Raw genomic sequence first — 53430 nt, 5'->3', positions numbered from 1 at the left:
ATCTAGATGTGAAAGGGCTGCTCTGGAAAACAATTAGAGACATCATCAATGAAGAGACTCAATCCTCTCAGACATGGGCTGGATAGTAGTACTGTACTGTACTGTAATAATACTGATGCAGATGGCCTACTTATTGAAGAATCTATTGATATTAAGTATTTGGTATGTATTAATAATAGAGAAGGAACACGATATAATAGTATAAACAACACAGAAACGGCACTTGATCCGACATTTGTATCTAGTTCAATTGCAGGGGTTAGCACATGGAGTGTGATCAAACATACTACAGTAGGGAGTGACCATTACCCGGTAATGACTAAAATTGGCACAAAGATATGCTATGAAAAGGAAAAGAGAATTCCTAGATGGAAACTGGAGAAAGTAAATTGGGAAGTTTTTCAAGCAATTTGTCATAAGAGATGTTTGACACTTCAAGTAGAGAATCAGATGGATGTAAATATATTTAATACTAAACTAGTTATTGAAATAATTCAGTCGGCTGAGGAAATAATACCTAAAAGTACAGGAGTAAGATGTACCAAGAATGTACCCTGGTGGAATAATGACTGTAAAGAAGCTATAAAAGCAAGAAATAAGGCATTCAGACAACTCAAAAAACATCATTCTCAGGATACTTTGATCTTGTATAAAAGGGCCCAGGCAAAAGTAAGGAAAACAATAAAAACACAAACATGTACATTTTGGAGGCAATATTGCAATAGCATTGGAAGAGAAGTACAACTATCAGATGCATGGGGCATGATCAGAAGAAGGGGAAGGGGGGTGGGGGGTGGGGTGGGGTGGGGGGTGGGGGGGGGGGGGGGGGGGTCAGGGTCAGAAGGAATTGTGAATTGCCACTGTTGAATAGTGGGGATAAAATAGCTGTCAACAATCTAGAAAAGGCTGAACTCCTGGTTCAAATATTCAGGGAGGTTCATAGCTCAGATAATCTTTCTGAAGTGGCCAGGCAGTGTAGGAATAAAACCTTAACGGAATTCCCTAATATAAAAAAAAAAAAGATGTCGGAAAATCCTTCAGACTTAACTTTGAATATGTTTGAGAGCACTCATTAGTGCTAGACAGACTACTCCGGGCAAAGATGGAGTGTGTTATAAAATGTTGGTAAATGACAGAGAAAACAAATAGTATTAAAACTGTTTAACCAAATTTGGTATACTGGACAACTCCCTTTGGTATGGAAACAAGCAATAATAGTACCAGTTCTTAAACCAGGGAAAGACCCATCTGATCCTTCTAGTTACAGACCCATTGCCTTGATCTCCCATTTTTGTAAAATCATGGAATGAATGATCACAGAGAGAATAACGTATTTCTTAGTATAAACATTTAACGTTAGTGCAGCAGCAGCGAGCATTAGGAGAATATGTTGAGTTCATTCAGACCTGAGTGATTTTGTGTTCGTTTGTGTGATTGTCTCGATGTTTGGAGTGAGAACTGTCACTGAATGTCGAGTAATAGTTTGAGATCTGTGAGGGGAATGGGACTCGATATCAAGTGTTGCTGCTGCCGTTTTATTTCTACTCTTAAGGTGACGGTACACAGGGCAACTTTTTGAGCAATGTTGCTGGGCAATCTCGCCGATCGATTGTTGCTTGGGCATTTTCCCATTGAAAATTGGCAGTAAATTTCTGTCTGGATAATTTAGATCAGTCATGGACCCCGTGTCTCATCTGGTTGTCGGTTGACGGCAACATTGCCCAGCAAGATTGCTCAAAAAGTTGCCCTGTGTATCATCACCTTTAACATCTTTGGATTAAATTAGGTGTTTCTTTACTTTGCAGTGTTAAAATAGACTGGAAAAGATAGCGCTTTATAAATACTTTATATTGAGCCTATAGGTAGCCACGTGAGACAATTTAAACCTATACATGTAAAAATTAAATTATTTTTATTAGGGCTGTCAAACGATTAATCGCATCCAAAATAAAAGTTTGTGTTTAATTTATGTCTGTGTATGGAGTATAATTATTTTCTATAAATACACACACATGCATATAGGCCTACATATTTAAGAAAATGTGTTATTTATATATATAAAATATTTATATATAATATAAATATATATATATATATACACAGTATATACATGCAAATATTTCTTAAATATATACATGCATGTGTGTGTATTTATATATAGAAAATAATTATACACCGTACACACACATGTATTATGTAAAAACAAACTTTTATTTTGGATGCGATTAATTGCGATTAATCGTTTGACAGCCCTAATTTATATATATATATATATAAACAGTTTGACATAGTAAACGTTATTGCTTTGTGGTGCTCTTTATTTTAATAAAGGTTTTATGATAATTGATCATTGTCAGTTTCTGCACATAGAAAACTGTGACATGTTAATTATCTAATTACATTATTGCAATTAATGTAGTTATTAGAATGTTTAACTATATTTAGATTCATGTGGACATTTTATGGTTTAGTAGGGTAGTTATTTACCTGAGTGTCAATGGTGTTTTTTCAATAGAGCAGTTTTACAGGCTTTTATCATGTATCCTAACTCAAATAATGTGTTTCTAACAGCAAACACTCAGCTGTATATTCCCATCAGCTACAAGTGAAGACGAGCATCAGAGCATCAGGAAGAGCTGAAATCTGCAAAGACTGAGTTTATTAAAGAGGACAGTGAGAACATGAGTGATCCAGAACCCTGCAGAATGAAACACACTGAAGATCCTGAAGAACAAAGAGGTTGGTGTTTATTCTTCATTCATTCATGATGCTGAAGAACATTCATGTTAGAAACATTCAAGCACATTTAGATAAACAGTAAGCCTAAACTATGAAATGGGTACAGGGAACATTTCAACAAATGTTCAGTAGAGGGAGGTTTGAGAAACTTTAATATTGATTGTCAACATCAAACCAAGTATAATTTTAGCTCTGGTTTATATTTGGTTCGCAAGTTTTTGCAACCATGTTACATAAGTTATAACCTCAGACTAATAATCAGACTTATGAGTTTGTGACCGTGAGATCAGCATTATTGACTGGGGTGAAACTCTTAAGTGGAGTTCACTGGAATCCAAATGAACCAGTAAAATATAATGTAAAGAGTTTAAAAGAATAATCAAATGTCTATTTAGATTATGATATAAATGACTAATAATGAATTGGCGTTCCAACTTGAATTGGAATGCAGCGAAGCATGCATTTCCCACGTTCTGGTTTCCCACGTTTAAATTAAATATCAATCTAAACTTTGATATCAACATTATGAAACTATTGTATAATTTTTAATGCTAACATTGCATTAGATAATTGTTTCATTGAACAAATATATTTAATAGTTCTTTGCTACAGGAACTAGGGCTGGGTATCGATTCAGATGTTACAATTCGATTCGATTTCGATTCGCAAGTTCTCAAATCGATTCGATTCTCGATTCGGATTTCGATTTTTCGATTCTGAATTAGATTTCGATTCGACTCAATGAATATTTAATACAAATCCTATATTTATTAAAAAAAGAATAAGAAAAGAAAAGAAAAGTGAACATAAGTTTTCAATTGTTTAATTAATAAAAAGAAATTAAGAGCCACAAACCTGTATATTAAACTCTTTTTATTTTAGGTACACTTGGGTACATTAAAACAGAACCCAACTCTATATTTCAAATGCATACAATGAATAGACAGGATTTTGATGCAAGATGAAAAATTTATGCTGAAAATTGGACATGTCAGAACAGTCTAATGTCTTGATCAAACAGGTTAACAATCCTCACATAAACCCATATAAAAACATTGCATATAATTTTTATCTGTGCCCTTCTTGTCTAACAGCTAGGCCATATACATAAATTGAATAAAGTTATCAAACAGTTTGTGCTGCATTAATTAAAATTATACCATGGGCTGTTTAAATACTCGATTCTGATTGGCTGGAAGGTGTGCAGTAAAACCGTTTAATGCACAGGTAGTTCCAGTCAGTTTGATTACAGTTCGAAATTAATCCGCTACATTGGTAACCATAGTAACACAGATACACTTGCAAGCAGAGTGAGAGACGCATATGAAAACGTTTAGGTAGGCTAAATGGATGATTTTTGAATATCGTTTAATTTGTATCAGTGTTGCCTGTCATTCATAAATAATTGTAATAAATCCATTAAAGAATCATTAAGTTAGCTATATGCTTAAGCAACGAGGGGGCTGTAGCTGCTAGACTTTAAAGAAGAGATCGACGCACACAGGTAACTCGCGCACGCATCTCTCTCTCTCTCTCTGTTCCTTCTCCTTCAGTTCTCTGTCTCTCTCTTTTAATAATGAATTTAAATAAATGTGAATTCATTCAAATAAAAGCAATCCGATGGCTCTACTTTATTTAAAGCGGACGGAGTGCAAGAACTGACGAGCCTAAACTTAAGAAATAACCGTCATTTCTACACGTCTGTTAAAAAATTACACTGTAAACATCAGTTACAGCTTTAACTTATTTTTAACTTGGCAAATAACCAAGGTATAAGCGGGATAATCCACGGCTAGCCATGCATTAAAGGATTTTAATGCACGACGTAGAGGCGAAGAACCACCCGACGCGAAGCGGAGGGTGGTTGCCTCTACGAAGTGCATTAAAATTCTCCCTTACATGATATATAGACTAATCCAAGTTAAGTTCTTTAGTCAAGAGCAGTGAGTGTTTTTCTCTGTTCCCTTTGTTCTTTGATTAACTTTAACGACGGAGATCATTAGTGGCTACTGTGTACTGTCCCTTTAAGACCAGCCGCTGCTGACAGGAGACGCGGATCTCACATGTGCCTCATTCTCTCACGAGTCACAACTCTTCACGTTTATCATAAGACTGCTCTTATGTTATGAAAATATTCAACAAAAAGACATTTTGGCATTATTGTGTGTTTTATTGTTTGTTCAAGCGCGAAAGATAACTCTATTCTGGGCTGTCTTGTGCGCACGCACGATATCATCGCAAGTTTTTCTGTGTCACAGTCAGGACATTCACAGGCAGCGAGATCTATTTTGTCTTGTCGCGTATGAATGGTTTAAAAGCATTTGCATGAATAAGAGCGGGATCATGTACACTAGCCAAAGGATGACAAAAAATTAACAGATGCTGCATTGCGTTAAAAGCCCAAATTTGTTTATCTGATACAAAATCGCAGCATTTTGCGTCATAAAGCCTAATTGCATATAGGCTTGACATCGCGATTGCGATATGATTAAACGTGCAGCACTAATTGAGGTTATTTTATGATTTAGATAAAACTAACATAAAATCTCACAGCATTAGCTATAAAATTTACTTTGCAAGCCTATATGAACAGTGGAGGAAAACGAATTCTTGGGTAATAGATAAATAAAGATGGAAAAAAATCGATTCTTGGCGTTTGAGAATCGATCTTGAATCGACCACATTTTAAAAAAACGATTAATCGAAAAATCGATTTTTTTGCCCAGCCCTAACAGGAACATGGGATTTGTGTCTATAATGTTTAATAAAAATAATTATTAGAAGATCAATGTACCTGTTACGGTGGGACAGATGCAAGAGGCGTGCGGATCCATGTGCAAAGCTTTTAATCAGCGAGATGCGTTCAAAACAGGCAGAGAGTAGTACAAAACCAGGAAGATGATCAGGACAGGCAGCAAACACTCAGAGTCGAAGGACAAAGCAGAGGTATCAGAGGCAGGCAGCAGACAGGGAGATATCCAAAACAGGTGTGGAAATAATCAATGAAGCAATGAAGTATGGGAAATGTAGTCCAAAGTAACCTGTAACTGTGTGTGCAGTGAAAAAGTCTTAATCGTGAACAGGTGACCTCTAGTGGTGATAGGATGGAAACAGCAGGCATAGAATGTGTCACAGTACCTCATTTATGGAAAGTACTTTAGTTATTACATTTAGATCAATTTAGCTCAAAATGGAATTATTAATTCATTCATAGAGAATGTTGAAAGAATCGCTTATTACGGCTGAGCAAATGACTCGTCCAGCGTTCAGTATCAGCTCTGCAGCGAATATAAATATCCAAACTAGTGAAAACACGCAAGTAACACTTCTCTTTAAAATACAAACAAAACTTTGATTATTCTAACGCAGAAAACTAATATCTAACACAATTATCAGCTCTTTTTATGTCCTTTCACTTCATACTGTTTTTTGTGTTTGTTGAACTGAAAATGAAATAACTTATTCTCTTATGTCAGACCTAAAGGAAGTGAAGGAGGAGAGTGAAGAACTGAGTGAAGTGAAGGAGGAGAGTGAAGAACTGAGTGAAGTGAAGGAGGAGAGTGAAGAACTGAGTGAAGTGGAGGAGGAGAGTGAAGAACTGAGTGAAGTGAAGGAGGAGAGTGAAGAACTGAGTGAAGTGAAGGAGGCACATCATGTAAAACCTGGAGAAAAACCTTTAAGTTGCTCAAAGACATCTTTCACCTGCACACAGTGTGGAAAGAGTTTCACAACCAAACAAAGTCTTGAGATTCACAACAGAGTTCATACTGGAGAGAAACCATTCATTTGTGATCAGTGTGAAAAGAGTTTCTCAAGCAAACAATATCTTAAGCGTCACATGATGACCCACACTGGAGAGAGACTGTTCACATGTGATCAGTGCGGGAAGAGTTTCACACAATTATCATACCTTAAGATTCACATGAGGATCCACACTGGAGAGAAGCCGTTCACATGTGATCAGTGTGGAAAAACATTTATTTGTGCATCAGTCCTGAAGAGACACCTGACAGTTCATACGAAGGAGAAGTCGCATTCATGTTCTGTGTGTGGAAAGAGATTTTCATCGCTGCCATATTTAAAAGTACATCAGAAAATCCACACTGGTGTGAGAGAGTACATGTGCTTTGCGTGTGAGAAGACTTTTATTACAGCAGACGGTTTAAAACTGCACAAGATTATTCACACTGGAGAAAAACCTTACATGTGTTCACACTGTGACAAGAGATTCAGTCACTTATCATCTCTGAAAACACATGAGAATATCCACACTGGAGAAAAACCTTACAAGTGTTCACACTGTGACAAGAGATTCTGTCGATCAGCAGATTTGAAAAGACATGAGAGGATCCACAGCAGAGAGAAGCCGCACACGTGTGATCAGTGTGGAGAGATTTTCTCTTTTAAAAGCAAACTGAAGCGACACATGAAGATCCACACAGTGGAGAAACCGGATCACCATGATCCATGTGGAGAGAGTATTCCGTCCTAGATGCGTGTTCAATCTACTGCGCAACACTGACAGATAGCTAATAGGAGTCAGAAAAGGGCAGATGCAGTAGTAAAGTTGAAAGTTTTACTGTTTTGTTCTTTCCTCTTCTTTCTCTTTTTTTGTAAAACTGAAATATACAAAGATTACAAATGTCTTGTTACAAAATATTCTCAAAATAAACGCAAATGAATTTTCCGCTGTTTACAAATACTCTCTGAACACATATCAAAAGGCTACAATCAGTTCTTCTTATTGTAATTATCAACAAATTGCCATCACTGAAAAAAGATAACAAACTTACAAGCAAAGCCTTTCCGAGGCACAAAAACGTAAAGAAAACAGAGAGATGACTTGTTGGCCCACCACATGGAAAGAAACGAACACAGCAGCTATTTCCTGGTTAACCCAAGAGTCACATGACCTAAACCAACCACTAAGAAAACGGTTTACAATAATCAATTTCTTTGTTATAACACCAAACTGCCAGAAGATGGTGCTAACAAATAAAAAAACAAATGTGTGCCATGACAGAGAGGTTCCTTCAGTTATCTTCAAAAATTGTATGACGTAGCCTAGAATATTTGCTCCAAAACTATGTGAAAATAATCTTTACTGCTCGTTCAGATAAGACAATATATTGATTTAAAATTTGCAAGACATGTTTTTTGTGAGAAAGCTTTATGCGAAGAGGCGGGAACATCATGAATATTTAATTTCTTTCACACCTGAGAAAGACAAAGACCCTCCCTAATGGCCCTATTAGGAGCTATCAGGCCCTATCATTCTAAGCAACCTTGCACAAAGAATGAGGATATTTAAAAAAGAATGGCTTTTTGATTGTTTGGATTTATTTACAACACAAAATAATCCAAAGATACACAACAAATGACAAAAAAGCACATTATTTAACACACTGAACTAAAGACAGAGACTTAACCAGTCATACACCTTTGTGCCATTCCTGAAACATAGTACATACCTTTCATTTCCAAGGTGTTTGATTTTTCACTTTGCCATGTTCATGTACAGAGACTCATGTGGATGTTAAAGTCAGCAGGACTCCTTAGTGGAGCATCTGATCCCTAAAAAAAAAAAAAAACGCTGTGAACATACTGATATCAGGAGAAACTATAGGGCTGCATGATTTGGGGAATACATTTTAGATTTTTCAGGTTAAAATTGCTTTTAAAAATGTACAGAACACACACACACACACACACACACACACACACACACACATATATATATATATATATATATATATATATATATATATATATATAGGCCTATATATTTATATAAAATGAACACCAGGTTTGTTTTGCCTTGTAGGCATAAGCTATGTACTGTGCTGCATAAAATAATAATAACAATAGCCTATAAATCATTAAAAAGGGACACTTCATCACTTCACTGCACTAGAGAAACATATATTGATAATCATATGTTACTTCAATCTCATTTCATAATGTCATAACGAAAATAAACATTTGGAGTAAAAAAAAATGATGCCGATTGTTTGGTGCATTTTGCTTTCCAAACGCGTGCAGATAACATTTACTGAAGCGATCAAGCCCAAAACTATTAAACTAATTATTGTTAAACATCTATGTTTCAGCAGATATCCATAAACACAGTATTTAACAGTAAACACGGTTCTAAACATTATAATATTCACCATAGTATACACTCATACTAGCCTACTTTTATCATGTTGTGTTTTATTATAGAATATAAAAACATCCTTGTGTCGGACATGTATTGCCTACCAGTCTAGTTCACATTTCAACATGTTGTCTATTTATAGATACATATATATGTACGATATTAGGCTTAGTTCATGTTTTTACTTCAGTCTCAGTTCTACATTATTCCTCCTAGTGTTACATGTGTTGTGTTTTCTTGTATACTGTAGTATTTGTAGCGTACTCTTCTTTTTGTTAACAGTATAAAAAAATACCCCCAAAAAAGAAGGGTTCAGCCTTTGAATTGGGACAGCCTTCATCGCGCCGCTGTGACGCAATCGCACTTCAAATGCGCCCACACACACGGGAGGGATGGCAAGATGATTGGATCCTAAGGCGGTTGGCAACAACTGGAATGTGAATGGACAGGAAAATGCTGAAGGAAGTGACAGTTCAGGAAATGAATTAGATGAGATGGAAGTAGGTGGCGGGAATTATGGAAAATGGGATATGGTTAGAAGTAATACACAGAAAAAGAAACAAACGAATAAGTCAGATGAAAGTGATTCTGACAGAGGTATTAACTGTAGAGTAAACGGGGAGAGAGCATTTTAAGGTATTGGTAAAACTTGAGCATGAAGGGGATTCGTTAGGTGATATGAATCCAGGTGATATTAACTGTAGAGGAAACGGGGAGAGAGCATTTTAAGGTATTGGTAAAACTTGAGCATGAAGGGGATTCGTTAGGTGATATGAATCCAATACAGCTAACAAGAACTCTAAACAAGGAAATTGGCGTAATAAAGAGTGCTAAAATACTAAGAAATGGATCATTGCTGATTATATGCAAGGATGAGAAACAGCAAATGAAGGTAATCAAAATGAACAAAATAAATGGAAAGAAAGTGCAATGCTCTGAGACTAATGGTAAAAAAAATTGTCAAAGGAGTTGTCACAGGGATCCCGGTAAACGTCTCAGTAGAAGATGTGAAAAGAAATATAAAAAATGCAAATGTGAGTGAAGTAAGATGTCTAAAAATAAACAGGAATGGAAGTACAACTGATAGTCTTTCGATAATGATCACTTTTGATGAGGAAAACTCCCGAATAAGGTCTACATTGGATATATGTGTTACGACATGAGGCTATATATACCTCCACCACTTAGGTGTTTTAACCAAATTTGGTATACTGGACAACTCCCTTTGGTATGGAAACAAGCAATAATAGCACCAGTTCTTAAACCAGGAAAAGACCCATCAGATCCTTCTAGTTACAGACCCATTGCCTTGACCTCCCATTTATGTAAAATCATGGAACGAATGATCACAGAGAGAATAACGTATTTCCTAGTAAGTAAAGCTCATTTATCTCCATATCAGAGTGGGTTTCGTAGGGGTCGTAACACAATGGACTCTGTATTATGTCTAGAGTCAGACATTAGGAAAGCACAGACCAAAAAAAAGAAGTAGTTATAGCTATCTTATTTGATGTGGAAAAAGCATATGATATGCTCTGGAAAGAAGGATTATTGATAAAGCTAAAATCATTAGGAATTGGAAGTAGAACATATGATTGGACTATGGACTTTTTATTTGACAGGAAAATACAAGTAAGGTAAAGAATATTCCAAAGTATATTCAGCAGAGAATGGAACTCCACAAGGTAGTGTAGTCTGAAATTATTCAACATTATGATTAATGACATTTTCACTCAGGTTGAACATAATGTAGGAAAATCTTTGCATGTAGGGCTTTGTGGATTAGAGGCCGTAATATATTAAATGTGAATAAAAAAATACAAGCTGCAATAGTAGAGGTGGAAAAATGGACAATTAAATGGGGATTTAAATTATCAGTAACAAAAACACAAGTCATTTGCCTCTCAAGGCGGCATAACATCTTACCCCTTTCTTTAAAACTTTATGGGCAACCTCTGGAGCAGGTAAAAGCTGTTAGGTTTCTTGGGGTTTGGTTTGATGGAAAACTGACATGGAAAGTTCATCTGGATAAAATTAACGACAAAAGTAAAAAGGTCATGAACACTCTTTTTTGTTTACCAGGACAGGAATGGGGAGCAAGTAGATCATCTCTGCAAAATATATATACTGGGCACTCATGAGATCTGTTTTTGATTATGGAAGTATAGCTTACATGTCAGCAGCAGAATCAAACCTCAAGAGATTAGATGTTTTGCAAGCTCAGGCTCTGAGAATCTGCAGTGGATCATTTAAAACATCTCCGGTATCATCGATGCAGGTGGAAATGGGAAAAATGCCTTTAAGAATCAGAAGATTGAAATGAATGATGGACATAATGATTTGCATCCTGTCATAACAGAATGTTGGGAACATAATGAAACAAATTATACTAGTTTTAGATGGATAGGTAATGCAAAGGCAAGAAATATAGGATTACACCAATTACAGTACAGTAATACAGTTTCAATTTCTTCCATTCCTCCTTGGTTAAATGTTGACCTTAATATACAGCAGGAATTGAAAGATAATTTGGTACAACTTCAAACATGGTTTATAGTCCAGAATTATTTTAAGGAACATTATCCAGAATCAGTGTTTTTATTTACAGATGGATCCAAAGATCCTGAAACAGGATTTGCAGGTGCAGCAGTATATATTCCAATGAGAGATTGTTTTATTAAGAAAAGAGTAACCAATCATTTGTCAGTATATGAACTGTTGGCAATATTACAGGCCCTGTAGTGGATAGAGGAGAAGAAAATAAAAAACACTGTCATTGCATCAGATAGCTACTCATCACTTGAAAGTATACGATCTGGCAGGTCATTAGTTAGGATGGATATTATCAATGAGATATTCTGTAAGATGTATAATATGAAAGTTATGGGTATTTCTACACTGGGTTCCTGCTCATGTTGGTGTGGAAGGAAATGAGAAGGTGGATATTCTGGCTAAACAAACTCTAAGAATAAAGCAAGTAGATTTTCATGTCCCATTAAGTAAAGCAGAAGCTAAAGTACTCATAAGAAAATATGTACAATCAGTATGGCAGGTATATTGGGATGATAATGAAACAGGTAGATATTTATACAATATATAAAAACAAGTTGGTGCTGGGAGGAGGGAGAGCAGGAATCGAAGAGAAGGAAGTATCATAACTCGGATGAGAATAGGTCATATTGGACTTAACAGTACACTATAATAAATGGGAAAACACCCAACTGGGGAATGCATACACTGTAGCCAACAAGAAACAGTTGAGCATGTATTAATCCATTGTAGAAAATATAATAACGAGAGATGTCACCTTATTCAATCATTGAAGAAAGTAAAACATCATGACCTTTTCTTTATCAGGTCTATTAAGGGAAACAGTAAGTATATGATGAAATTATTAAATTTGTTAAAGAAAGTAAATTATATAAAAAGAATAAAGCGGTTTTTGTTTTGTTTTTTGTTTATTATGTTTTATTTTCCAGTTTGTTTATTTGTTTTCCTTGGTTTTTATGTTTATTTATGGGTGTTTCTGCGACTACGGGCACTTTTGACTATCCCAATTTTTTAAAAATCAACCTCTATGAATTTCTATTTTAACCATCACAGTCTGTAATACATATAAAAATGTGCACAAAATAGAATGTAGTCGTTAAGATTTTAATCTGGAACATTATTTTTTATGTTTTTTGGGTCTTCTTCTTTAAAAGTGTCCTTACCGCAACATTACAATAACGTTAATTTTATACATTTTTCTTTAGTAATTTCTATAAAAAATGTATATATTTAAATAGCTTTTTCAAATTTGATGCAGTTTAATAAATACTGATATATAAAAAATAATACACAAAATAGGGAATTTCATGTTTTTTTCTATGCCATGTAAAGAATTTACAGTAATCTTAGATGTCAATTGTTTCCATACACACAAAAGATAACATAATTAACTTTTTATGACAGATGTTGCAATTTCAATGTGTTAAGCATCTCAACTTAAGTGTAAAAATATTTTTTTGCAAATGAAAATTTGAAAAAAAATGAAAATAAAGCAGTGCTGTGGTAATGACATCAAGTTCCAAGTTCAAGGAGTCTTTATTATCCCCGAGGGGTAATTCGTAGTGCAGCTGCATACAAACAACAACCATACAATCAGGTAAAAAAACAAAAGAAATACATACTACACAGAAGTCCACAACTCACATTGACTTATTTAAACGACCTATAGCAGTAGGGACAAAAGAGTTTTTATGTCTATTTGTCCTGCATTTAGGCATACTGAATCTACGGCCCGACGACAACAAAATGAAGCAGCTGTTCAAGGGGTGACTTGGGTCAACCAGGACTGAATTTGCTTTCCTGAGGGTCCTTGTCTCATATACAGAATTTAAGTCTGTCAGAGAGTGGTTGGAAATTTTGCCGCACACATTAACTATAAATTGCAGCCTATTCTTGATTTTAAATGTAAGGGACCCAAACCAACTCACAAGAGCAAAAGAAACAATGGATTCAACATCCTCATAAAAGAACATCCTCATAAAAGTTTTATCGACATTAAAATTGCGAAGTTTACAATAAAAAAACATGCGTTGATGTGATTTGTGAGTTGAGATGCTTTGACAGGCATTTGTATATAAAACAAACAAGATCGCGGAGAGGACACAGCCCTGCGGGGAACCAGTGGAGGAAAAGAGGACATCGGATAAAATACTATTCACTCTCACGCTTTGAGACCTGTTAGTTAAAAAGTTCATCAACCAACAGATTAGACAAGGATCGATATTAAAAGTAGTCTTTAAAGTCTCTGCTAGAATATGTGGTTGAATACAATTAAAAGCTGAAGAAAAGTCAATAAAAAGCAGCCACACAAAGTTCTTTGCACCCTCAAGATGTGTATAGATCAAGTTGAAAAGAGTACATACTGCGTCTTCCACTCCCCGATTTGGTCTGTAGGCAAATTGAAACGACAGAGTTCAAAAGTTCGTCCTTCACAATCTTCTCTAACGTCTTCATAGTGAGGGACGTGAGCGCCACCGGCCTAAAGTCATTAAGAGACGCTGGAGCTTTATTTTTAGGCACCGGGACAATAATTGAGTCTTTCCAAATGCGAGGAACGGTATGGAGATTTAAAGACATTTTAAAAATAAAACAAAAAATGTCTACCAGCTGGTCAGCACAGTTCTTTAATATACGGCCTCCAATACCATCGGGGCCAGGACTTTTCCTTTCCTTTATACCTCTGAAGAGTGTCAGAACCTTGTTTCTGTCAACCTGGACTTTACCTTGCCCAGGTGCAACGTTATTAAAAACTGACAGCTCCTCACTAAAATCGTAACTATTAAAACGATTATAAAAAGTGTTCAGATTATTTGAGAGGGCAAGGTCTGCCATTTAGGGAAATTGGACACTTCTTAGACTGCATCCCCATCATGGCTTTCACACCCTCCCATGCAGGACGTGATTTACCTGTGCTCAGCATGTTCTCAACTTTGTCCTTATAATTAAGTTTTGCAAGCTTAAGTTACTTTTTAGCTTGTTTTTGAAGTACTCTGTATTGAGTCATGTTACCTTGATTGAAACTAATATTTCGATGGTTAATTATGCTTTTGACATGTTTGGATATATAAAAATGGGTTTACGGGGGATGACTAAGTCCTCACAAAAGGTGATGTATGCGGAGACAGTCTCTGTAAGCTCATCGATGTCCTTACATTCATTTTTAAATAAATCCCAGTCAGTGCAGCCGTAACATTCCTGTAGACACTGGATTGCGTCCTCTGACCAAACCGGAACCCGCTTCCATTCCAACTTGTTTCTCTTCAGTACCGGTTTGTAAGACGGAACCAAATAAACAGAGTTATGGTCAGACATGCCGAGTGGAGCTCTGCTGTAGGATTTATAAGCACCTTTGACGGATCCATAACAGAGGTCCAAACTTTTGGTCCGTCGTGTTGCGCAGGAGACATATTGATAAAAGTTACACAAGGACTTTCCTGGTTTACAGTTATTAAAATCACCCATGATGAAATTTGGTGCTTCAGGTGAAATCCCCTGAAGCCGCTGAACGCACTTCACCATAGCCCGAGTTGCTAAATCTGCGTCAGCCTTAGGGTGAATGTAAACAAGTGTGATGAATATCTGTGGGAATTCCCTGGGCAGATAAAAGGGGCGTAAGGACACGGACAAAAGTTCTATATCGGAGGTACACAATGTTTCTCTGATGATCACCGTATTGCACCATTTCTTATTTATATAAGACATAAGCCTCCACCGAGTGATTTTCCCGTCACTCTGGAGTCTCTGTCAAAACATCTTGTGTCGGTAAGGACAAAATTACATTTTTTAGTGTAAAAAACGGCATGTTTATATATGTAAGGGATAATGTATAGTGAGCCGGTTGTTATAGTGAATAACAACCCCGACAGGCTGAACGGGATCCCGACGCGAAGCGGAGGGATCTTGAATCAGCCTGAAGGGGTTGTTATTCACTATAACAACCGGCTCACTATACATTATCCCGCTTATTACATGGCTACCTACAAAATAAATAAATAATTTGACACAAATTCTTTATTTAAAAAGGAGTTTATTGATTTAAAAACGATTGTATTGCTTCCGCTAAAGAAAATAGTCCATTCCGCGTCCATAGCAACGCGCTGTTTTTCATGGCAACGGTCTGTTATACTTCGCAGCGGTCTGTTATCAAGAAATAACAGACCGCATTCTACATTGGAATTCAGCCAAGCCATGTAATAAATATATATATATACTAATATATACTTCAGTACTAATAATATACTGAATATTTGTAATTTAATATACAGTAAACCTTGAATTTGTCTCTACCGCAACACAAGGTCTTTACCGCAACACCTAAATTTGCTGCGGTAAAGATATGTTGCGGAAATTACATTTTTGCTAATATTTTAGCTAATTGGCAACTAGCAAGGCCTACCACATTAGTTTTGACTCTTAGCATCTTAATATACATGAATTCAACAGTAATATACATTTATTTTTAAAATGTAGTTCAAAAATACACAATTATTAAGCTGAATAAATACTACTACATAATAATAATAATAATAAAATAATAATAATAATAAATAATACTACAATAAATACTAGAGCAGAAAAGATGATGTTTACCTTATTGTTTTGGTATCTTGTGAGTGAGGTAGTGTGGTGGCCCAGTCTGTCAGCAATGTGCTCAAGTGAAAATTTCTGTTTCCATAGAAACTAGACTTGTTTGTGTTCGATAAAATTTCATAATAAAAGCTTTTTTTCATTGTTGCGGTAAGGACTCAAAAGTGTGGGACAGGTACATTTAGTTAAAAAAAATCATAAAAATGATCAGTAAATAATACAAAGAATTTTAAGATGCTGTAAATGAATCTGTATATTAAACAATTCCATTTGAAATAATGTCATATTGTAAAAGAATGAGCTAATTTTAAGTATCTCAACATTGAAACCACGGGTGTGGGACATGAGCAAAAATGGTGTTTGGACCTATAAATGCTTCATAATTTTACATTAAATCATATTATTTATTCATTATTTTTTTATGTCAAGGTGTGTATCGACACTACGTTTATATTTATGAAATATCAAATGACATATTTTAACATAAATCTAAAATTTCACTCCAGGGACTTAAAAGTCCCCGTAGTTGCAGAAACACCCGTATATTTTGTATACAAGCAAATAACTTGATCCGTATTCCATTCCAGTTGGTGGCGGTAATGCACCAATAAGCTAGGCTGCCAACCGCCAATAAACAGTAAAGAAGAAGAAGAAGACACACACACACACACACACACACACACACACACACAGAGCGTCGAGTCTTCTGAGGTGAGGAGAGCTTCACGGTATTTCTCATATTTACACAACCATCACACACACTTTACACAGTTTGATTAAGCGACAGACTCATTTCTGTATTGTTTTCATCGATCACAGCGATACTTGTGCGTCTTTTCTGGCGTCTTCTGAAAAAAACATTTAACGTTAGTGCAGCAGCAGCGAGCATGAGGAGAATATGTTGAGTTCATTCAGACCTGAGTGATTTTGTGTTCGTTTGTGTGATTGTCTCGATGTTTGGAGTGAGAACTGTCACTGAATGTCGAGTAATAGTTTGAGATCTGTGAGGGGAATGGGACTCGATATCAAGTGTTGCTGCTGCCGTTTTATTTCTACTCTTAAGGTGACGGTACACAGGGCAACTTTTTGAGCAATGTTGCTGGGCAATCTCGCCGATCGATTGTTGCTTGGGCATTTTCCCATTGAAAATTGGCAGTAAATTTCTGTCTGGATAATTTAGATCAGTCATGGACCCCGTGTCTCATCTGGTTGTCGGTTGACGGCAACATTGCCCAGCAAGATTGCTCAAAAAGTTGCCCTGTGTATCATCACCTTTAACATCTTTGGATTAAATTAGGTGTTTCTTTACTTTGCAGTGTTAAAATAGACTGGAAAAGATAGCGCTAAATACTTTATATTGAGCCTATAGGTAGCCACGTGAGACAATTTAAACCTATACATGTAAAAATTAAATTATTTTTATTAGGGCTGTCAAACGATTAATCGCGATTAATCGCATCCAAAATAAAAGTTTGTGTTTAATTTATGTCTGTGTATGGAGTATAATTATTTTCTATAAATACACACACATGCATATAGGCCTACATATTTAAGAAAATGTGTTATTTATATATATAAAATATTTATATATAATATAAATATATATATACACAGTATATACATGCAAATATTTCTTAAATATGTACATGCATGTGTGTGTATTTATATATAGAAAATAATTATACACCGTACACACACATGTATTATGTAAAAACAAACTTTTATTTTGGATGCGATTAATTGCGATTAATCGTTTGACAGCCCTAATTTATATATATATATATATATATATATATATATATATAAACAGTTTGACATGGTAAACGTTATTGTTTTGTGGTGCTCTTTATTTTAATAAAGGTTTTATGATAATTGATCATTGTCAGTTTCTGCACATAGAAAACTGTGACATGTTAATTATCTAATTACATTATTGCAATTAATGTAGTTATTAGAATGTTTAACTATATTTAGATTCATGTGGACATTTTATGGTTTAGTAGGGTAGTTATTTACCTGAGTGTCAATGGTGTTTTTTCAATAGAGCAGTTTTACAGGCTTTTATCATGTATCCTAACTCAAATAATGTGTTTCTAACAGCAAACACTCAGCTGTATATTCCCATCAGCTACAAGTGAAGACGAGCATCAGAGCATCAGGAAGAGCTGAAATCTGCAAAGACTGAGTTTATTAAAGAGGACAGTGAGAACATGAGTGATCCAGAACCCTGCAGAATGAAACACACTGAAGATCCTGAAGAACAAAGAGGTTGGTGTTTATTCTTCATTCATTCATGATGCTGAAGAACATTCATGTTAGAAACATTCAAGCACATTTAGATAAACAGTAAGCCTAAACTATGAAATGGGTACAGGAAACATTTCAATAAATGTTCAGTAGAGGTAGGTTTGAGAAACTTTAATATTGATTGTCAACATCAAATTTTAGCTCTGGTTTATATTTGGTTCGCAAGTTTTTGCAACCATGTTACATAAATGTTGGACATTTCTCAATATAGTTTAGCCTTTTTTTTATTATATTTTAAGCAATAAAAAGTAAACTGTATCAAGAAAATTACATTTCTAGAATGGCTGACAGGGTTGTAAGTGTGACTTAAGCAATATCTGATTATTTGTATAAGTTGTATTAATTAATCATTAATTAATCATAAATGATATTAGTCATAACCTCCGACTAATAATCAGACTTATGAGTTTGTGACCGTGAGATCAGCATTATTGGCCGGGGTGAAACTCTAAGTGACACTGGAATCCAAATGAACCAGTAAAATATAATGTAAAGAGTTAAATAGAGTAATCAAATGTCTATTTAGATTATGATATAAATGACCAATAATGAATTGGCGTTCCAACCTGAACTGGAACGCAGCGAAACTTGTGTTTCTGGTTCCCCATGTTCACATGCGAATGAATGGGAGTCATTGGAATTAAAAGTCTAGTGTGACTGGACTGTAATAATTAAAAAGTTGTATGTAAAATAAATTGAATATCAACCCAAACATTGATATCAACATTATGAAACTATTGTAGAATTTTTAATGCTAACATTACATTAGATAATTGTTTCATTGATCAAATATATTCAATAGTTCTTTGCTACAGAAACATGGGATTTGTGTCTATTGTTACGCCTGCCTGTTTACCCCTACTGGCTCTGCTACACAGTGCAGATGTTAGTTGGGCAACAGGTGTATTCCATCCCTAATTAACTCACCATAGGTATAAAGACCTGTGACTTGGAGTAAGAGGCTCTCTCACCTCTCACTTCTCTCACATTATTTCTTTTGTATCTTTGTTTTTCCATATTTATTTTAAGTGCTAGATATTGTTTATTTAGTAACCACACGCGCGTGTTTTTTCCCCTAGACGTCGGTTTCCTTTGATTGTTTAATATTGGTTTTGCTTGATTTGTTAATAAATTGTTTTTTGTTAAAGCATTTGGTTGTTTGCCTCTTTTATGTTGCGGTATATGAGCCAGCCGTAACATAAAAATGGGGCCTCGTCCGAATTTTTGAGCGTTTGTTTTGAGGGAGTATTTTATTGTCTCTTCAGGATTTCTTGTAAGGATCGGCTTTCACTCCGGTTAGTTAGAGTGTTTCAGCTGGGCTGCTCGTGAGTGGTCCTTCCATCGGAACGCTGTTTGTTGTTTTGTTGATTTTGTTTTGTATTTTATTTGGAGTTTTGGAAGGAAATCCTGGGTGGGGGTACGCTTCTCGCGCAGCTGAACTCATTTGGAGAACGGTTGTTACGAGGTTCAGCGTTTCAAGTCGCCTCGAGCCCGGCAGTCCTTTGAAGACTAGTTAGGATAGTTAGTTTCAACAGGCAGGCATATCGGAGATGAAAAGCCAATGGAAATCCTGGTGAGTACTTTATATTTCTCCCTGGTGTTTAGTTTGATTATAAAGAGAGCATGTTTTCGCGTGTGGTTATGTGCTAGGTTTTGCCAATTTACGTAGGAAGTTGATGTTTGTGTAGAACGGTTAAAATATCAAATTTGATTCGTTTACACGAAGATCTTGCGTTGGGGACAATAGAGTTGATAGATGATGAGTAAATAAGTTTGTCACAGCTGTTGTAGCCCGAGTATGACCGATTGTTATTTACTGTGAGTAAATTAACACTGCATTGGTTATGCAGGGTTTTCCTATTGTAATTGAGCATTGATTTAACACTGAAATTGTTGATGTGACTTTAAGGTCTGTTTGATTAATTTGAATAATAAAAGCAGGATTTTTTTGTCTTGGATATATTAATTCATTTGATCTTTTTGAATTTCTAGTGTTATAATGGATTGAGCTAGGCTGTGCGAAATGGTATGCCAATGAGTATTATGGTATAATCATTTGGGCTTAGGTTTTTTTCTGGCACTTTTGTTTTTTGAGGTTTTATTAAATTTATTTTGGATTTGTTGTGGTCAATTAACTAATCTCCATTGTGTGAATTGTATGTTAAGTTCAAAATGACTTCCATTCAGGGATTGAGTGTAGAACTTTCTGAGAAGTTTCTAGATAGGTGCACCAAAGAACAACTTTTAGAAATCGCAGAGAGTTATGCAATCATTTTGACTGGAACTGATAAGAAGCGCAAGGAGGATTTGTTAAGAGCTGTTAAAAGCCAGTTGATAGCCAAGGGAATTCTGGTTGTAGGAGATGAAGCTGGTCCTGGTAAGGCAGCATATCCACTGGTTGAGAGAGATTTAATGTCCATAGAGAAACAAACCCAGTTTGAAAGTGAGAGACTATCGTTTGAAGGTACTCAAGCATTAGAAGATAGGGAATGGGAAAAACGTTTTCAGTTAAAAAAATTAGAGTTTGAACAGGAGCGTGAGCGTACACAATTTGAGCTGAGAAAGTTAGAGTATGCACGTGAGAGTGAACGTGAACATAGGCAGTATGAGATGAGGAAGTTAGAACTTGAACTGGAAGTAAAAAAAGCTGAAGTTTCAAAATCCGTTCAGGTTGTGCATTCTTCATTTGATGTTGGTCGAAACATTAAGATGGTGCCCCCATTTTGTGAACGTGATGTAGACAAGTACTTTGCCCATTTTGAAAGAGTTGCTTCTTCTCTAAAGTGGCCAGAAGAAGTCTGGACTCTACTTCTGCAGTGTGTTCTGACAGGGAGGGCCCAGGAAGCAGGAACTAGGAACCAAGTGGAGTGGGATCAATCGTGGAGAATTTGTTGCTGCTGTTTTATTTTTTGTTTTTTGTGCATTCCTTAGAGGAATACATTTTGCGGGGGAGGTGTTACGCCTGCCTGTTTACCCCTACTGGCTCTGCTACACAGTGCAGATGTTAGTTGGGCAACAGGTGTATTCCATCCCTAATTAACTCACCATAGGTATAAAGACCTGTGACTTGGAGTAAGAGGCTCTCTCACCTCTCACTTCTCTCACATTATTTCTTTTGTATCTTTGTTTTTCCATATTTATTTTAAGTGCTAGATATTGTTTATTTAGTAACCACACGCGCGTGTTTTTTCCCCTAGACGTCGGTTTCCTTTGATTGTTTAATATTGGTTTTGCTTGATTTGTTAATAAATTGTTTTTTGTTAAAGCATTTGGTTGTTTGCCTCTTTTATGTTGCGGTATATGAGCCACACTATAATGTCTAGTATATAATATAATAATTATTAGAAGATTAATGTATCTCATGGAAAGTACTTTAGTTATTACATTGTAAGGGTCTGACAGGTCAATTTAGCTCAAAGGGAATTATTAATTCATTCATAGAGAATGTTAAATGAATCGCTTATTACGGCTGAGCAAATGACTCGTCCAGCGTTCAGTATCAGCTCTGCAGCGACTATAAATATCCAAACTAGTGAAAAGACTATTTATTAGCAAGGTAACTTAGATCAGCAGTTTAATGGTGCGTTCACACCGGACAAGAACAGCGCGTCAGGCGCGAGTGATTTCAATGTTAAGTCAATGAAACGACGCGTTACACGCGTAAAAATTCCTGCGGCGCGAATGAAGCCCAATTTATACTTCTGCGTCGGACCTACGCCGGAGCCTCTACGCTGTATGCAACGTGTTGGAACCGAAGGGTACGCGCGCTAAACACTGCCTACGACGTAGCTGCGGAGTAAGTTCGACGTTGTATGCAACGTGTTGGTTTTAATTTATACTTCTGCGTTGTTGTCCGCGTTGACGCGCAATTACTCATGCAGAGGGACCATGTGAAACCTGAGGGAGGAGTTCTAGCAGACCAATCACAGCGCTTGCGTCCGCGTAAAATTGGCATTTTTTTGGAGAGGTTCGCATCAGGGTACGCCGAAAGGTACGCACGCTAAACACAGCCTACGACGTAGCTACGGGGTAAGTTCGACGCAGAAGTATAAATTGGGCTTGAGGCGTAGAGCGCGGCGCGGAAGCAGAGTCCTGCACGGGTCTGATTTTGTAAACCCGCACCCGCCCGTACCCGCAGTGTTTCAAACCGCATCCGACCCGTTATCCGTCAACAGCACTAATTAAAATCTGCACCCGACCCGCTTAAAATAGAACCGACATCCGACCCGAACCCGAAATAAAATCAGTTTAGCCAATCACATTATAGACACAATTACAAAAATGTTTATTGCCAGGTCATACAGAAGTTATAACGACAAGAATTAACACAAGGACAACTTCAGCCGAAGCTGTCAAAAGGCCGGTAACTTACAAGAAGAAAACTGAGCAGCCTACAACAGACGCGGCTACAACACTATCTGGCACGCAATATCGTTTAGCCTACATCTGACAATTTTGCGTTCAAACACGCCCTGCACACCACACATACTTAACAGTGTTAAATATGAAAAATACTGTTCGATAGAACTGCTTGCTTTGTTAACTTACCACAGTTATCTGCGTGCTTCCTCGGCGATGAAGTTCCACGGCTATCCAAAACGAAACTGCATGCAGCAAAGCCTTTCACAATATTGTTTTCTTCAGATAACTCCTAATTTCTCCCACACACTGGACTTGACTTTTGATGTCGACAACTTTACAATCTCCACTAGCTATTCTTTTCTTCAACTCCTCAGCATCCATCTCGACGACTGCAAGCAGATCGCGCGCGCGGTTATGAGGATTTTTTTTTTTAACTGAAAGTAGCCTAGGTAACGTTATAGATCCTGGGGGGGCGTGGCGCGTGGGCACAAATAAACTGATGTGTATTTCAAATTATTTTATCAACTTGAAATACAGGAATATTTTTGTAGATGTGTTCCTAAAAATATGCATATATTTTTTATACGTTTTACGTTTGCATGTGAGTGTTTTAAACCCTTTAGACCCGTGTTTCCCCCGTGTCCGACCCGACCCGCACCCGTATCCGACACAGTTGGATATTTTTCACCCGTTTGAGCAAAATTTGCGGGTCACCCGTCGGGTACCCGCGGGTACCCAAACCCGTGCAGGACTCTACGCGGAAGGCGTGAATACGCCTCATCGAGTTGAGCGTCTGGCGCGTTAAGCGCGAATGATTTTATGTAGTGCTTTTTGTGCATTTACGCGTTTGACGCGAATTCGTGTCTGCCTGCCGAGTTATCTGAACTTTTGTGTCAATTCGTGCCACGTTAATCAATCTGGAGCCTGCTTGCTTCACGTGCCATAAAGTGACATAGCATAACAAACTCCCGCTTGAAGTCACTCATCAAAATGGAGGAGAAACCAATTTTTAGCTGTGAGTGGTCACCTGGAATTATATGACTCAAGTTCATACTTGAGACAGGAACATAAAGGACCTCGCTTGGAAGAAGATTAGTGAGGAGATTGAACAACCTGGTAAGTTGTAAGATAGACAAATTTCACTTTTGAGTCACGTTATTGACCTACTAACAGCTAGCAAGCTGCCATGCTGCTAGTTTACAACTATTTTTCACTAACAAGATAATGTGTTTATTCAGAGGATGTCTGCCGTAAAAAGTGGAAAAGCCTCGGGGACATGTACCTGAAGGAGAAGAGGAAGGAGATGGAGAGGAGTAGTGGGTCAGCAGCAAGAGGTGGAAGTTTTCTCAGATCCACCTCGAGGACCAGGGACATCCCGAAGAACAATCAGGGGAGACAGTGACAGGTGTGTTTCCAATAAAGACACATTACAAGGCATATATGCTGTCATGTTTACAGATGAAGAAATGTAATCTCTGAGTTACTAATGTGTCGTATTAACATTTAATATTGTCTTGACAGAGCCATATAAGAGAGAGGGTGGTCAAAGAACCCCCTCTACTTCTCCTCCTGTCTCCCCAGTCCCTGGTCCCTCAGCCCCTGCTGCTGAACCTAGAGGTGTGTAAAGGCAATAGTACAAACAATATTTCAACATGTTACATGCACAAAACATTAATCCCCTTACTAATGATCATTGTTTTTGTAAATGCAGACACAAATCCATTGCAATCTATGCAACCAATAATTTGCATACATTTTAGCTACTGTTAATTTGAATGTTTATCTATGTATATGTCTGAAGTATAACTTTAATTACTTAATATGTTAAAGGGATACTCCACCGTTTTTTCATATTAAACTGTTATTCCATTAACTTAAGACGAGTTGATACATACCTCTCTCATCTCAGTGCGTGCACTCAATCGCTCTGGCGCACGGCAACACTTTGATAGCACTTAGCTTAGCCCAGTATATTCAATGGTATCTTACAGCAATGAATTTAGAAGTGACCAAACACATCAACGTTTTACCTATTTAAAAAACCCGCTTTACCCGCTTAGAAAAGCGCCACGTTTTATTTTGTGTCACCATACTTGGTCGTATAACTACTCGTGTAACTGTATTTAAAGGGGGGGTGAAACACTCAGTTTCAGTCAATCTCCTGTTAATCTTGAGTACCTATAGAGTAGTATTGCATCCTTCATATCTCCAAAAAGTCTTTAGTTTTATTATATTTAAGGAAGATAGGCTGTACCGAGTCTTTCCGTAAAAAAAACGAGCGGCTGGAGGCTTTTCTGATTCTTGATTTCTGTGCATTTGCTGCACAGCTTTTGTGGTGGAGCAGGACCTGCAAGGAAAGATGATGGCAGCATTTGTGGAAAAAAGCGTTTTTGTCTTCTAAATAATACTGAAATCAAATGACATTGTGCTGTTAAAATGACTGCTTTTGTGTTATGTTTGTACATTTTTGTAGGATCTGAAATGTCAGCAGGCTGGTGTGAGCACTGAGGATGAAAAGCCCAGAGCTGAATCCTGGAGATAGTGCCATGGACGAGACCCTCCATCATTCCACCTGCCCTTAGACCCTCCATCACTCCACCTGCCCTTACGAGACCCTCCATCACTCCACCTGCCCTTACGAGACCCTCCATCACTCCACCTGTCTTTTTGTGACCCTCCATCACTCCACCTGCCCTTACAAGACCCTCCATCACTCCACCTGCCCTTATGAGACCCTCCATCACTCCACCTGCCCTTACGAGACCCTCCATCATTCCACCTGCCCTTATGAGACCCTCCATCACTCCACCTGCCCTTATGAGACCCATCATTCCACCTGCCCTTATGAGACCCTCCATCACTCCACCTGCTCTTATGAGACCCTCCATCACTCCACCTGCCCTTACAAGACCCTCCATCACTCCACCTGTCCATACATGATTTTAGTTTGTACAATAGAGCTTTGTTTCATGTGTTGACTTGTATATGCATTTGTTTGTGTGATGGTGACTTTGATTCATTCTTTTACTAATTTATTAATATTTCTCATTGTTGTCATTAAATAAAATATAATTATTTAATTAATGCTTTATTTATTGTTTGAATGAAAATGTAGATATGTTCACTATATACACGTCGAGAGTGTATTCATGCATAGCTATTTCATATGACATATTAATGATACTTTTTTCGCATATAAAATCAACCGTTTTCTCCAAAGGTGAATCTTAGCACAGCTGCCCTTTGTGCAGACATTACAAATGTTGAGGAAAACCGTTCTAGGTAGGGCAATCAAGTTACTGATGTTATGATATATATACAGTGAGGAAAATAAGTATTTGAACACCCTGCTATTTTGCAAGTTCTCCCACTTGGAAATCATGGAGGGGTCTGAAATTATCATCGTAGGTGCATGTCCACTGTGAGAGACATAATCTAAAAAAAAAAAAAAATCCAGATATCACAATATATGATTTTTTAACTATTTATTTGTATGATACAGCTGCAAATAAGTATTTGAACACCTGTCTATCAGCTAGAATTCTGACCCTCAAAGACCTGTTAGTCTGCCTTTAAAATGTCCACCTCCACTCCATTTATTATCCTAAATTAGATGCACCTGTTTGAGGTCGTTAGCTGCATAAAGACACCTGTCCACCCCATACAATCAGTAAGAATCCAACTACTAACATGGCCAAGACCAAAGAGCTGTCCAAAGACACTAGAGACAAAATTGTACACCTCCACAAGGCTGGAAAGGGCTACGGGGAAATTGCCAAGCAGCTTGGTGAAAAAAGGTCCACTGTTGGAGCAATCATTAGAAAATGGAAGAAGCTAAACATGACTGTCAATCTCCCTCGGACTGGGGCTCCATGCAAGATCTCACCTCGTGGGGTCTCAATGATCCTAAGAAAGGTGAGAAATCAGCCCAGAACTACACGTGAGGAGCTGGTCAATGACCTGAAAAGAGCTGGGACCACCGTTTCCAAGGTTACTGTTGGTAATACACTAAGACGTCATGGTTTGAAATCATGCATGGCACGGAAGGTTCCCCTGCTTAAACCAGCACATGTCAAGGCCCGTCTTAAGTTTGCCAATGACCATTTGAATGATCCAGAGGAGTCATGGGAGAAAGTCATGTGGTCAGATGCAACCAAAATAGAACTTTTTGGTCATAATTCCACTAAACGTGTTTGGAGGAAGAAGAATGATGAGTACCATCCCAAGAACACCATCCCTACTGTGAAGCATGGGGGTGGTAGCATCATGCTTTGGGGGTGTTTTTCTGCACATGGGACAGGGCGACTGCACTGTATTAAGGAGAGGATGACCGGGGCCATGTATTGTGAGATTTTGGGGAACAACCTCCTTCCCTCAGTTAGAGCTTTGAAGATGGTTCGAGGCTGGGTCTTCCAACATGACAATGACCCGAAGCACACAGCCAGGATAACCAAGGAGTGGCTCCGTAAGAAGCATATCAAGGTTCTGGCGTGGCCTAGCCAGTCTCCAGACCTTAACCCAATAGAGAATCTTTGGAGGGAGCTCAAACTCCGTGTTTCTCAGCGACAGCCCAGAAACCTGACTGATCTAGAGAAGATCTGTGTGGAGGAGTGGGCCAAAATCCCTCCTGCAGTGTGTGCAAACCTGGTGAAAAACTACAGGAAACGTTTGACCTCTGTAATTGCAAAGGCAAACAAAGGCTACTGTACCAAATATTAACATTGATTTTCTCAGGTGTTCAAATACTTATTTGCAGCTGTATCATACAAATAAATAGTTAAAAAATCATACATTGTGATTTCTAGATTTTTTTTTTAGATTATGTCTCTCACAGTGGACATGCACAATTGATGACAATTTCAGACCCCTCCATGATTTCTAAGTGGGAGAACTTGCAAAATAGCAGGGTGTTCAAATACTTATTTTCCTCACTGTATATATATATATATATATATATATATATATATATATATATATATATATATATATATACACACTCACCTAAAGGATTATTAGGAAAACCATACTAATACTGTGTTTGACCCCCTTTCGCCTTCAGAACTGCTTTAATTCTACGTGGCATTGATTCAACAAGGTGCTGAAAGCATTCTTTAGAAATGTTGGCCCATATTGATAGGATAGCATCTTGCAGTTGATGGAGATTTGTGGGATGCACATCCAGGGCACGAAGCTCCCATTCCACCACATCCCAAAGATGCTCTATTGGGTTGAGATCTGGTGACTGTAGGGGCCATTTTAGTACAGTGAACTCATTGTCATGTTCAAGAAACCAATTTGAAATGATTTGAGCTTTGTGACATGGTGCATTATCCTGCTGGAAGTAGCCATCAGAGGATGGGTACATGGTGGTCATAAAGGGATGGACATGGTCAGAAACAATGCTCAGGTAGGCCGTGGCATTTAAACGATGCCCAATTGGCACTAAGGGGCCTAAAGTGTGCCAAGAAAACATCCCCCACACCATTACACCACCACCACCAGCCTGCACAGTGGTAACAAGGCATGATGGATCCATGTTCTCATTCTGTTTACGCCTAATTCTGACTCTACCATCTGAATGTCTCAACAAAAATCAAGACTCATCAGACCAGGCAACATTTTTCCAGTCTTCAACTGTCCAATATTGGTGAGCTCGTGCAAATTGTAGCCTCTTTTTCCTATTTGTAGTGGAGATGAGTGGTACCCGGTGGGGTCTTCTGCTGTTATAGCCCATCCGCCTCAAAGTTGTGCGTGTTGTGGCTTCACAAATGCTTTGCTGCATACCTCGGTTGTAACGAGTGGTTATTTCAGTCAAAGTTGCTCTTCTATCAGCTTGAATCAGTCGGCCCATTCTCCTCTGACCTCTAGCATCAACAAGGCATTTTCGCCCACAGGACTGCCGTATACTGGATGTTTTTCCCTTTTCACACCATTCTTTGTAAACCCTAAAAAATGGTTGTGTGTGAAAATCCCAGTAACTGAGCAGATTGTGAAATATTCAGACCGGCCCGTCTGGCACCAACAACCATGCCACGCTCAAAATTGCTTAAATACAGAGCAAATACAGAGCGGTGACTCTCTCGATAAATTATCGATCAACATCAGACATCTTGTAAAAAGATGGCCGTCAACGGGTTTCGAAACTTTTGAAACTGTCGTTTCAAACTTTTGTTTTTACTCGCGTCAATTTCGCTCTTGATGCGCGAATGGACACAAAGTGGTCAAAGCGTATAACTAGACGCGCCAGGCGCAAATTTGATGTGATTTTCGCGTCCGGTGTGAACGCACAGTAAGACATTATATTCGTAAGCACATAACACAAGTAACACTTCTCTTTAAAATACAAACAAAACTTTATTGATTATTCTAACATAAAACTAATATCTAACAAAAATATCAGCTCTTTTATGTCCTTTCACTTCATATTCCTCTCTTTGAATTATTTCTGTTGTACTGAAAATGAAATAACTTTTTCTCTTTGATTTCAGACCTGATGGAAGTGAAGGAGGAGAGTGAAGAACTGAGTGAAGTGAAGGAGGAGAGTGAAGGACTGAGTGAAGTGAAGGAGGAGAGTGAAGAACTGAGTGAAGTGAAGGAGGAGAGTGAAAAACTGAAAGAAGTGGAGGAGAGAGAAGAACTGAGTGAAGTGAAGGAGGAGAGTGAAGAACTGAGTGAAGTGGAGGAGGGACTTCATGTCAAACCTGGAGAAAAACCTTTGATTCGCTCAAAGACTAAACAGACATTTTTAAAGAAAAGAGGAGCCAAGAAATCTTTCACCTGCACTCAGTGTGGAAAGAGTTACACAACCAAACAAAGTCTTGAGATTCACAAGGGAGTTCATACAGGCGAGAAACCATTTATTTGTAATCAGTGTGATAAGAGATTCTCAGACAAACAATATCTTAAGCGTCACATGAGGATCCACACCGGAGAGAGACTGTTCATATGTGATCTGTGTGGAAAAAGCTTCATACAATCATCAAACCTTGATGTTCACATGATGATCCACACCGGAGAGAAGCCGTTCACATGTGATCAGTGTGGAAAAAGCTTCATAAAATCATCAAGCCTTAATAGTCACATGATGATCCACACTGGAGTGAAGCCGTTCACATGTGATCAATGTGGCAAAACATTTCTTAGGGCATTGGCACTGAAGAGACACCTGACCGTTCATACGAAGGAGAAGCCGCATTCATGTTCTGTGTGTGGAAAGAGTTTTTCATTGCGGAGTAATTTACAAACACATCAGAAAATCCACACTGGTGTGAGAGAGTACATGTGCTTTGAGTGTGAGAAGACTTTTACTACAGCAGACAGTTTAAAACAGCACCAGAGAATTCACACTGGAGAAAAACCTTACAAGTGTTCACACTGTGACAAGAGATTCAGTCAATCAGGATATCTGAAATTACATGAGAGGATCCACACTGGAGAGAAACCTTACAGCTGTTCACACTGTGACAAGAGATTCAGTTTGTCATCATCTCTGAAAATACATGAGAGCATCCACACTGGAGAGAAACCTTACAAGTGTTCACACTGTGACAAGAGATTCATTCAGTCTTCAAGTCGGAAAATACATGAGAGGATCCACACTGGAGAGAAGCCGTACACGTGTGATCAGTGTGGGAAGAGTTTCACTATTAAAAGTAACCTGAAGCTACATATGAAGATCCACACAGTGAAGAAACCACATCACCACAGTCACAGTAAGTAGTTCCCCAGCTAACAAGACGTTTTTTATAAGAACGTTCTCCATATATTCAGAACCAAAAATATTCTCCAAATATTCAAAACCAAATGTTGGTTCTGGGAACGTAAAAAATGTCCAGTTTTTTTTTTGATGTTAGAGGAATGTGTTTTAAAAGGTAAAATGTTCCTCAAACGTTCTTTCAACTTAATTTCGATTTAAAATTCAACATTCTAGGAACGTTAATTTGTAACATTCCAAGAACATACCAGTTTCCTGAATGTTAATAGAATGTTATTTAAAGGTTAGCATGATGTTCCTGAAACATTCTGTCATGTTTGGAACCATCCTCAAACCAGATTCAACTGATTTAAAATGACTATTGAACTCATCAGTGATCTTGACTTGTGGCTTCACTTTTTATTTCACATTTTTTCTCTCATTTGAAAATGTCACATGATTTCATGTTTCTTTTAGACCTGATGGGAGAACCAGAGAGAAACCTTACACATGTGATCAATTCGGGAAGAGCTTCATTGATAAAGGAAAGAGACACACGATGGTCCACTGGAGAGAGACCATACACATGTGGTCAGTGTGGGAACAGTTTCTTAAGTAAACACAAACTTAGGAATCATATGAGGATTGTTGTATTTTTATCCCGCTGTAACCTTATAAATCATTCTAAAACATTCCCATAACCTGTTACAATTATAAATTGCCCTTACCTGCAGGTTAAAGATGCTAGACGTTAATTCAGGGTCCTTTTCGAATCAGGACATGTAAAATATTTAGGAGAGATCTCAATTCAAGGGATTTATCAGAAAAATTCACTTCTGGGCCTCTTGCCAATACGACAGCATCCACACCAGAGAGAGACCTCAATGCGGGAAGAGTTTCACTCAGGCTTTCACTCTGAAATCACATCTTCTAATTCTGAAGAAAGACCACTTCCGAGTTTGGACTCAGAACGAACTCTCGAGGACGGGAGGACGCAAGTCCAGTCATTCTACAAGTGGAACGGCAGCGTACTTGATAGCGTCACTCAGCACATTAATAGGCCTACATTCTCTGATGTTCGACTCCGCCAGTCGGAGATCACCAAAATGAATATTAAACAAGTAAAAATATTGCAAGTACGATGTCAGGCACTGTAATTTGCTCTGGCCCCCTTCCTGTTCGCAGGAGTGATGAGATAGTCAGTAGATTGTGTTCAATCAGTGGCTGGCTGTCGAAGTGGTGTTTGCAAAATAATATAGAATTCATAGACAATTGGAAAAGTTATTGGGGCAGACCTGACCTGTTGAAAAGAAGTTCACCAAGGTCAGATAAATCCCATCACATAGAGACTCTTTCACCTAGCTATCCTCATATAGAGAATGTGTCTGTTCCCCGAATTTGGAAATCCAAAAAACTTTCAACCCATCTAAGGTTAAACATTTATTTGCTGTTCAACAAATAAAAAACAGCTATAATACAGATGAGCAAACGATAAAGCTTGGGTTGCTGAATATTCGATCCCTTACTTCATAAGAGCTTATTGTTAATGATATGATTACTGACTATAATCTAGATGTGCTGTGTTTGACAGAAACCTGGCTAAAACCAAACGATTACATTACTCTAAATGAGTCCACCCCGCAATATTACTGTTATAAATATGAGCCTCGTCTGAAAGGCAAAGGGGGAGGTGTCGCTGTGATTTATAGTAATATTTTCAAAAACACTAAGAAATCTAGTTTTAAATATACTTCTTTTGAAGTGTTGGTGCTTAATGTAAAAATATATAGTGTAAATGACAAATCACATTTGAGATTTGTGCTGGCTACTGTATACAAGCCACCAGGGCACCATAAAGATTTTATCAAAGAATTTGCTGACTTTCTATCAGAGTTAGTACTGAAAAAGATGCATTGGGATTGGAATTTAAAAACATTCTGAACTCTATTGGAGGTAGACAACATGTGTCAGGACCTATTCATTGTCGTAATCATACCCTAGACTAATATTATCACACAGAATAAATGTTGATGCCGTTGTAAGACTGAAAATACTGGTTGAGGCCCTGGTCTGAGACAAAGGGCTAATTACCATTTGACCTCCCCCATACGACCTCACTTCCGCAAACTACTAAGAACTCACACAAGAATATGGTTTAATGTGAATGTTTATCATTGACTGTTATGTTTTTGGTGTCATTTGAAATGTCTCAAAGTGAGTGGTACAGATATCTCATATCCAGATAGATAAAATAAAAGGTAATAAGGTTTTAAGAGTTTATGGATAACTGACTTACAAAGGAAGGTGGTCTCTAGCAAATGGTCACCCACCCCCATGAAGGTGCGACCACTGCATGCAAATTTCTTTTGTTAGCACATGTTTCCATGTGAAAGAGGTCTGACTATTTAATGAGATGCAGCAGAGAGTTCGGGGCCTTTTCTGTAGATCTCTCAGCCTCATGTATTTCTTAAAGTTGGGTTTACATCGTCTCTCTATTCCAGAGCATTTGATGTCTTATTATCTTTGAATTGATTATGAAATTGGCATGATACATTTACCTGACATAATAAATCCTAATGTGATTATTCTAACTGATTTTGACGTTGTTAATTTAATGGTTAAAAGGAATAGTCAAACATTCGCTCACTTTTAGTGAGGCACAGATATTATTAAAACCTTTCATTTATGGAGTCAGATGAAATAAACGAGTATACATATGATTAATGTATTACAAATTTAACCAACCAATACTTTGCATGGTGAGGACAAGAACACATGATAACCTTCCCTGTGTGTTGGCGACCGGCAATTGGACCAATATATCAGGCTTTACACCGTTGAAATTCTGCAGCAGAGCGATGACATCTCAGATCATTATCTAGTCTCGTGTAAATTACATTTAGCCAAGGCTGCAAAGCCGACTCCGTGTTACAAATATGTTAGACCTATCTCTTCTGCCACTAAAGATTGTTAGACCTATCTCTTCTGCCACTAAAGATTGCTTTATTAATAATCTTCCTAATCATTTTCACCATCTCAGCATCCCAGATAGCTTAGAAGAACTCGATATTGCAACAGAAACTTTTAACTCTCTCTTTTCCAGCACTTTAGACACAGTTGCTCCGTTGCCCTTAAAGAAGATTAAAGGTGCTCTAAGTCATGTCACGCGTTTTTTAGGCCAAAACATTTTTTGTCACATACCGCAAACATCTCCTCACTATCTGCTAGCTGCCTGTCCCCTGAACACACTGTAAAAAAACGCGGTCTCTGTAGACACCACAGGCTCCACAAACTGCAACAAAAACAAACTGAGCAACAAACAGAGCGACCCGCAGCACGAAACACAACAAACTGTTCCAGCCAATAACCGACAAGAATGATGTGGGGGTGGGGTTCGGGGGTTAGTGCGCGGATGAGGAGGAGGGAGGGTCTAGCTAGCCTCCGATTTGTTTGACAATAATTCGAATGTCAACAAGAAGAAACGTCTCCCGGGATCGCTTAGACAACCTTTAAAGAAAATAGTCCAACGCCGTGGTACAACGAGCACACTCAGGCCCTTAAAGGTGCATTGCGCAACATTTCATGTTAAAAATACCCGTTTTTCTAACCCATACATGCTTAAACAATTGCCCAATGGGCTGAATGAGCCCTTCTCTGATCACTGCGATTGCCTCTATAATCCTGTACAGTAAAATAAATAAGAGGGATTCGGGGCGGAATTTGAGACTGGGCGTGACGTCATGCGCGTTCACGCTCACTTGGCTATGTCTGGCAGGTTTGTGTATTCGCCGCCATTCTCCGTATCAGCGAAGAAAACTCGAGCGACAAAACTTTAGTCAATGTATGAACTATTGTGACCTTGCCCAGGGACAGCAGTTGAAAAGTATTGACACATTTCACATAAATGTTCGTCAGTGTGTATTGTCCCTGTCAAAATATCTACTAAATAAATCAGCACTACATGTAGTTTAGTGATTCGCTATTCGAGTAATTAGGATGTATTGCTATTGGAATTATGCTACTTAGCAGATAAATAAAACAGGCTAAACCCCCGCAAATGGATACAGTAAACACATAAAACAGTTCAACATGGAGATAGATGGAAACAAAAACCGAAGTTTTCTACTACCCCCGTTTTCCCCTCACACATAAGTGTGTAATTTACTCAAATGCCTTTCCTTTCACATATTTAAAATGACTTGCAGATTTATAACTTTATTACCTCTGAAGACATTATGATTGTAAACAAAAGATTTGTGTGGCTGATGCTCCTTTGGTTAAGAACAGCTTGTGCTCGTACAAGCGTGCTTGTGCGTGTGGTCCATGAGCATGCACACCTCTGGTTGCAGTTTCGCTTGTCGCCAGAGGGGGCATAGTTCTGCAAAAACTCAGAGACTTGCGCAATGCACCTTTAAGAGAGCAGCCAGAAAAATGGAGCGCAACTGGAAAAAAACTAAACCTAGAGGTATTTCGCATTTAATGGAAGGAGAGCTCGATTGCATAAAGAGAGGCCTTAACCCTCTGGAGTCTGAGCGGTTTTCTGGGCCCTTGAGATGTTCTGACATGCTCTTACATTTGTGCTTTTTTCAGTTGCTTATAAACATATTAATGGCAAAGGTGTAAATTCACTCTATAAAGCACAAACAGGGCTACCATAATATGTGAGCCACGTGTATGTACATGTTTTAATTTTTGAGAGAATAATGTTTATGCGTGGATATTGAAAAAACTAAAAACTAAAATTTCTGAAATAAGGCCACAAAACACATAGTAAATATGTGTCAATAAGACTTTTGACCAATGGATGTCGTCGCCTATAGTTTTTTCTTCAAAATTATGTGAAAATAGTCTTGCTTTATCGTTCAAATAAAACCATACATTGATTTAAATTGATGTAAAACAGGTTTTGCTTGGAAAGCCAATATGCGAGGGGGCGTGAACGAGGAGTGGTTTTCACCTGAATTACCACCCACTCTGCATAATGATGAGCCATTCACACAGGTGTGAAACTGGCTGAGCCACAATGCTTGGACAAAAGATATTTAGAAGAAGACTTATATTGACCATTTAAGATTTTGCTTACATCTATCTTGTACATATGTTGTGCTATTTTATTAAAAAGGTTACAATTACAACAATAATTACAATTTCAACAATATTTCAAGTGTACTCTTTCTTTGTAAAAAAAAAAAAGATTATAGGCCTACATTTTATCTATCAAATCAAATCAAATCAAGTATATTTGTATAGCGCTTTTTACAATACAGATTGTATCAAAGCAGCTTCACAGTATTAAAATAAAATAATACAACAAAGTTTGTTTCTAGTGGAATTTATTGATTGATAGAATAAAATTAAATATCCCCAAATATCCCCAACTGAGCAAGCCAAAGGCAACATTGCTCAGATGTATTCATTGCTATGTATTCATTACTTTGAATATAGCCAACATTGGAACAGCTAACATCTTAGTTGATGACTTTATTTTTGACAAAAATATTAGGCTATTTTATATATAGATTTTTACTCATCTCAGTATAGCAATACAGTTTGCTAAAACATCATCATTCGTTGACGATAGGCTTATTTACTTTAAATCCAGGAAAGTTGTTAGTGAAAAAATTATTAAAATTAAGATACAATTGATACAAAACGAAATTCGTTTTAAAGAAAGGATTTGTACTTTCTGTTTTGAGGTCTCTGTGAAAGTTTGAAAGTCTTTTAGTGGTTTTTTTTTTTAGAGCTCGCGTCCATAATGGAGAAAAAACAGAGCGCATGCCGTTCATTCGTCAATAAACAGAAACCCGAGAAGGAAAAACTTACTAGTATTCCTCAGCTCGTATTCCTCGTATTCCTCATTATTCCTCACAGCGCTGCAAGACGGTGTAAGCAAGTAATGTTCTGAATAAACTTGTGTTTTGGTTTTCTCGAGCTGATGGGGGCGTTCACAGGATTGCGCGGATTACCTCAGCCATTTGCGTTTGAATAGCGTGCGCTCTCCGTGGGCGGAGTCACATTACATTTGAATTAGCTCTAATTAGGTCGACTGGAATCGCTCTCTTTTAATACAGATTTCACAAGATGAGAATATTTGTTTTTTATATAAATTACTTCATTTAAAAGAAGAGATTTCAAGCTTCATAAAGACATATATCACTTGTATGTGTGAGAAGTATTCACTGAGTTATGGTTCATTTTCGGACGCGTTTCAGAATGGACTACACGGACAGAGAGAAGGCAGAACTCGCTTCGTGTTTATTTTTCTTTATTTGTCGAAAAGCACAACACTATGTTTTTATTGTGAGTATACATAAAAATAATACACATTTAACAGAATCGATTGATGTATGGAACTCCTATGGAAAATCAAAGTCAACAGAGTATTCATGAGTTTCTTTTACACTGATAAAAAAAAAGCGAGCTGGTATCGCCGGCGATACCGTCGACCTCGGGGTTAAAAGCTGCTAGATCTGCTTATTTTTCAAACCTATTAGAAGAAAATAAACATAATCCTAGGTATTTATTTGAAACAGTGGCTAAACTAACAAAAAAGAAAGATTCAAGCCCAGACGTTTCCAAGCAACTCAGCAGTAATGACTATGAAATTCTTCACTTATAAGATTGATAATATCAGGGACAAAATTATAACTATGCAACTGTCTACTACAGTATCGCATCAGGCAGTGCATTGTAGTCTCCCTAAGGAAAAATTATATTCATTTATTGCTATAGGAGAGGAAGAATTCGCTAAACTCATTACATCATCTAAACTGACAACATGTATGTTAGACCCTATACCAACTAAGCTACTGAAAGAGATGCTCCCAGAGGTCATAGATCCTCTTCTTACTATCATTAATTCATATTTGTCTTTAGGACACGTACCAAAAACCTTTAAGCTGGCTATGATTAAGCCACTTGTTAAAAAACGCAACTTGATCCTACAGAATTAGTCAATTACAGGCTGATCTCGAATCTACCCTTTCTGTCAAAGATACTAGAAAAGGCAGTTTCTTCACAACTGTGTTCCTTTTTAGAAAGAAATTATATCTGCGAGGATTTTCAGTCAGGATTTAGACCGTACCATAGTACTGAGACAGCTCTCATTAGAGTCACAATGATTTGCTCTTATCATCCGATTGTGGTTGTATCTCTCTATTAGTGTTACTTGATCTTAGTGCTGCATTTGACACCATTGACCACAACATTCTTTTAAATAGACTTGAACATTATGTTGGCATTAGTGGAATTGCATTAGCATGGTTTAAATCATACTTATCTGACCATTAACAGTTTGTAGCAGTAAATTAAGAGATGTCTTATTGATCACAAGATCAGCATGGTGTACCACAAGGCTCAGTACTAGGACCGCTGCTGTTCACTCTGTACATGCTTCCATTAGGAGATATCATTAGGAAGCATGGAATTAGCTTTCACTGTTATGCTGAAGATACTCAGCTCTATATTTCTTCACAACCTAACGAAACTTACCAATTCACAAAATTAAAGGAATGCATAGCTTATATAAAAAACTGGATGACTAGTAATTTCCTACTACTAAATTCTAAAACAACAGAAATTTTAATTATTGGATAAAAAACTTCCTCACGTAATAACCTAGAATACTGTCTAACACTTGATGGCTGCTCTGTTAAGTCTTCGTCGTAGGTTAGGAACCTGGGTGTGCTCTTTGATACCAATCTTTCATTTGAAAGTCACGTGTCTAGTATCTGTAAAACTGCATTTTTCCATCTTAAAAATATATCTAAATTATGCCATATGCTCTCATTGACAAATGCGGTACAATTAGTTCATGCGCTCATGACCTCAAGGCTAGATTATTGTAATGCTCTACTGGGTGGTTGCCCTGCACGCTTAATAAACAAACTACAGCTAGTCCAAAATGCAGCAACTCGAGTTCTCACTAGAACCAGGAAGTATGACCATATTAGCCCGTTTTTTTCAACACTGCACTGGCTCCCTACTATCCCTATGGCTTCCTTATCCACCCTGACACACCCTGGATGGGGTCATCACCTGATGGCATTGTGTACGATCCAAAGGGGCAGACAGTGTTTGTTCTTTTTGAAATTAAATGCCCCAATGTAGCAAGCTATGTTGACTTGCCATATATTAATATCAGTGAGGGCACACACACATTAAGGAAATCTCATCCGTACTTTTGGCAGATCCAGGGCCAGATGTTGATTTCTGGTTTGGACTGGTGTGACTTTGTTGTCTACACACAGGAAGACATGTTTATTCAGAGGATTCCCAGAGACAATGAAATCACCATAAGAATGAAAGAAAAAAAAAATGTACACTTTATTTTTTTGTGTGTGTTATCTCTATGCTTGCCTAGATAATTAGATTCTGATAGCCTGTCACACTTCTTTTACAGAATGCAGTTAATTTCTCTTTTCTCTATTTCTCATACTGGCAGTTCTAATCTACAGCTCTTATCAGTTCAGTCCATTGCAAAATATTTGTACATATTTATTACTATGTTTCTTGTTGTAATTCTATACTAATTTGTACATATTTATTACTTTGTTTCTTGTTGTATTTGTATACTAATGTGTACATATTTATTACTATGTTTCTTGTTGTATTTGTATACTAATGAGATGGAACATTTAATTTAATAAATAGATTATTACATATGTACATGTTCTTCCTAAGATTTTTTTTTTAGGTAATTCATTACCTAAAAATAGTATTTTAAAACTGTTGTTTGTAATTTGGTAGCCCTAAACAAAGGTTATTACTCAGTAAATATAATTCACTGTGCATGAAAATATTATTCTTTTATAACAGATGGCTTAAAAAAAACTGATGAGCTAAAGTACATATAACATGCAAATAATTCAGTAGAGAGTTCATAAATAACATGAGGTACTATAAAACTAAATTTCTAAAATTTCTAAATGTACTTACAAAGGAACATTTAAAGAAAGTACTTACAAAAATGTAAAATAAATTACGTATGACCATTTGTATAGGTAAAAAAACAATAAATACATCCTCTGGCCATTTGTAAAAGTTAACAAAATAAACATCTCAGTACTGGTGTCGATTCTGATTAGATAGATTTCTATAGACACACTCTGGTCAATTTTATACATTTCTAAATGTGAACAATTATAACAAAGTGGCTGAAAAAATTCTTGTAACATTGCAGCTTCTGTAACATATTGACCATTTTTTTTTATTGAATTAAAATAAATAGCTATTTACAGACAAGTGGCTCTCTACTCTTGCTTCTTTGCCCAAGCCTTTACAATAGGCCCGTTTTCATAGTTCTTAAGAAGACATGTTGGCCTATAAATCTTGCAAGGCACAAGGTCATCAACAAGGAAACCTCGGTCAACCATGATGGCCATCCCAGGTCTCAAAAGGGAGAGAATTCCAGACTCCCGCGTGATCTGTTTGTCACTGATGGAACCAGCGTACAGTGGAGAGATAAATGTGACCACCCCATGTGATGATCGGACTGACTGTGGACTGGTGGACTCTGTACCGGTCAGCAACGTCACGCTGTTTTGAACCCAGTGCAAGGTAGTTGAGAGACAAGAACATCTCATCAATGGGCTGCAGGGAATGAGTCTGTTCAAAAGAAATAAAATGTACATTATATTTCTCTCAACTTCTATTAGCCATGATCTTTGTTAAGTTGTACTTACTACAGTGGAACTGTAAACTCAACTCTCTGTGCTTGTCACACTGACCATAGACGGCAGCGAAGGCTCTATTAAGGCCCAGAATCTCATCAGTAGGTCATACGATGCAAATCTAAATAAAAACAATTCAGATATTAGCATTTAAATCTTTTATCAGTGTATACTATGAAATGAATAGGAAGCATTTCAAATATATAACTCAATAAGCCTTTCTCTCAATTCAATTCAAATTTCTTTATTGGCATGACTGTATATAATGCAATATTGCCAAAGCTTGGAATAGCCTACATAGAATAATTATAAAGACATCAAAAGAATAAAATATTATAACATAACTTAAATTTAAATGTACAAATTAACACAGTGACAATTTAAAAAATATGTGTGAACATTTGATACCACAGCTGCTGTTTGTCCCTCTCCAGGTATGATCTTTATCTGTTCACACACACACACCTATATCCGTTGCTGCAAAAGTACTACAGAACAATCCGGACATCTTACCTTGTGAAAAAAAAAACGTATGTCCTTGTCTGAGGCAGAAAAACGATTAATCCCAAAGCGCTGATTCATTGTCAGCTTCTCGACTTGTTCCCTCAGCTTGAGGTTCTCCTCTCTGAGAGACATGTTGTCATCAAGGGCTAAATCGACTCACCTGCGGGATCTGGAGCCGAAGCGTAGTCGTGGTCCATGAGGATGTCAGCCTCCTCGCACGCAGCGTCATCCCGCGACACCAGCGGCCGCTCTCTCCTCTCCCATACCCCCTGTCTTAAAGTGGGAAGGGTGTAATTGTTCAACTCAAACAATGCTGGAACAGCTCCCTTGATTAATAGCCGTCTCCCTGTCTCTGACACTGGCTCCTTTTTAAAATGCCGGCTACATACTCGGGTGTGGGGACAAACTGTGAAGTTGTCCCTCCGGATAGCGACAAGCCATTTTCGCCTGATTTCCGCGTCAGATGGTACTGTGTACTGTGTTGTACTTACTTGAGGCTTGACACAGAGGTACACAACAGTGCTCAGCTGTACTGCTGTTGGTTTGCTGAAATTTAAACGATTTCTTACTAGACATTACGCTATCGTTATCGCTTGGTAAACAATCACCTCAGCCGTAGCGGAAATGGCTTAGCTGGCTGAGAATTTAGCGGAAGTACGTCATCACCTCCGTGTGCATATAGCCTATTGAGCTTTATATTGATCAATCCGATTTTCTATGAAGAAAAAAGTATGGGATCAAATTCCCGCCAAATATATAGCGGTCGCGTATAAAAAAATAATAAGCGTGAATCAAAAATTTAAAAACACATGTAAAAATATACTGCACAAACTGAAAAAAAGAATGCAAAATGATCAGAATAGCAAACAACGTGGTCACGGATCAAACTATAATAAGCGTGAATAAAGAAATAACAAGCATGAATAAAAACTTTAAACACATTAAAAGTTATTTTGCACAAAACTTAAACTTATGGTCATGCTTTGTTAAAAAGTATGGTTTTATTACTGTGTACTTTGTGCTTTGGCATTTTCTGCTCATATTTTACTCTTTTGTACGCTTGTGATGTTTTTCTCTTCGCTCTTCTTTCTATGTTCTGCGCTTGCTCTTCCAAATGTTGCAGTTCGAGTTTCATGTAAATTAGGGCGGGCTTAAGCGTCACGATTGGTCCACTAGTTAAATTGACAGATACTCCTCTAGCCAATCAATCGAAGAGGGGACGTCACACCAATGCGACTCGTGGCTACTGATGCTTACTTGTTATACAGGGGAAGACGACCATCAACAGGACACCTTTAAACTGCATGTGTGCCTGCAACTCAAACTGTTGCCGGTATACGTATACCTGGCAATATGGTATAGTTAAATTCGTCATCCTAACAACGACCTGTTACAGTTATGCCTGTCTGATGATCCATCATTCACCTCTAATGCACTTGACCTGGCACCGCGAGCGTCGATCTTCTCCGAGCAGCCACCACCTACTGGCCGTTTTACTTTAATATTTAATCAATAACAAGGATGTGTAATGTCGGTCCAGGGTGCAGAGTTTAGCTCCTCCAACCCTAATCAAACACACCTGAACCAGCTAATCATCGTCTTTAGGATATTTAAGACAGGTGAGGTTTTTAATCGGAGTTGACGCTAAACTCTGCAGGACAGCTGCGGCACTCTAGAAACAGCGTTACCTATCGCTGATGGAGATGTTACTGTATTCAAATTTTAAGCTATATTTAAAACATTAATTCTAAAGTAATATGCAATTATGTAGCTATGTAAGTAAACACAGTAAGTTTGTAATAAATCACTGTATTAAATTCAACTGGTTTCTCTATCTTCTCTGTAACACAATCATTTTCAATAATCTTGTCAAATTTGGCGAGGTTAATAAAAAAAGGTAGGCAATGCGTAGCGGCGACAGGTCAAAGTCCTAAAGTCTTCAGACAATGGCCGTTTTTAACTTCGTTTTTGCAACGAATTGTAGTGTTTCATAATTGCAGGATGTTTTACTTACAGCAGCCTTAGCATATTGACATCATGAGCCAAGTAATATTGTTTAACACCAATTACCAGTGTGCACATTAACATTCTCATGTATCTCAAAAAAAATGAATATAATTATTTATGTCCAGAGTTCAGATAGCTTTACTGCTTGAAAGTCTTTGTAAAGTTAAATTGAACTGCCGTCTTCCCTTGTAAGTGTAGCACTCCTGAAAAGGAGTATAATGATTAAAGAAAAATGAAATAAAAGAGAGTGCAGCAGTGCTTCTTTGTTGTTATATTTACTCAGAATGAAGTGCTTCACGGGCGCGCACCACCTACTGAAGTGTGCGGTGACCTATTTTTTTACAGTCTATGGCGGTGACGCAATCACGCTGGTATGCCAAGCGAAAATAATTAATTTAATAAATGCACATATCAAAGCACAAATAAGAAATTGAACAGTATGTAAAAGTATTAGAAAAATAACATTTTAGTATATTATAATGGAATTGAAGAAATTGTACAAACATAAACAGCTTGTACCACGAGTCGCATTGGTGTGACGTCAACTCCCCTCTTCGATTGATTGGCTAGAGGAGTATCTGTCAATCTAGAACTAGTGGACCAATGGTGACGCTTAAGCCCGCCCTAATTTACATGAAACTCGAACTGCAACATTTGGAAGAGCAAGCGCAGAACATAGAAAGAAGAGCGAAGAGAAAAACATCACAAGCGTACAAAAGAGTAAAATATGAGCAGAAAATGCAAGAAAGCACAAAGTACACAGTAATAAAACCATACTTTTTAACAAAGCATGACCATAAGTTTAAGTTTTGTGCAAAATAACTTTTAATGTGTTTAAAGTTTTTATTCATGCTTGTTATTTCTTTATTCACGCTTATTATATTTTGATCCGTGACCACGTTGTTTGCCATTCTGATCATTTTGCATTCTTTTTTTCAGTTTGTGCAATATATGTTTACATGTGTTTTTAAATTTTTGATTCACGCTTATAATTATTTTATACGCGACCGCTATATATTTGGCGGGAATTTGATCCCATAAAAAAGCAGTTAAAACTTATAAAATGTGTAAATGTGTCTTATGTAATTCTACATGAATCCCCCTAGTGTTACATTTGTTGTCTTTTCTTGTTTTCTGTAGTATTTGTAACATACACTTTTTTTGTTAACAGTATAAAAAAAACACTAAAAAGAAGGGTTGACATTATCAATAACTCCACCTTGGTTGTTTCCTGCAGTACTCATAGATTTTGATATGCTAGAGGTAATGAAAGAATCTGGAAACATTGTGGCTATTGTTGAAGATAGACTACAAACTGTATATCAAGCATTTGTCCCAGTATACTGTATAAGGATGTATCTAAAGATCCTAATACAGGAAGAACAGGTTTTGCTTTCAGTATTCCATTATTAAACATTTCTGTTAATAGGAGAACATCAGATCATTTATCAGTATACACAATTGCCTACAATTCTCTCTCAAGCCCCTGCCCCTTTTGTCTCAAAATGTATTGTGCCCCTCTCTGATAAATGTAAATAATAATTATTATTAAAATAAATATTATAATAAATAACAATACACTTATACACCATTGCCACGAACAATAATAATACAAACAAATATTAAATATTATTTTTTGGCGGAAGCATTTGGCGGAGGTGAAGTGGCAGTAGGCGGAGTTCTTTTTTTCAGCGCTATGTACGCAGCAGTTCGCCGCGAGTCTTCAAACTGCACGGGCAGCAGGTAACATTAAGCTAATACGGAAAAGTTACATTTATCTTACCATGCTACTGTAAAAGTTGCGGCAGCATGTGAGTTATGCTTAACAATCATAAAAGTATAACTCAATTTCAGCCGCATTCTGAGTCTGACAATGTCATTCGTTTTTGTCCAGGCCATAGCAAGTGTTCTTAGCTTGGGGAAATACATCTAGTGAAAGGAAATTTCATGTCCAAGGAAAAGTCCATGTCCAGCTCTAAATTGTAAGGAATTTATATCTTTGATTTCATAGTACACTTTACAATAAGGTTAATTTGTTTATTATTCATATTAACTAACATTAACTAATCATGCAAAACAACTAAAAACATTACAGATCATGTACAAAGTAAAAAATCATCAATTGCCAGAAAGTATCCAAGGGTTGTTCACAGAAACAGAATGCCAACATGACTTAAGGGGAACTTGTACAATTCAAAAAGAACATAGGACCAATGCAAAATACCATTGCATTTCAGTTAAAGGTGTAAATCTATGGAATAGCTGTCACGAGGAACTAAAAATATGTGGGGCACTTAATAAGTTAAAGAAACTATTTAAAAAATAATGCACTGAAACTATATGAAACCATTTAAAGAATGATAAATGAACAAGCTGCTTTTGTTGTATTTGGATTGTGCAATGGTATTGCATAGGAAATACTAATGTTTTTGTATTCTGGTTATATTTGTTTGTCAACATAATGATGTAAGACAATAATTATTTTTAGTTTTAAAAAGGTAGGCATTATAAGCAAGAGCTTCAGCCTACACCTGTTTCAGACTGTGCTGTTGTTTGTTAGCTCAACTGTGTCTGAAACTAAACTAAACTAAACATTTGTAAGGCTACTGTAGGCCTATTTGTTAATCTTAGTTATTAATAATACAACTTTTAATTGTTTGTTCATGTTATGTCACAGTCAGTGCATTAACTAATGTTAACAAATACAACTTTTGATTTTAATAATGTTTTAGTAAATGCTGAAATTAATATTAACTAAGATTAATAAATTGTGTAGAAGTGTAGTTCATTATTAGTTCATGTTAATAAATATAACTAATGAAACCTTAGTGTAAAGTGTTACTGATTTCATGATAGCTAACACTTTATTGAATACATAGGCCTACAATTTATAACATCAACATAACTAAACATGAATTCCTCATAATTACCGACTTGATTCTCTTTTTTGTTTGGTAATGTAAATAATAATTAGTTATATTATCATCAATTCCGAGAGAGGCTCTCTGACCTACTGCTGCTCTCCATCAAGTGAGATATTCCAAATGATTGTGAGGAAGTCATTAAAATATATAAAACACAACAGACAGACGGATACTGCTTTAAATACAGGTGATTTATTTTAAAAATAAAAGTTTTTTAAAAAAAGTGCCCTTTTTGGTAGGGGTGTAAGAAAAAATCGATACACTTGAGTATCGCGATATTTTATTTTGCAATACTGTATCGATTTTCAAAAACGCAATATCGATTTTTTTTTTTTTTTTTTTTTTACGTCCAAAAATATTCATGGTAAGACTGTAAGACAGTGGTTCACGTTTATGTTGTTTAAATCCCTACCACTAGATAGCTATGCTGACACGCACCACTAGTGTCCTCGCCAGCACGGTGCGTGTCCACTGGACATTTTAGGATTGACAGCGGACCGGAGAAAGCTTTGAGAGCGACCGAGAGCGTCAAAAAGTTGGGCAGTTCCTTTACAAATATCAAGCGAAAAACGCAGTCGGCAGCCAATTGCTGTGAGGTTCGGGATGTGACGTCTGTCTTGAGAGTTTAAACATATGCAAATTGTGCCGGAGTTTATGCTGGATTTAATGCGGAAATCATTTTGTTTACAAATTAGACGTTGTGCAGTTGTTATATAGCCTATATTTTAAATATTTCATTTTGGATGTGTTTATTGTGATTATATTGGCTGGTTTTATAAAAGTTTATACAACTGAAAGGATATCTTTGCTTGGTGCATTTGGAAACAAAGCTTGTCTATTTCTAAATGTAGGCTAATCGCGTGCATCGTTCACACCAAACGCGCGAATAGAGCGTCTGCCGCGAGTGATTTCAATGTTAAGTCAATGCAAAGACGCGTTTACGCGCGTCTGGAGGTCCTGCGGCACGAGGCATTTAGCGCGGCGCGGTTCGCCTCATTCGCGCGTCCAGTTCTTTTAAAATCTTTTATCACATAAAACTTGATTTCAATATGACACATTCATTTTGTTCACTTTCATCCACTTTCATTCATTTTCGTCCAGTTCACGTTGTTGTTTTGTATTGTGACAGCCCTATGTACCTATTTTCTTTTATTATGGCCTACTTGAGCATATAAAATTTTGCTCACTAAGAACCTGTGAACCACAATCCCAAACTGGCAGTTTGATTTTCTGTGTACTGAATTGTTTACCTAAAGTAAACTTCTTTGACTTTTATGCACATCATGTCTTTTTTAAAATATTTTTAATATATTTTACTTTAAAAAAATCCCAATATATTGCCTTATGCACAGTATCGAAATATATTGCAATATATTGAATCGTGACCCATGTATCGTGATACGTATCGTATCGCCAGATTCTTGCCAATACACAGCCCTACTTTTTGGTCCTTCCGCCCCTGCCCCGGAGGAGGTCTGTGCACGCCACTGGTGATGAGAGTTACGTGTCTTTATTAAACTCAACACATTATAATGATTTATCTGTCATCCACCCTCGATTAATTGGAATGGAATGTTTGTATTACTTGTATTACCCGATTATCCGCGATCCGCGCAGCACTATACGTTTTGAGAATGGCCACAAGCAGAGCGGTAACCGTCCGAGTTTTGTCGAGAGCCGGAGGCGGCAGCCTCATAATTATCTATGCAGAAAAAACCCTGATATAAGTCATAACCTTCGACTAATAATCAGACTTATGAGTTTGTGACCGTGAGGTCAGCATTATTGGCTGAGGTGAAACTCTACTGACAATGGAATCCAAATTAACTAGTAAAATATAATGTAAAGAGTTAAATAGAGTAATCAAATGTCTATTTAAACTATGATATAAATGACTAATAATTAATTGGCGTTCCAACTTGAACTGGAACGCAGCAAAACTTGTGTTTCTGGTTTCCCACGTTCACATGCGAATGAATGGGAGTCATTGGAATTAAGTCTAGTGTGACTGGACTGTAATAATTAAAACGTTTTATGTTAAATAAATTAAATATCAATCTTGAAAATGCAGCAGCTAGATTCCTGAAGGGATGTAAAAAAAAATTGATCATGTTACACCCCTTCTGAGATCTCTACATTGGTTACCTTTTAATATAAAATTCTATTACTTGTCTACAGATCCTTAAATAATCTTGCACCATCTTATCTGACGGACTTACTCCACCTGTACACTCCTAAGCGAGGACTTAGATCGGGAAACAAATTCCTCCTTCACATTCCCAGAACCCGCTTTGAAAAAAAGGGGAAATAGAGCCTTTGAAGTGGCTTGCCTCACTTTGTGGAATAATCTCCCGACCCAAATTAAAATGGCTTCCACTTTATCTGAGTTTAAGGCTGCCCTCAAAACTCATCTGTTTGTCTCGACTTTTAACATGTAATTTATCCTGTTTTTATTGTTTCTAAGTGATTATTGATTGTTTCTTTCTTGTGTATCTATATTGTAATTATTGTACAGCACTTTGGTCGGCCGGTGGCCTTTAGTAAATGTGCTTTAGAAATAAACAGAACTTGAACTTTAAACTTTGGTATCAGCATTATGAAACTATTGTATTTTTGTATTTTTAATGCTAACATTACATTACATTATTCTAACACATAAACCTAATATCTAACACACATATCAGCTCTTTTTATGTCATTTCACTTCATATTCCTCTCTTTGAATTATTTCTGTTGAACTGAAAATGAAATAACTTTCTCTTTGATTTCAGACCTGATGGAAGAGAGGGAGGAACATCATGTCAAACCTGGAGAAAAACCTTTGAGTCGCTCAAAGACTAAACAGAAATTTTTAAAGAAAAGAGGAGCCAAGAAATCTTTCACCTGCACTCAGTGTGGAAAGAGTTACAAAACCAAACATTTTCTTGAGATTCACAAGAGAGTTCATACAGGCGAGAAACCATTCATTTGTAATCAGTGTGAAAAGAGTTTCACAAGCAAACACTATCTTAAGTGTCACATGAGAATTCATACCGGAGAGAAGCCGTTCACATGTGATCAGTGTGGGAAGAGTTTCACACAATCATCAAGCCTTGATGTTCACATGAGGATCCACACCGGAGAGAGACCGTTCACATGTGATCTGTGTGGAAAAAGCTTCATAAAATCATCAAGCCTTGATGCTCACATGAGGATCCACACTGGAGAGAAGCCGTTCACATGTGATCAATGCGGCAAAACATTCATTTGTGCATCAGACCTGAAGAAACACCTGACAGTTCATACGAAGGAGAAGCCACATTCATGTTCTGTGTGTGGAAAGAGTTTTTCACGGCGGTGTCATTTACATAGACATGAGAAAATACACACTGGTGTGAGAGAGTACATGTGCTTTGAGTGTGAGAAGACTTTTACAACAGCGAACTGTTTAAAACTGCACCAGAGAATTCACACTGGAGAAAAACCTTACAAGTGTTCACACTGTGACAAGAGATTCAGTCAGTCAGATCATCTGAAAAAACATGAGAGAATTCACACTGGAGAAAAACCTTATAAGTGTTCACACTGTGACAAGAGATTCAGTCAGTCTTCAAGTCTGAAAACACATGAGAGGATCCACACTGGAGAGAAGCCGCACATGTGTGATCAGTGTGGAAAGAGTTTCTCTATTAAAAGTCACCTGAAGTGACACATGAAGATCCACACAGTGGAGAAACCACATCACCACAGTCCCGGTAAGTAGTTCCCCAGCTAACAGACATTTTTTATAAGAACGTTCTCCATATATTCAGAACAAAAAATATTCTCCAAATATTCACCAAATGTTGGTTCTAGGAACGTAAAGAAATGTCCAGTTTTCTTGATGTTAGGTTAAACACAGTCATGTGTTTTAAAAGGTAAAATGTTCCTCAAACATTCATTCATCTTAATTTCGATTTAAAATTCAACATTCTAGGAACGTTGATTCGCAACATTCCAAGAACATACAAATGTCCAGTTTCCTGAATGTTAATAGAATGAATGTTATTTAAAGGTTAGCATGATGTTCCTGAAACATTCTGTCATGTTTGGAACCATCCTCAAACCAGATTCGACTTGTTTAACCCTCTGGGGTCTGGGCTGTTTTTGGGTCCTTGAGATGTTCTGACATGCCCTGACATTTGTGCTTTTTTCAGTTGCTTATAAACATATTAATGGCAAAAAAGATTTACACACTATTTAGCACAAACAGGGCTACCATAATATGTGAGCAACAAGAATGTACATGTCTGCATTTTTGAGAGAATAATGTTTATGCATGGTTATTTAAAAAACTAAAGTTTCTGAAATAAGGCCATAAAACGCATTCTAAATATGTGCCAATAAGACTTTTGTCTAATGGATGTCATCACCTAGTGTTTTTTCTTCAAAATGATGTGAAAATCACCCTGCCTTATCATTCACATAACACAATACATTGATTTGAATTTTGCAAAGCACTTTCTGTTTGGAAAGGCAATATGCGGAGTGGGCGTCAACGATCATGCATATTTAGTGGTTCACACCTGAGGAGACAATGGGGCCGCATACTTAATGACCCTTTCATTCAGGTGAGTCACTGAGCCACAAGAATGCAAGAGCAACAGTTGGAAGCATCTCAATTCTTTTTTATTTTTCCACATATTGTGCTTGCAATTTGGCCTATAATATCCAAGGAAAACATGTCTAGTAATTGTGCAGTTAATTCTCATACTGTATTTTCAGTTTTGGAATATTTATCCTCTCCCCAAATTTGTCACTAATAAAACACAATAAAAATTATTTAAAGAAAAGGCTTATATTTACCTTTTAATAGTTTGTTTACATCTACTTGTAAATATATTTTTTTTATTAAAAAGGTTACAATTACAACAACAATTCAAGTGTAATCTTTCTTTGTAAAAACTAAAGTATACATTTTATCATACATATTTCAAAGTTAAGGATTTGATTGATTATTTGATAACTTTATTTTTGACAAAACATACTATATTTAACATGAGCAAATATTGGCAAACAAAAGCTTATTTGAGGTGGCAGATATTTTACAGTAAAAATGTATAATCTATCCAAAATTAATCAACAAAATGTTGTCTTTCATTTGTCTGTAACATAGGTCTTTCATTTTTATTATAAGAAATATAAATGTTAATTTGCAGTTTAATATGTTGCTTATACAAATACATTTTGTTTCAACATATTTCAGTCGATTTTTACTCAGTATAGCAATACAGTTTGCTAAAACCGAAACATTCATTCACAAACAGAAACGCCTGACTGTAACGTTGTTTTTATGAAATATTAGGACATATAAATGTTAATTTTCAGTTTAATACGTTGCTTATACAAATAGCCTACATTTTATTTCAACATATTTCTGTAGATTTTTACTCAACTCAGTATAGCAATACAGTTTGCTAAAACATCATCATTCATTCACACAGAGACACAATTTAAATTTAAACTGTCTTTTTGCGAGCTGTGATAAACAGCGCGCATCTCTGCGGCTGCCGTTCATTCATTCACAGAAACGCGATTAACTTGAGAAGGAAAAAAAAACTTACTACATATTCGGATCCTCTCTCCTGCAATACCCGCACTCTGAGGTAGATTTTCCATTATTATTATTTCTCACAGCGCTGCCAGATGGTGTAAACACGTAGGCTACAATGATTTGATTAAACTTGTGTTTTCTCGAGCTGATATGGGGGGCGTTCACAGGTTTGCTTGGATTGCCTCAGTAATTTGCGTTTGAATAGCACGCGCTCTCCGTGGGCGTGTCACATTACATTTGAATGAGCTCTAATTAGCTCGACTGGAATCGCTCTCTTTTAATACAGATTTCACAAGATGAGAATATTTGTTTTTTATATAAATTACCTCATTTAAAAGAAGATAATTCAAGCTTCATGCCTGTGTGTCTGTATGCCTCAGTCTCTGTATACAGTTCATTTTCGGACGTGTTTCAGAATGGTCTTCACTGACAGAGAGAAGGCAGAACTCGCATCACGTTTATTTTTCTTTATTTGGCAAAAAGCACAACACTTAGTTTTTATTGTGAGTATACACAAAAATAATACACATTTAACAGAATCGATTGATGTATGAAACTTGCTTGTAATATCAAAGTCCACAGAGCAAAATTTATTTCTTTTGAACTGAACTGAAAAAAAGTGAGCTGGTATCGCCGGCGATACCGTCGACCCCAGGGGGTTAAAATGACTATTGTACTCATCAGTGATCTTGACTTATGGCTTCCACTTTTAGTTTCACATTTTTTCTCTCATTTGAAATGTCACATGATTTACTTTTTCTTTTAGACCTGATGGGAGAACCAGAGAGAAAAACCTTACACGTGATCAATTTGGGAAGAGCTTCACGGATAAAGGTGTCACAGTGTCTGGTTTGTGTTTCCCCGGGTGTCCACTAGAGGTCTCTTTCCCTTCCTGTCACCATTCACTCTGGAACCGCAATTCCCATAATCCTTTGTCTGTTCCCATCACTCGTGATTGCACTCAGCTGTTCCCTATCACATTGTTTGTGTCTGTGTATAAATACCCTGTCTGTTTCAGTTCATGTCACGGAGTAATTGTTGTATGTCACGCTACACTTCTGAGGTCTGTTACAAGTCTGTTCTTGTTTTGTTTCTTGTTTATTTTGTGTATTTGTTTTTGGACTGATTAAAATGGATTTCGACCCTTGCATGGATGACTACGATTCTGATTACTTGGATTCTGACCTTTGCATGGATGACGACGAATTGGATTGCCCTGATTATAATATTGCTACATTTGGATCCACCCATTTCTCTGTATTGTCCCGTGACAGAATGACTCCGTCATCAAATGGATCCAGTAGCATGAATATTTTGCAGGGCTTTGCTTTATGGGCCCGCCAGAATGAGGAGGTCATGGTGCTCAAATCCCCTAAACCCCCTTCCATCAATGACAGAGAGTCTTTTAGGGGAACCCGTCTGGCCAGATTTTCAGGGACTCGTGGAACCCGCAGGGGAGGAAGTACTAGAGGTGAGCCCCGGACCCACTCTCCGCTCCGGTCCTTCTTCAACCATGGGCCGGTGATGCTCAGCCCAGAGCACCCTTCGCCGTGGGTCCTGTCCAGCTCAGAGCCTGCACCTCGCCATAAGAAACGACGGAGGAGGAGGAGGAAGACTTCCCTTCTCTCTAACGTCACAGAGGTCGTCCCCGTACAGGCTGTTGTGGTACCAGAGGTTGTCCCCGTGCAGCCCGCTGTTGTCCTGGAGGTCGTCCCCGTACAGGTCGCTGTGGTACCGGAGGTTATCCCCGTGCAGCCCGCTGTCGTCCCGGAGGTCGTCCCCATGCAGGCCGCTGTGGTACCGGAGGTGGTCCCCGTGCAGCCCGCTGTCGTTCCGGAGGTTGTCCCCGTGCAGTCCGCTGTCATCCCAGAGATCGTCCCGGAGATACCCACCATCAGTCCTGCCACGGCAAGGAAGGCTGTCTTACTCTTTTATGCTGTAGCAGTACTGCATGCTTGGAGGAGACACAGTAGGTCTGCCGACCCAGAGACTGTTCAGGTCACGTCTGCTGATCCAGAGACTGTTCAGGTCCCGTCTGTCGATCGAGAGACTGTTCAGGTCACGTCTGCAGATCCAGAGACTGTTCAGGTCCCGTCTGTTGATCCAGAGACTGTTCAGGTCACGTCTGCCGATCCAGAGACTGTTCAGGTCACGTCTGCTGAGCCGATGTCTATGTCTGTTCCTATTTTTTCATGCTTGTCATTTTCATTACATCATACTTGGATATGAATAAAAGGGAAAATTCTCCAACATCCTAGTCCCACCTTCATTTCTGTCCCAGAATGTATCTACATGAATAAGCCCCTCTCTGTTATCTATCATTCATGGCCAGTATAGACCATCCATCTTTCTTATCA

General features: G+C 37.4%; 2 protein-coding genes across 4 annotated transcripts; both read left to right on the top strand.

Annotated features, from left to right (window-relative positions):
• The first annotated feature begins 2582 nt into the window (after positions 1-2582).
• LOC308704344 (uncharacterized protein) lies at positions 2583-7426 on the top strand. The gene is made up of 2 exons (XM_081388558.1): positions 2583-2739; positions 6216-7426. Exons 1-2 carry the CDS (start codon positions 2682-2684, stop codon positions 7229-7231), a joined length of 1074 nt encoding a protein of 357 aa, XP_081244684.1. The 5' UTR covers positions 2583-2681; the 3' UTR covers positions 7232-7426.
• A 9243-nt stretch (positions 7427-16669) lies between these two features.
• LOC308685257 (uncharacterized protein) lies at positions 16670-39055 on the top strand. 3 transcript variants are annotated; one of them, XM_081356924.1, is made up of 4 exons: positions 16670-16744; positions 18134-18301; positions 29191-30414; positions 30873-39055. In XM_081356924.1, the coding sequence occupies exons 2-4, from the start codon at positions 18244-18246 to the stop codon at positions 31094-31096; spliced, it is 1506 nt and encodes a 501-aa protein (XP_081213050.1). In that variant the 5' UTR covers positions 16670-16744; positions 18134-18243; the 3' UTR covers positions 31097-39055. The 3 variants fall into 3 exon arrangements, with proteins under 3 accessions (XP_081213050.1, XP_081213051.1, XP_081213052.1); XM_081356925.1 differs by having other exon boundaries at positions 16699-16761; XM_081356926.1 differs by lacking the exons at positions 16670-16744; positions 18134-18301 and adding an exon at positions 28230-28349.
• Positions 39056-53430: the final 14375 nt, after the last annotated feature.

The sequence above is a fragment of the Scardinius erythrophthalmus genome (assembly GCF_964197995.2).
Source record: "Scardinius erythrophthalmus genome assembly, chromosome: 1".
In the NCBI taxonomy this organism is placed as follows: Eukaryota; Metazoa; Chordata; class Actinopteri; order Cypriniformes; family Leuciscidae; genus Scardinius; species Scardinius erythrophthalmus.
The sequence above is the reverse complement of the archived record's forward strand: the minus strand, read 5'-3'. Positions and strand labels throughout refer to the sequence as shown.

What these genes read in the sequence shown, in the direction of transcription:
- LOC308704344 (XM_081388558.1), top strand. Translation starts at nt 2,682, where the DNA reads ATGAGTGATCCAGAACCCTGCAGAATGAAACACACTGAAGATCCTGAA. An exon ending in AGATCCTGAAGAACAAAGAG is followed by an intron (nt 2,740 to 6,215) that starts GTTGGTGTTTAT and finishes CTCTTATGTCAG; the next exon opens with ACCTAAAGGAAGTGAAGGAG.
- LOC308685257 (XM_081356924.1), top strand. Translation starts at nt 18,244, where the DNA reads ATGAGTGATCCAGAACCCTGCAGAATGAAACACACTGAAGATCCTGAA. An exon ending in AGATCCTGAAGAACAAAGAG is followed by an intron (nt 18,302 to 29,190) that starts GTTGGTGTTTAT and finishes CTTTGATTTCAG; the next exon opens with ACCTGATGGAAGTGAAGGAG. An exon ending in ACCACATCACCACAGTCACA is followed by an intron (nt 30,415 to 30,872) that starts GTAAGTAGTTCC and finishes TGTTTCTTTTAG; the next exon opens with ACCTGATGGGAGAACCAGAG.